Source organism: Sorex araneus, chromosome 9 (genome assembly GCF_027595985.1).
Source record: "Sorex araneus isolate mSorAra2 chromosome 9, mSorAra2.pri, whole genome shotgun sequence".
Classification (NCBI taxonomy): Eukaryota; Metazoa; Chordata; class Mammalia; order Eulipotyphla; family Soricidae; genus Sorex; species Sorex araneus.
The window spans coordinates 36,193,782-36,265,870 of NC_073310.1; the positions used below are offsets into that span (position 1 = coordinate 36,193,782).

A 72,089-nucleotide genomic window follows, 5' to 3' on the forward strand; every position below is an offset into this window, starting at 1 on the left:
TTTGCGGCCCGACCACTTATACTCTAGCCCACTGATGTACCTAAAGTGTGTTTGGTTTTAACATACTTGCTCTAGATCCATCCACAGTGCAGCAAATTGAATGATCTCATCTTTTCTTATGGTTGAGTATATGTGTGGTATATCATATATATTTTGAACTTGTACCATAGTCTCTTTATCCAATTATCTCTTGTCCAATATTTGTGCTGTTTTCAGATTCTGGCTATTGTGAATAGTGCTGCAATGAACATCGGAGTGCAGATGTCTATTCTACATTATTGTTACTATTGTTTGGTTTCTAATCCACTCCAGCAGTGCTCTGGAGTGACTCACAGCCCATGCTTAAAGCATATAAATTGCCAGGGACTCAACTGGCTAGGCAGCATTCAAGATAAATACCATAAACTCTGTGCTGTAAATATTTTTTATTCTCTTGCTTATAAATATTTTTAAATTTCTGAATCATCAGTTAACTCTAGAGCGGAGATAGTGAGTATAAAGTGTTTTATTGGCTATTCTGGAATATTTTGGCTGTAGTCAGTTATGTTCTATAATTTAAATTTCATATTTTAAATAGTAATAAGATAAATTAAAAGCCATAACAAACATCGCTATGAAAGTTTGACAGACAAACCTTACAAGGTTGGCTTTGCAATTTCTGGACTTTTGACTTCTAAATACCATCCAAAAGTTCTTTTTCTGTGATGAAATGTCACTGCTTCCACGCAATGGAAAAAGAAATGAGAAAAAGACTTATTATGAGATACAGTTGTATATGAACTCATGCTTTTTGCCAACAGCTATTTTATTAAAAACAGTATGCCTCAAATTAAAAAACTGTATTACCAATGCAAAAACCTTACAGAGCCAAGACGCAAATAATAAAATAGTGGTTATTTAGAGTTTTGACTCACATTTAACTAGAAAGGGAATGGGAGAATCCTTAAAACGACACGTTAAAAGAAACGAATTTTAATTGTTTTAATTGTTGTCATTCTGATTATTTCATTTTTCCTACATACTTTGTTTTCCAAATATTTCCATATGTAAAATGTAATATGGAAGAAATGAAAAATAAAATGACCATATACTATTGTTTGGGCAGTTTCATAGTAAGTTTAAAAAAATTCTAGATTATTTCACCACTATTGCTGTCGACCTCTGACCTACGCACAGCAATCCAAATCGCTTCAAGAAAGGCAGAACTTCCTTTCCCATAATTCTCGTCTCACGGTTTTGATGCTTTATGAACGCGAGGCTTCAAATAATCGAGCTCCACCAAGGACGCTAGATCCGCCCCTTAACTCTTTACTGGTCTTTCACTATTGGTCCCGCCCCACAGGCGGCTATGAGGCTGCTGATTGGGTGAGAGCAGCCGCTCGGTGGGCGGGACGGGCTGACCTCCGGCTTGGAGGCGTGGTCACAGGCTCACAGATAGTGTACCCAGGATCCCACGGCACCATGTATCTCGCACTCCGGCTCCTCGCGCGCTCGAGACGGCTCTCGCGAGCTCTAGCCTCCGCTTCTGCCTCAGGCTCAGCTCTCGACTTCGGTGGCAGGGCGTCCTTCTTGTTCCGGCCCCCGAACGCCGCTGGGATGGTGAGCAAGGGGCCTTGTCCTCGGGCCTCGTCACGGTGACCTTCACCCTCTGCTCGCCCGTTCGGACGCCCGCTGGCTGGCGGGAGGGACTCCGCAGAGGTCTGGCCGGCCGCGTGCAGGGCTGAGCGCCCTCTCCCACGTTCAGGGTGTCCCTGGGCCGCCCACCCCCCACTCGTGCTCTTAGCCAGGGACTGCAGCTGGCCGCAAGGGTTCTGTGGCCCCGCGGCTGCCATCTCCTTCCCGGTCACAGGGTCGTTCTTGGACACCCGAACTCGGCAGTGCCGCTTCCCGGGCCGGCGGCTCAGAGGAGCGTGTTTTGCGGGTCTGTAGCTTCCGCCCCTGCGTCTCCGGGGCCCGGCCGGCCGCGCACCACCCTAGTGCTCATCCTGGCTCCTTTGCAGGGCCCGGCACTCCCTTAGGTCCGGGCGGCGTGGGGCAGGGTCTTACGGGTTTAAAAAGAGGTGTGGTTCAGGTAAAATTGTTTTGTTTATTCCGGCTTCACATCCTGAAATTTGTAAGCCTGGGCCGTATTCCGGAGGCTTGTTGGCGGGGCGAAATGAGTCCTTTCGATTCCGGAAGACCTTTAGAACTGTTACAGGTTCAGGTTCTTGCTGACTTAAATAAGCCCCTGTGCACTTGTCACCATTTAGATACGCATGAAATACATGTCTACACATATATATTGTTAATGAAAATGTTTAGGAAGTTAGAAGTTCACTGTGCACTGTGTAGAACGAGTTTGGCAGTGCAAAAGATGCTTTCAAATCCTAGTCTGCCCTAGACCCATAGTGGAAACTTAGGTCACGTTGTTTTTGAGCCTTAGTTTCTGCATTAAAGTGACAAATAGTAAGAATTGCAATGAAATATTTACATTTTTAATGAAATAAAATAATTACAATGAATGTAATGAATAAAATAATTACAGTGAAAGTAATTTAGCAAGATTGCACAGGATAAAAGCGCTTTGGTATGTATTAAGTATTCGATGTTCCTTAAAGAATTTCAGAAGTTCAAAACATTTTCTAGACTTTAAGGTTGTTTGCAGTAATTTTAAGTCACAAATGAGTTGTTTTGGTAATTCTGGCACTGCCCAAATTTATAATATGTTATAAAGTCTTTAAAAATTATTCATCTTTACTTACCTAGCATTTTGTAAAGGGAAGTAGAAGATTGGTCATCTGAAGGCACAGTTGTTAAAAAATAGCAGTCTTGTTTGTAGGATTCTGATAGATTTTCCTCTCTGTAACTCTAAATATATTGCCAGTCCACTCATCTCAGCCTCCAACTCTCAGTATTGATTTTTTGAAAGTTTGTTTTCTTTCTTTTGAAAGTGTTGAGAAATTCTCATAACCATAGATGTCCCAGTTAATCTTTTATCAAGAACACTTGAGTGAGTATATACAATGGAGACCATAATGAATGCTACCTTAGTATAGTGGATAGGGAAATTTTGCATTTTTAAAGGTCTTTTTTACAGTATTTCCTTAATGATCTTCACGCTGACCATAAAATGTGGAAACATCTATGTGTTACACTGTAATAGTGATAAACTTGATTATGTATTTGCCAGTATTTTAAGATACGGTGGTTTTAAGTTCAGATGAACTTTAATCATTCCCAGCTGCAACCCAGCTGGAGGCTTAATGGAATGCCCCGTGGTTCTCGGGCCAGTAGGACCTCTTGGTTGGTGTTTGGTGACCTCCAAGACTATAAGTACCCTGTGGTCTTTGAGGAACCATGGATTGGTCTTGTGGTGACAGGTGTGCAAGGGAGGGACTCTAACAAGGAGCCTGGAGTATGTATCACTTTTACATTTGTACGCTTGACCTTTATGCTATTTCCCCAGCACCCCAAACAGATGTTTTTATTTTTTGAAACTGAAACCCCAAACACATTGAAATAAAATTATGGATTTTTAGCTGTTCAATTTTCTTGAATACTGAAATGCATTTTTTTTCTTTTTGGATCACACCCAGCGATGCACAGGGGTTACTCCTGGCTCTACACTCAAGAATTACTCCTGGTGGTCCCTTGGGGGACCATATAGGATGCTGGGAATTGAACCCGGATCTGTGGATCTGCTGTGTGCAAGGCAAACGCCCTACACACTGTGCTATCACTCCAGCCCCACTGAAAAGCATTTTAAGCCATTTTAGCGTGAGAAACTGAAAGGCATTGTTGTACCTTTTCTTCATTTAATACTATGGTTTAGTTAATCTCATCCCATATACGCACAGGATGCACATGTTTTCTAGTTGATCTTTCCAGCCTGGCTTATTTTATAACCACCTCATCAATTCTTGAGGTTCCTGAGGTTAATGGCTCCTGATACTACATGGTATTTCTAGAGCAAGTTTTAGTGCTGTAAGCTACCCCTAGAGTATTGGATATGCCAAAAACAGTGACAATAAGTCTCACGATGAGAGACATTACCGGTGCCTGCTCAAACAAATCGATGAGCAACGGGATGACAGTGACAGTGATGCTATAATGATAACCACTGTAACCAAGCTTTATTCAAAAAGGTACAGTTTCTTAGCTCCTTTTATTTGACAGGAAGGGTTACCTATGTATAAGATTTAACATGTATGTATGTATGTATGTATGTAGCTTTTCTCGTACTACCAAAGACTTGGTAATTCTCACTTGTCTGTAATTTTACAGCTGAGCAGCGCTAACTTACTGAAGTTGACATAACTGATAAATAATAGGCTCCCTGGTTATAAACCTGGACTTATTTGTATTGCACTATGCTATCTGTCATATAGATCACAAATATTATACAGTAGAATAAATTCTGAGGTCTATCTTTAACATCTACATTAATATGTGACTAATTGTATTAAAATAGAACTGAGAATTGGGGAATAAAATGAAAATCAAAGCTGAAATTTTTGTCTTTGTAGTATGTAAGTAGTAAAAGTATCTTTTTCCTCACAACTGATAAGATGTTTCTCCTTTTAATACTGGTTTCTTTTCAAGTTCTATTCAATTTTCTTAACAATGTCTTTATTTTTAGGCAAGCAAAGAGTCCTACCGTATAGAATATGATACCTTTGGTGAACTCAAGGTCCCTAATGATAAGTATTATGGTGCTCAGACTGTGAGATCTACAATGAACTTTAAGATTGGAGGTGTGACAGAACGCATGCCAGTGAGTTCCTATTGTGAAAATACTTGCTTATTTTGGATAACTTAGGCTTTATTCAAATGGGTCACTTTCTAAATAAGGTATTTTTATAAGTTAAAATTTAAAGTTATTTGAGAACTGGCTGTGAATAAGAATAGGTGCTTCTTTTTCATTAAAATGTCAAAATTCTGAAATTTTTAATCCTATTTTGAGCTGTAACAGAATATTTTGAATTTTTATTTAATAGAACTTTTATTTAATAGAATCTCATTTTTGTTGTTTTTTAGCTTGTAAACATTTTTAATTTCAGTACTTCAAAAATATTTTGTACTAATTTGAAATTAATTTTTAAGATGAATTTTGAGTAAAATATTTTTCTTTAATAACTTTGTAATGATTTCAGTTCTTAGCCTATGCAAATAAAAATGTTTATTTTTATATATGTTTGTAAAAAGCTATAAATGTCATGTTTAGCATATGTATTTACTATCTAATGAATTTACTATCTGTGTATATGTGTGTGTATATACACAGATAGTAAATATATGTATAAACACATATATGTGTTGTGTGTATTCTGTTAGTTAATATAGGTTCAGTGTCATGTGAAAAATAATTTGGAAAAGAATAAAATTTGTTTCTGGGCCACATTTGGTAGTGCTCAGGGCTTACTCCTGGCTCTGTGCTGAGGTATCACTCCTGGTGGAGTTTGGGGACCATGTGGGGTGCTGGGGATGGAACCCAGATTGGTTGCCTAAAAGGCCAGTGCCCAATCCACTATGCTTTCTTCTGACCCCATAATTTAAAAATTTTGTTACTGGATTTGGATGACATTAATTAGATGATGCAGTGACATGTACTGTTAAGAGACAGATTGCCAAAAAATTGTCACATGTCACTGATTTTATCACGCATCTTGATTTCAGAGTTAAGTGTGGAAAGGATGAAATATATAACATAACCTATTGAGGTCCAACTGGAATGTAAGAAATAATCATGCAGAATACAGGATAGGCTAGTAAGCCTAGAAGTAGCCAGGCTTCATCTGGTGAGATATTTTTAATAGTTATCATGTAAATATACTTTAATTTTATGATGATTATAACTTTATAGTTTAATTCTAAGTCTTCAAGCCTGAATTTTTAAAAAAAAATTATTTTTATTAAGTTGTTCACAATAATTGATTACATTTAATATTTGAACACCAGTTCCACCACATTACACCTTCCCACCACCATATTTCAAATGTTTTTAATCCCAAACACCAAACCTTGTCCCCCAAACAGAACCAAAATAATTTATTTTGTATTGTTTTTTATGAATAATCCACTAAAAATGATCCAAAAAAGTTTTTGTAGAGGAAAGTGTGTGAAGATTGTTGTATTTCACCCAGAATCCATTAAGCCTTTCTAGAAGAGACTAGTAACATGTTAAATTGAGTTTTGTGTGCTTTGTGTGTGCTTTGTGTGTGTGTGTGTGTGTGTGTATTTCTCTCTGTATATGTAGATATTTAAACATATACGTATATATATTGGTATATCAGTGCTGTAAAGTATCAGATGTCACGTGGCTGGCTGCAAATGTGGCTGCGCAGTTCAGAAATAGTCACTCATGGGTGAGGCTCGTCCGAGTGAGTGGAGAGTGGCCATGAGCATGGCCGTGATTTAATTCTGGAGGCTTTTGACTGCTAGGGCTGGCTCCATTGGGCAAGGAGGGGACCTCATCTGCCCCCGTTTGGGTTGCCCCAAATGAAACAGCCTGGTTTGCGATATGGAGGCATCTTTATGACTTATATGTCAAGCCTGAATCTTGACAGATTTATTTAATTGTATAACAGTTGAATCTTCTTTGAGGTCTTTTTGGCATTGTCAGCCACAGCTTGGTGGTGAGGTAAATGAGACTACATGGCTGAGACTACATGAGACTATATGGTTGAGTCACAGAGGAAGTATCTGATCCTTAAATGTTCTCATATAGTTCAGTTTTGATTGGAGTTGCCCTATAAAACAATCCTCTGGTGTGTATTTTACTGTTTCATCCAACAAGTTCTAGGGGTGTATGATTGTGCTGCTGCTCTGGAGAAAGGGCAACTATTTAGATAATGTGTCTGTAAGTGATAGACACCTGGGCATCATCTTGTTACATTTGACTTCATCTGGATTAATTATTGAACTTTATTAAACATAAGACACTTAAAATATGTGTGATTAAACCTACCCAGCCTTGTGTACCTGAGGCCCAGCATAAAACAAGACTACAAAAGATTATGAGCTTCTGATGCTAAGCCTTTCTTTTCTTTTCAGTGACACATTTCTCCATTTTACTCTAGTACTTGTTGAATGAAACTATTAGTGTGACTTTTTAATTTCTTTAGAGTCTATAGCACAGCGGGTAGGGCATTTGCCTTGCACGAGGCTGGCTGACCCGGGTTTGGATCCTCCATCCCTCTCAGAGAGCCCGGCAAGCTGCCGAGAGTATCCGGTCCACATGGCTAGAGCCTGGCAAGCTACCCGTGGCATATTGAATATGCCAAAAACAATAACAACAAGTCTCACAATGGAGATATTACTGGTGCCCGCTTGAGCAAATCGATGAACAATGGGAGGACAGTGCTACAGTGCTACTATAAATAATGAGATCTGTCACTTCACTCAGATGGTGTGCACCATGAAGTTTGATTATAGCTTTGGTAGTAGTTAAAGCCAATGTTTCTCAGTTGGGGACCATATGGCCCTCTGGCTCCCAGGATATTTCAAGGGAGCCACATTGAAAATGGGGAGCCATAACACCAGGTTAGGGTCCTATCAACAGGATGGGGATGGGGTGGTATAGGAAGGAAACTAGCTTGGAATAGGATCATGGTAGGAGGTTGACAAACACTATTTTTAATGCTTGTACCCATAGAAGTTTAAATTTCTATTTTTAAAAATAAGCTTTTATTGAGTTAATATTGGTTTGTTGCATTGTATATTTCAAATGTACACAATTATAATTGGATCCCTGTATACTCACTCTATGTCATGATTATCACCAAAGCCTAGTTTCCATAGACCTCCAACTCACCGTCTTTTAGTCTGTAGTTCGGAAAGTTTGTTTTGTGTTCATTAGCTCTTCTTATTCCACAAATGAGTGAAATCATTTGGCATTTTTCTTTTTTTCTTTTGACATATTTCACTTAGCATAGTATCCTCGGGTCCTCCCATGTTATTGGAACTGGCAAGATTTCTTTTTTTTTATTATTGGTATAATAATCAAGTGAGTAGTAGTCTATTTTGAATAGGCACCAAATTTTAATCCACTCACTTGTTGCTGGATTAATCTATTCATTTGTTGATGAACACTTAGGTTTTTTCCATATCTTGATTATTATAAATAATGCTTCAGAGAAGATAGGCATGTACCTATATCTTTTTTTAATTAGTGTTTTCATATTTTGTGGATAAAGCCCAGAAGGGTTAGCTGTATCACATGATATTTCCAATCTTAAAACTTTTAAAAATCTGTTCTGTTTTCCCAAATGATTGGAACAATTTACTTTCCCACCAGCAGTGATCCTTTTCACCACATTCTCATAAACACTTGTTTTTTACCTTTGTCAAAATAGACATTCTAAGAGTTGTGAGGTGGTATCTTGTTGTGATTTTGATTTGTATTTCCATAGTAAGTGATAATGAAAATCTGTTTTTGTCTCTGTCAGCCATCTCTGTAGATCTTTGGTGAAAAGTTTGTTCAGATTCTATGCCTATTTTAAAATCAGATTTCATTTTTTTGTTATGAGTTCATTATGTATTTTGGATATGTGCCCTTTTAAGATTCTTTTTCTTTATTATATTTGTTACCGGTTCTATAGTTTGGATTTTGTACCAAAATTTGACTTTTTAAATTTTGACAAGAACACATAATTCACTTAAAAAAACAGGTATCATTTCAGTAAAATATCAAAAGTTATTCAGCCTTTTAAATATAGTAATGTGATTTGGAGTTGAAGGTGAAAAGAAATTAAAATGGCTTGGAACATAATTCTATTTTACCAATTTTAAATCAGTAGAAACCCAGGATTAAAAAAGCTAGAAGCCAGAGAGATAGCTGAATAGAGGCTGTATGCATTGCACGTAGGAGGAGACAGCTAGAGGCTGTGTGTATTGCATGTAGGAAGCTCAAGATCGTTCAGTACCAAATACTGACAGAACTTGAGGTTCTCCAAATACTTGTCAGAGCAATACCAGAACACCACCAGGTGTAGCTCAAACAACTAAACTGATATTAAATTAATTCTTAGTTCCAGGAATTCTTAGTTCCTAGAAAGTGGGTAGAGCCAGCCAAGTGGTTTAGTGGTCTATATGTGTGGGCCCATGGGTTTATCCCATGCACTCTATAAAGCTCTTACTCAAATCTATCAATCTGTCTATAATACATATTCTTAGGGCAATTTCTAGTGACTTAGTATTATAACTTCACTGACTGGGTAGAATTTCATGTTTTTGTTTTACAACTGCTTATTTTACACTAGTTGGTGATTAAATATGTTGTCACTGTCACTGTCATTGTCATCCCGTTGTTCATGGATTTACTTGAGCAGGCACCAGTAACGACTCCATTCGTCCCTGTTCTGTGCTAGTGTAGCCCAATGGCCTATTGGGGGCTCTTTCAGAGTCAGGGGAATGAAGACCATCGTTGTTACTGTTTTTGGCATATTGTTACGCCACGGGTCGCTTGCCATGTTCTGCCATGTGGGCGGGATACTCTCGGTAGCTTGCTGGGCTCTCCAAGAGGGATGGAGGCTTTTGGCTCGGCCTCTAATCGCCTTTACAGGTGTTTCCAGTCTACCAAATACAAGCTTTTGGTCATAACGATCTGTGCACTGACAAACATGCACCTGCCTGAGTCTCTGGGCAGCACCTGGGATTAAATTATGTTATCGATATGAAATAAACACATAATTATTAATAAAAATACGATGAATAGTAGAATATGTTTGAATGTATGTGTGTGAAGCAGTGAAGCACATGCATATATACATATGTGTATATATCTATCAAATGCTATCATTGTATTTGCTTTTATTTTGGTTCTTAAATACATGATGATTCTCAGTTCATTATGGACCTATTTCTATTCTTGCTCTACATCCTAAATATTTAGTACTATAATGTTTGTTAATTAGTGTTTAGCGTGCAATTTTTGTAGCTTCATAAAATAAGCTTTCATACTTATATATTTGAGATATTTTTATGATTAATTTTAGATACCAGTTATTAAAGCCTTTGGCATCTTGAAGCGAGCAGCTGCTGAAGTAAACCAGGATTATGGTCTTGATCCAAAAATTGCCAATGCGATAATGAAGGCAGCAGATGAGGTAGGAGATACAGAATATGACATATGATATATATGATATATATAAGAGGTATAGGGGTATGGGAGAAAAGCAAGCAAAATGTATTTTTTTAATCTTTCAGTTACAAAATGAACAGGAAACATGTATTTTTTTTCTATCATTACATGTACACATTAATCAGAAGAGAGACTAAAGGAAATGTCAAAATGCTGAAAAGCTAATTGTTTTTGAATGCTAGATATATGATGGATAGTACCATTTATTTCATTAAATTTTCTACATTTATAATTTTTTTATTGGAAGTTTTAAAGTGAGCCAATTATTTAAGGTAATAGATTTCTGTAAGGTACATGCTTATTTTAGTTTTTAAGTTAAAATAATTTTACAAGATGAATTTAAACAACCATACTCTGAGAAGTCTCACACAATTCAAAAACTAACGCATTAACCGAAAGTAAAAGAATACACCAACCCTGTTGTCTTTATTCTTGGCAATTAGACATCTCTATGATGGAATAGCTGTTAGTGAATTCACACTGCAATGTCACTAGTTTATTATAATCCTACTTTGACTTATGTAACATCCTGCTTTCCCACTAAGCACCAACATAAAATGCATCTGAAAACTGAAGACTTTCACCAACCTTAACAAGTGGCTCTGTCTGGATAAAATTAAGAGAAGACAGTTGAAAAATAGAGGGGGAAAAAAACCCTTCAATTCAGTTATCATTTTAAATAAGTAAAATTATTAGACCGTTTGTACTAGATAATCTACTTTTTAAAGAGTAGTAGGTGGAACAAAATGGTATTGCAGACAGACTCCCAGAAGAGTCACAAATTATTTGTTATTATCAGTGAATGGCATTACATGTGAAAAATAAAACAATTAAAAAATGGTATTATAAATTGGTACTTTAACATAGTTACAAAATTACTCAAATAAATGGTGAATATTTATTGCATTAAAGAAATTCATTTCTGATTTTTTTTTTTTTTTCCCCTGCAGGTAGCTGGGGGTAAATTGAATGATCATTTTCCTCTTGTGGTATGGCAGACTGGATCAGGAACCCAGACCAATATGAATGTGAATGAAGTTATTAGCAATAGGGCAATTGAAATACTAGGAGGTGAACTTGGCAGCAAGAACCCTGTGCATCCCAATGATCATGTTAATAAAAGCCAGGTCAGTGTATAATTTATTTCTTATAAGTTGAGAAGAATACATTAGAATCTTTTTGTAAAATAGTCACTGATAGTTTGTTAGGGGTAGGGTTACATGTAGGAAACATGTAAGAAAGGAGTTCTTACATGTTTCAAATATTCTTTTTGGATCTAGATCTTAAAAATCACCTGAATTTAGTTTATAAGTATATTTTTATTAGTTGGATTTTGGGGAACTATTTTGAAATTTATAAAAATTATACCTCAGTTACACCTGCACCCAACCTTTTTTTTTTTTTAATTTTTTATTGAGTCACCATGTGGAAAGTTGCAAAGTTTTCAGGTTTAAATCTCAGTTATACAATGCTCGAATACCCATCCCTTCACCAGTGCTCATATTCCACCACCAAGAATCCCAGTATAGCTCCACCCCACCCCCTCACACCCCTAACCCCCCTATGCCCCTAGACCCCCCACCCTAAGCCCCCCCCCCCGCCTGTGTAACTAATAAATTTCACTTTACTTTCACTTTGATTGCATACAATATTTCAACAAAATTCACTATTATTGTTTGGAGAGTCTCTCCCCTAAAGTCAGACCTGCTGAAAAGGAAGCATTAGATATGTTTTCCATTGCTGAGGATGAAGAGGTATGAGGTCGAGTGACCACACTTATCGGCCTCTCAGTTTTGGGTTTCTGTAATTTAGTATTTTAGTAACTAAGTCCAGAGAGATATCTGCCAGAAGTTGCATCGTTGCCAACTTGTACTTCTCAGTTCCATTATATTCCACATATGAGTGCAATCTTTCTATGTCTGTCTCTTTCTTTCTGACTCATTTCACTCAACATGATACTTTCCATGTTGATCCATTTATATGCAAATTTCATGACTTCATGTTTTCTGACAGCTACATAGTATTCCATTGTGTAGATGTACCAGAGTTTCTTTAACCAGTCATCTGTTTTGCACCCAACCTTTTTTAATGTATAACATTTTACATGATCTTGGAACATGGAGTGCTATTACTACAAGAAATTGGGTTTGCCTGATGTTTTGTTATGATCAAACTGAGACTTGAATATAGGGGGATACTATTAGAGATGTAAAGAACTCTTCGGTCAGGTATCATATCAGGTATTTTGTGATGTGATTTGGTACTGATGCTATTAGTCATTTAGTTAAGATGGTGACTTAATTAAGTTTCTGTTTTAAAATTATTTTTCTTTTTCAAGTTTAATTTTTCATATGCTGATAATCTTTGAATTTAGGAGATAAATACATTTTTTGACTACTATTCTACTCTTTTAAAGTGGTTTGATATTTATATAGTAAATCTTTAATAAAATAAAAAACAATTTATTAAAAATAAATGAAGGACTGACCCAAAGGGCTTGTGTTTTTGCTTTTCTCCCTGTGACTGCTTTGTTGCTACGAGCAATAACTGGGTATTGCTGGTGGCAACCTACTAGGGAGTAGCCCCTGACCACATCCAGGTGTGCGCAAGCAAATCGATGAACAATGGGACAATAGTGCAGTGGCTTTCTTTTGGTGGGTCACACCTGGCAATACTCAGGAGTTACTCCTGCAGGTGCTCAGGGAACCATATGGGATGCAGGGTTTGAAACTTGGTCAGTCTCATGCAACCAAGTGTTCTACCCACTGTACTATTGTACCAGCCCCCCATTTTTTTTTTATTGTAATATCATGTTTAAAGGTATGGAATTAGAGTTTAACAAAGAGTATGCATAATTTAAACTACCTTATTTTGGTTCCAATTTGCCAGTGACATTTTAACATATCCATATTATTTCTTTTTTTTTTTTGCTGTTTTTTCTTATTTTAATAGTGGTGATTTGCCTTATAGAACTTTTCTAAAATTTTAAATGAAGGAATGTTTGTGAAAGAATGCAATACTGTGTTGAGATTTTATTATCATTCTTATTTCATCCAGCTGTTAAATGTACTTCTATCACTTATTAATGGGTAAATATATGTATGTTTCTATATTATATATGTATATATATATTATGCATTGAGTGTAGTGGGTTTATATAACATATTTCTGGGAATGTTCCCTCCATGTGATCTCTTATTTGATGCTAAGCCACCTATGGAATTTCATATGCTAAGTTTTATGTAGTTGTTCAGTTAACTTTTAAATTATAACATTCAAACTTGGGTTTTATTGTCTGATTTAGCATTTAAGATTTCTTTTGTAAATTTTCCAACAGAGCTCAAATGATACATTCCCCACAGCAATGCACATTGCTGCTGCAGTAGAAGTTCATGAAGTACTGCTACCAGGACTGCAAAAGCTACAAGATGCTCTTGATGCAAAATCTAAAGAGTTTTCCCAGATCATCAAAATTGGACGTACTCACACACAGGATGCTGTTCCTCTTACTCTTGGCCAGGTATAATGGGATTATATTCGATTCATTCTGGAGGTTGGTACACATAGCTAACATATTTCTCCCTAAATCACACTGGTTTAAAAGACCAAGTTAGGCCTAGAGAGATAGAACAGGTACTTGCCTTGCCAGCAACCAATCCCAGATTGATCCCTGACACTACATATAGTTCATTGAACACTTACAGGAGTGACTGTGAGCACAGAGCCAGGAATAAGCCATCAGCACAAGTCAGGTGTGGTCCCCAAAACCAGTATAAATAAAAGACCACGACCAGGTTTATAACAATTGAGTCAGTGACTGATTGTTTTGCATTAGTGGACCAGGAATTTTTGTTGATTAAAAATTGTGTAGAACAAGCTGGTAATGAGTAACATGCTTGAGTCTGTCTTCTTAGTTTTAAGTCTTTGTTTTGTACAAATTGTGGGACTGTTGGAAAATTATGAGCCTTCCTTTATTATCTCAGTTTTTAGTTTTTATTGTTTTGGTTAGAAAATTATGAGCCTTCCTTTATTATCTCAGTTTTTAGTTTTTATTGTTTTGTATAGGCTTTTTTGTATGTGTATGTGGTTTTGGGTCACACCTGGCTGTGCTCTGGGGTTACTCCTCACTCTTAGCTTAGAGGTTGCTCCTGGAGATGCTCAGGGGACTGTGGTGTCAGCGATTAAGCCAGGGTTGACTAAATGTAAGAAAAGTAACTTAATCTGTTTATTATTTCTCTGGCTTTGTACCTCAGTTCTTGAACTATGAAATTAGAAAAATTATTTGTCTCATAGATTGTGAGGTTTAAACATGCTGATTCACATAAAATGCTCTGAACCATTCCTATTGGTGTTAACTGTCATTATCATTCTTTATTTTATATTAATATCTTAGTTTCCTTATCTTACTGTATTATGTAGGTTCTTTAAAAATTATTTTTGAAGTGATCAAATGAGGTATATCTTGCACATCAAAATTGGTTTGGTCCTGAAAGAGGTGTTACTTTTTTTTTTTTAAGACTACCAAAAATTATTTTGCTATTTTTATTCTGTCAAATAATCTCCACTAATATGCATTGTGTAAAGGAAATAGAGTGATAGTTTTAGTCTTAAACTCACACCGGCTGGGAGGTAGGACATAATAAGCAGATTATCAGTGGATGATGATATATAGCAATTATAAAATGAAAGTTTTCAGATAATAGGTTTGTAGAAATTTAGGTGGGGGAAAATTGTACTTTTCCCCCCCTCACTGCTCACTGTACTGCTGTGTACTTAGAGTCTATTTTATTTTTGTTCAGATAATAGGAAACACTGAAAAAATCTTGATCATGTCCCTAGTTTTAGAACCATACATATATAGATAGATAGATATAGTTTTAGGGATTACTTCTGGCTCGACTGAGGGATCACTTCTGACAGGTTTCAGGGTACCGTATAGGAAGCTGGGGACTGAACTCTGGTCTGCGTTTTGCAAGGCAAGCACCATACCTTATGTGTTATTGCTCTGGGCCCTCCATGTGCAATTTTTAAGGAGATACATTTTTTAAAAATTTTTGTGTCTTATTTTGGAAAACATTAATGACAATTAAAAATGTATTTTGGGGCCTAGGAGAAAGCGCAAAGGGACTGTAGCACCTACCTTGTATGTTTCTAGGTCTCGAATTTGATTCTCTGCACTGTGGGTCCCAAACAGTTCTGCATTATTGAGGCAAGCACTGAACCATTAGGCCTACACAGGATTGTAGAGTATTGTGAGAAGAAGTCCTTAGACCCCGTTTGTGCTGTTTGGGAAGCCCCCCAAATAAAATACGTCTTGAGGCTATAGTCTTACTATGCATCTGCCCTATTGATTTGCCATTCAGTGAGCCACCAGCTGCTATGGTGCCTATAAATACTGTGTATGTTGATTTTTAATTCTTTTATTCTTTGGCTTTTTAGGTCATACCTGGTGATGCACAGGGGTTACTCCTGGCTTTGCACTCAGGAATTACTCCTGGTGGTGTTTGGGGGACAATATGGGATGCAGGGAATCGAACCTGGGCAAATGCCCTACCCACTGTACTATTGCTCCAGCCCCAGTGTTGCATTTTTTTAAGAGAGAGGTTTCTGTATATTTTTCTTAAGTTTGGGATTCACTAAGCAGTCATTTTCAGTAAAGCAGTAATTTAATGTACAAGGAGGTTCACGTAAAAATATATATTTCTTGGGTTTTTTTTTTAAAGGTATTACACAAAACGGTACACATTGTCAGGGGCAGTATTTTATCTGATGTTTATAAATTCTCTTTTCTATACTTTTCTTGTCATATGGATTAAAATAGTATAAATACCAGTTGGATAGTTTATAACTTGTTACCTGAAGTACTTAAGCAAAACTACTTAATGTAATTTGAGTAACTTATAAGCCATTATGAAATTTTATATTCTCATCTTAATATTTTTTCTCTCCAGGAATTTAGTGGTTATGTTCAACAAGTGAAATATGCCATGACAAGAATTAAAGCGGCTATGCCAAGAATCTATGAGCTTGCAGCTGGAGGCACTGCTGTTGGTACTGGTTTAAATACTAGAATTGGCTTTGCGGAAAAAGTTGCTGCAAAAGTATCTTCACTCACAGGTCAGCAGTAATAGGAATTTGGTGATAATGGAATTCTTTTTTTGCTTGAAAATGTTGTTAATTTAAAATTAGAAATTAGGCTTTCCTATTAAGGATGTGTTCTGGGGACTGGATAGATGGTCCAAAGGAAAGTTGCCTGCCTAGCTTATGGCTGACCTTGCTTTGGTTCCCTATACCAGTTGTTCTTTCTGCCTGTAGGGCCGCTAAGCACCACTGATGTGACTAATACGTTTCAGGTAACCCTTGGCAATCATGGTCCAAAAGCACTGCATCCTCAGGACCTCACATTGAACCTCTAGCTTCATTGTTTGAGAATCCATGGGTGTGGCCTTTTGACTTGCTGACCATTGCTTGGGAGACCCAGAAAACAAGATGTGTTCCATACCTATTTCAGATGTTTTATTGTTAATGTTTTTGCTTTCTAAAAGTATTCCATCTGTGAATTCATACAGCATACAATTAAAATCTTCTGCTCATGGTCATCTTTTTTGTTTTGATTTTTGGACCACACTGAGTGATCCTCAGGGCTTACTCCTGGCTCTGCTCAGGGATCACTTCTTAGCAGTGGTTAGTGAACCGTATGTGGTGCTGGGATTGAACTGGTTCACCTTAATAAAATGCAAGTGCCTTACCCAGTGTACTATTTCTATACCCCCAACTATTTTCTTTGTAAAGATTTTGAATACTCATTTTCAAAGCAAGCCGAATCAAGTATAATTGAAACTGTGAATGATGAATGTGTGTTAAATACTGATAGGCTTAATTTTTTGTGTTTCATTCTATTTTTTGAATGAATGATCTTTTAAAATTGTTTTACTAGAGAATGCAGTGTTCTCAATAATGATTATTATTTGAGCCAATTTTTATCTCTCAGATACTTTTATTAAGATGCTGTGTATTACAGAGATTTAAGGTAGAGATAAATAATAAAAGTATTGCTTACTAGCAGAGACTTGGTTTTTAATCAAATTCTGATTAATTTTTAATCATCAAGAGCTGTTTCATAGGACCTGAATATACAGATATTTAAACTTTTGAAAAGGGTAAAGATGGACTGCGTATGTCTAATTCACTTTGACTCATTGTTTCAGGGAATCTTGGGAGCTTTTGACTGGAGGTATTGGATAACATTTGTTTGTCCTTTCTCCTTTGATGCTGTGAGGAGCTTAGGTTTGAGTAACACCCATCACAGTGCTGCCAAGGCATTCCGATTCATCTTTAACTTCTTTATGCTTTGTTTCCCCTATCTGTTAATTGCTCCTTTTCCCTAATCAGACCCTTACAAAGTCTGATTCTTTTGGGGACCCTGGATTTTGTATATGCAATTGAAATATTGTTTTTCTCTTCCCTTTATGTCCTTTGCAATTTACTTTCAAGCAATGTCCTTTTTATATAGATATAGGAAGACAGTTAATGCTATGCACTTGTTTCTTGAAAATTAATTGATTCGGAATTATATTTACTCCTGGGCATCTGTCATATTTACTGGACTTAAAGCCTCAGTTGCCCTTAGTCCCTAGCATCCTAAAAGGAGGGTCTTGGTGAGGGATTTGGATAGACCCAGGGCAAGCTATAAGGTACCCAAGCATCAAAAAGGGACAAGCCATAAGCTACCTTGGCATTGAAAAGGAACAGGCCAAGCGCCATAAAACGCATTATAAGTCAAGAGAATGGTAATGGATAAAACTCTGTCATGACCCAAAAAGAAGTAACTGGATAAGGACCCTGCTAGGGTTAGGAAAGACTAACCTGACCTGAGAACTGCAGTGTGGGATATATAGTGAGACGTCTCCAGGAAGAGCCACCCTTTAAACTTGGTAAATCTCTTACAGTGTCCATAGAAAATGACTAGCAATATTATTAATAAGTAAGTTTAAGATGACTTTAAATGAATGCTAGCCAAGAAAAGGGGAAAGTAACACCTTAGATGGAATTCTACCCTTGGGCAGGCCTCCTAGCAGGCACGATAAATTTTGTCCATAAAGAAGGGCTTTACATAAGTTGATTGTGCTACCTTATCTATGTGTATTTGCTTCCTCCAACTCTGGGGGATTGGGTGGATGACTAAGGCTGTGAGATGGGACTGGGAACTCGGGGAGATGAAAATGAGAAGCAGAGCAAAAACGGAGTGGGGTGTGTGTGGGAGAATGGAAGAAATGGAGGGACGGAGATTGGAATAAATGGCGACTGATCACCAACTAGCTTGGTGACCCTCTTCCCTTCTTCATGCGTCTTTCAGCGGTAGCCTGCTGGGGGGAGGGTAGGCAACTCACAGCCACCATACTCACACAGCTCACACCCACACTTTTTTTTTAAACTCATATGGAGGAAAGACTAAAACAGCCCATATGGGGGTGATAGGGTGGGAGAAGGGCAGTGAGGTCAGTATGGCCAAATCGCGTTAGGAAAGAAGTATAATTTCTCCTATTTCTCATCTTTACTCAAGTATAAGTTGCACATTATACATGTTTGTCGGAGTACAGTATTTTTCTTTCAGTGAGTTCATCGTATTTGCTCAAATACTGTTTTTTTTTGTCTTCTCAAATTCTAATGACACTAGGTTTTTTTTAACTCCTGCAGAACATTCTTCCTCCCCTCTTCCCTTCCATCTGTTGTTGATGCAGTGATCAGAGATTGCATACATAGTTGGTTCTAGCACTTGTTTGTCATACACACTCGGTTGTAATCCCTTCTTGGGTTGCACATCAAATTGTGTTCAAATTGGGTAGATTTGCTGGTTTGCACTTTTTCTTTCAGTTCAGTTTTTGTACACCTGCTTACTGGTGTTGGACTCATTAATTAGTTCACATTTGAATAGTGCTCATTGAGAATTATGCTCTTGGCTACAGTACTTCCACATCTTTTTAATTGTGATGCTTATACACATTTAGCTACAGTGTGGCCAGAAATTGCTTTGTGGTACCAGAATCATGCTTAGGTGCATGAGGCAGCATCAGGGATTGTGGACCTTAAGTTTGCAAGGCTGGTGCTTTAGGGACAGAACCATTTCCTGGCTCTCTTCTTTAGAATGTTTTAAAGAAATGTAGTCAAAGCTTGAATCCCAAAATAAAAGTTTTTAATTTTTTTTTTTATTTCTGAAATAAGATTTTTTTTCTGGTCTATTTTTGCTTCTTATATATTGGAACTCTATTGCTGATATTAAAAAACTTAGTTTTACTTGCTAACTCAGATAAGTTATTATTTTTCTAGGCTTGCCTTTTGTCACAGCTCCAAATAAATTTGAAGCTCTGGCTGCTCATGATGCTTTGGTTGAACTTAGTGGAGCCATGAACACTACTGCCTGCAGTTTGATGAAGATAGCAAATGATATTCGTTTTCTCGGCTCTGGTCCCCGCTCAGGTCTGGGAGAATTGATCTTACCTGAAAATGAACCAGGAAGTAGCATTATGCCAGGTAAGCTGTAAATGTTAGGACTAAAACAGAAACCCAGACATTGTCCTATACAGAATATATATCTGTTTGTTTAACATGATTATAAAGATGGATGGGACATGTGCAATGTACTTGCTTTAGAATGTGCTTGTGGGCCACCTTTGATTAGGACTTCAGGGATATTAATGATTTGAGAAAAGAATTTTAGTTAGCAGTGTATATTTTGATTCCCACATTAGAAAAAATATATAATTATTTCATCTTTCACAATATAAATTGAATTGGGGAATTTTAAATGGACTGATAATGTGCTCAGGTCTCTAGGAGAACTGGTTTTACTTAAAAATGAAGGTAGAATAAAACTGTATTGAAGGTCAGCGTTTTAACGAGTCATTTGGTATTCGTTGAATGCCATGGAAAAATATGGGCATTGTTACTTGATGGAGATTAGATAGTTTTAAATGGGTGGACATTGTGCATTTAAGGTGTGATTAGTGAATTGACTGCAAACGAATTGACTTCAAACTGAAGAGTTATCTTGGAAGCACACTGAAGTTGACTTTCAGTAGTGAAAAAAAGCCTGACTATAGAGTCTTAAGAGCTCAGAGAGATAGTACAGGGGTTAAGGTCTTGCATGCAATCAATCCCAGCTCAATCCCCGAAACTGCATATGGTCCCTCAAATATTGGCAGGAGTGACCCTTGAACACAGAGCCAGAAATAAACCCTGAGTCTTACAGGGTTTGAACCATTCCTTCCTCCCTCAATTAAAATACATGCACAGAAGAGAAGACTTGATTATAAAATGTTTAGTGTTAAAAACTGACATAAATTTAGTTGATTGCAAATCCTGGGTTACAAAATCAGAAATGGAGAGTCATAGATAAGGAAATAATCTTTCTAATTTGTTACGTGTAATTGTCAGAAGAATTTGGGATATTTGGCTCAAACTGGAATGTGTTAGAAGACTTACTAGGATGTTGGGGTTCTCGACATTCATACAATAGGGATTTTTCTAGCTTACTGTAGTCTTCCTCTGAGAAATCTCACAAGTATGGTAATGTGCTTCTTGAATTAGTGTTCCCACTGCAGCTTGAACTTCTTTTTATTTACTCTTGTATCTATGTTAATTACCAGCTACTTCTAGTCACTTTTGATTGTCTATAAGGGCTAGGTCTGCATTTTTAATTTTTATTCCTTATTGTATATTGAGTATAGTGGAAAGAGAACACTTAAAGTGTTGTGTATTATTATTACTCACTAGCCATTGAATGGTTCACATCTTGTGAGTATTCATCTGCCTTCCTTTTTTAGGATTAAATACATTGGTACTGATTGCTGTTATATATTGATTGCATGTTGTACATTACTTAATAAAATTAAGTTTTTTTGATTATTTGGCACAAGATGTAAACTTAACTGCTGATACATGATGTCATGAGCCCATTTGATGTGGATTTATTTCCTGATGCTTTTCCTGAAGGCAAGGTGAACCCTACCCAGTGTGAAGCAATGACAATGGTTGCAGCTCAAGTTATGGGGAATCATGTTGCTGTTACTGTAGGAGGCAGCAACGGACATTTTGAGTTGAATGTTTTCAAGCCAATGATGGTAAGCTCTAAATTTTATTTTTTTATTTTTTTTTTTTCTTTTGGTGGCAGGTGCTAGGGGGCACACATGCAGAAGTGCTCAGGACTTACTTCTGCCTCTGTACTTAGGAATCACTTCTGGTGGGCTCCAGGGACCATATGGGATGCTGACCTCAAATGTAGGTCATTTGCATGCAAGGCAAGCATCCTGCTCACTGTACTATCTCTCCATCCCGAAATTGCCTTGATTTTTGTCTTTCATAAAGCTTGCTACAATTACATGGTAGGTATTTAATATAAGTAGCATTTATTATTGTGGGTTTTTTTGCTTTGGTCTATTTGTTTTTGGACTACCCCTAACAGTACTCGGGGATTATTCATAGCTCTGCACTCAGGAATCACTTATGATGGGGCTGTAGGTGCCATATGGGATGGTGTAGATCAAATCTAGGTTGGCTGCGTGCAAGGCAAACTCTACCTGCTTGTACTATCTCTCCAGTGCCTTGATACAAGTAGCGTTTGAAGTCAATTATAAAATAACATTAGAAGCTTAGTCTTGGATATTTAATTAGGTGACTTTTAACTCAGGTAACTTGGTTATTTGCTTTGGTTTCATTATTACGGGATGGGTTGGACCCAGGGCAAACGATGAGTTATGTGTACCCTGGCATCGAGATGGGCCTGGCCAAAGTGCCTAATGCTTAACTATAAGTTAAGTAAGAGCTTGGTCAGGGACAAATGCTGTCATGATCCAAAAAGTAATAACTAGATCGGACCCTGGCCTGAGCTCTGTAGTCTGAGTCTATGGCAAGATGTTCCCAGGAGAGCTGCCCTACTGCATCCATACAAAAATAACTAGTATTGGGGCTGGAGCGATAGCACAGCAGGTAGGGCGTTTGCCTTGCACGCGGCCGACCCAGGTTCGATTCCCAGCATCCCATATGGTCCCCCGAGCACCCCCAGGAGTAATTACTGAGTGCATGAGCCAGGAGTAACCCCTGTGCATCGCTGGGTGTGACCCAAAAAGCAAAAAAAACCAAAAAACAAAAAACCTAGTATTAAGATGTTAATTGAGATACTGGACTGAGGAAAGGAGAAAAACACCTTAAGAGTTATTTTACCTGTGGGCAGTCAGGAAGGGCTTTGGAATACCTGGAGGTTATGTTTCCTTTGAGCCTGGTGGGCCCTCAGGATGGGCTTTCTCATGTTGATTTTGCTACCTGACTGGGTGCAGCATGGGCCCAGAGGGCAAGGTGGAGAGAGACAGGTAGAGGTGGAGAGACTAGTGGGGTGTAGGCAGAATCCAGAGAGCTGGGATTGAGGAATGATGGGTAGGAAGGAGGAGAGATGAGCAGGAGAGACAGGAGGAGACTAGAAAGGGGAGCTCAGAGAGACTGGAACAAGTCCGTGGAGAGAATGAAATAAATGGCAACTGATCAATCAACCAACTTGGCCCTCGTTTCCTTTTCTGTCTGCCCCATAGCCTGGGCTGCCCCAGATGGCGAGTGGCCCGGGACCGACCCCCGAAACCCAGGCATGGCCAACGAGGAGAGCCACCAGGGCTCTCCCCTGGCCGGCCCTGGCAGATGTTTTTTACACTTGCCTATAGCGTATTACAAGTTGTAGAAGTGTTATGTTTTATTGAATTGTATGTTCATTTATCAGCCAGAAAGTAGCAAATGTTATTGGACAAAGACAGGAAGGCCTAAAGGGTGTTTGTCTCTTACAGATTAAAAATGTGTTACACTCAGCCAGGCTCCTAGGGGATGCATCTGTTTCCTTCACCGAAAACTGTGTGGTAGGAATTCAAGCCAATACAGAAAGGATCAATAAACTAATGAATGAGTCTCTAATGTTGGTGACAGCTCTTAATCCTCATATAGGTAAGGTCTTAATGAATAATAATGTTATTTTAAATATAAAATAAAAATTTTAAGATTTTCATTGTCCTCAGCAAATATTTTGAACAAAATATCTAAACTATTAGCAGTTATTAGACTATGTAATGTCAATTATTTTAAAAGGTTGATGTTATTTTTACTTGAAATGAGGTAAATTTAAGAATAATTGCCCCAACTTTTTTTTGTCTTAGTGGAACTCATGTGCTTACTAATCAGTGCAGGCACTAAGAAAGGACCTCTTTATTGGTATGTCACTAGGTGTTATTGACTGATTAGTAATATGAAAGGAAATATTTTTCTGTCTTCTCCAATTTTTTTCTTTGTTTTTGGACCCAGTCCCAGGGTGCTGGGGAGCTGGGCAATACTGGGGATTGAAACCCGGGCCTCCTTAATGCAAAGTATGCACTCAATCCCTTATCCCTTTGAATTTTCTCTAGATGCTTAGCTTATACTTTGTTGTTTTATTTCATTCATAAATGAAAATGAATGGATAAAAATGTTAATTGCTGATAGGAATAAAAGAGAAAATAGAAATAGTTTTGTCTAAAACCATGACTTTTGTATTGCAAGCCGTTTTTCGAATTAGAAATATCAAATGTAAAATGGCTTTCATGTTCCTGTTAAATATACTATTTAACTAGTCAGTTTTGAGGTATATGTTAAAAGCTTATCTGAAGTGGTTAACTTTTTTAATTTCCCATTTTAGAACAAGTTATAGTAATTTGCTGTGATATATTTACTCATTTAAAAGTTATAATCTGATTCCCCCTCCCCCCAGCTATTTTTTCTGGCCACACCCAGTGGTACTCAGGGCTTCTGACTCTGCTCTCAGGGATCACTCCTGGCAGATGTGGGGACCATGGTATGCTGGGGGTTGAAGTCTGGTAGGCATTGTTTGGGCAAGGCAAGTGACTCCCACTGAGCTACCAATTACCGATAATTCTGAACCATCAAGGCATATTTGTATTCTTGGTTTTTACATTAAACTTTACTTTTAGCATTACAATTAGAGCTCATTTGATTACCTCAAGTAGTGGTCCCACTATGTTATCTATTTTTGGCATAAATATTAAAATTAATGATACTATTCTGATTATTCTCAAATTCTTATATTGCCAGGAGTGTAGCTCAGTGGTTGAGCTCCTGCCATGCATTTGGCCCTGGATTTGATTCATACACACACACACACACACACACACACACACACACACACACACACACACACACACACACACACACTATTGTGCATCAGCTTTCGACTAGTGAAATATGTAGGAAGACCTAAAGGGTTTTATTATATCTGTACTTAAGACTTTGTTGTCAAGGAGCCAGAGAGCTAGCTCAAGGCTGGTAAGGCTGGTAGCCCCTCAGCACTATTAGTTGTGATCAAGCAAAACCAACAAAAGATAAACAAAAATAAATTATTGTCAGAGGCTCAAATTAGAGCTTCTTCTAAAGCTCACTGGTAAATCTTTCTGAGATAAAGTTAATGTGGGATATGCTTAAAATAAAGTTAATGCTGTACTAGGAAGGCAAACTATAATTTATCACCGCCACACTCATCACTAGTCTACCTGTCTACCCTAAGATCGCCCAGGCTCCTCCCCTGCAAACCACACGCTCTTTGGCTTCCCCACCCCCAGCAGTTGCCTGGATCAGTCATTCTGTTGCCTTTAGCCCTTTGTAGCTACCTTGCTTTGTATCTTTTAAGGCCTGAGTTTATTATTTAAACACTGGTTTACAAAGTTATTCATGATGATTTATTAAACACATTGTGTATTCTAACACCAGTCCAAATAGTACAATCACCTTCCCTCACCAGTGTCTCCAATTGCCCCTCAAGCCTGCCCCTGTAGAAGGCTAACAATAATTTGCTTTCTGTTGCTTGCTACCAATAAATAGCTAATGGAATGATTTAAAGAAATATATTTCTTTAGAAAAAAATTAGTGTAAATCGTTGTATCTCACCATGGAGACATTGTCTTTGTATGAGGGATTACTAATATGTTCTTACAAGTTAAGACTTTTGTGTTCATGTTTTGTTAATCTAGATTAGAAAAAAATTTACATCTGTAGGCCTTGCCTATTTCATTTAAGCATAGAATATATTAGCATAGAACTTTCTAAAAAAATTTAGTGATACATAAGAAATGATTATTACCATAATGAGATCCAAGTATAAAATAAAATTTAATGCAATATACTTTATATTCCAGAGTTTTAATTTCCATATCTATATAGTTAAAATCATATCACAATCACAAATTGGCTCTTATGGATTTATTTTATGATTGTGCTATCTGCCATTTCTTTTAAGTTTTGTTGGAGGAAGCAATATAAAGTAAATTTGTTTTGTCTCTAGGGGCAGGTTGGGTTGGGAGGGATACTGGGGACACTGGTGGAGATAACATTGGTGGTGTTGGAACGTTAAATGCCTGAAACAACAGTATTAGGAACAACTTTGTAAATCACGGTGTTTTAATAAAAATAAATTTAAAGTAACAAATATCTTGTAATTATCTCCATAGTTAATCAAGATTTTTAAATGTTAGTGGTATTCGTAGTATCAGTATCAAGTAAACAAAAATGTAATTTCAGTATTTACAACTGTATTGCCTTTTTGTTTTTTTCTTCAGGGTATGACAAGGCAGCAAAGATTGCTAAGACAGCACACAAAAATGGATCTACCTTAAAAGCAACTGCTATTGAACTTGGCTATCTCACAGCAGAACAGTTTGATGAGTGGGTAAAACCTAAGGAGATGCTGGGTCCAAAGTGATTTAAAGGAATTTAAATAAAAATAATTATTGTATAAAGTAAAGTGTAAGCAGATCTTTTATTTTTTTGGTGAAGCAAGATAGTTTTTATTGAGATTTATTTAGAAAGATGGGAGGGGAGAACGATGGAGAACATGTTTGAGAAAGAACACAGGCCTCTTTTGAGTGGACATAGACAAGCAGATGAAAAACACTGAGACAAGCAAATGAGGTGCATGTTAAAGGGAGAACATGACTTTGAAGAGCAAGACAAATTTTTTATTTCTTAAACAAAAATGGAAAGGAAACTGCATTAAAGAATTTGATCAGTATATTAAGCCCCAGGAAAGTGCCAGGTCCAATATGAATTTGAAAGTATTTTAAAAATATATAAAATAAATTATTTGAACTGTATAAAATAAAAAAGAAAACAGACTTTTTTTGTGTTTTTTTATGTTATAATTCTCTGAGCTTTGCATGTGTACTTATCACTTGATGTGTTTTTTAGAAATAAAGCCATCATTTTTTTAATGAGCTTTTGTTTTTATGGTTAGTAGTGTTTGAGGAAAGAATTTTCTGTACTGTAAAAGTACTTTTCACATTCCTAAATCATGTCCCAAATAGTGTTTTTATTTGCTTTTATATGGAAACACTTGCCCTTCTATGTGTATTAGGATAGGTTTAAATATTAGAGCATCTGTATCTCAATTGTTTTAGCTCTCATCATATTGGGTCCTAGGGATAGAACCTGAGTCAACTGCAAGGCAAACACCCTACCCACTGTGCTCTCCAGCCCCATGGAGTTAAATTTTATCTCAGCAATCTATTGTAGAGCTAGATTTTATTTCAGCAGTCTATTTCTGGTCATTACTTTGTCTATAAAAACATTCCCTTACCCTTAAAATGGAGTTACTGACACGTTTCATTAGTCCTATTTCTGAATTCATATGTATGTATAAACTACCCAGCACAATGTCTGAGTCAATTAACTTTCTCAGTTTCGCTACCTGAAAAGAATGAATAGACAAAATCATAAGTGCCAAACATTTTAAAAGGATAGGTGAAATCATATTAATCTGTGTTTTCTTTCAAGAAGAGTGTTCAGCTATATAATTTATTTAAACATGTCTATTATAGAATGAAAGGGAGAGCTAAAATTGTATAATTTTTGAAACATTATTGATTGGAGATGGGTTTTATCATATTGGTAGAACTAAAAATAGTGCTATCAAAAGCTGATTTCAAGAGATGTGGCTCAGTGGTAGAATTCATGTTTCCTGTGTGTGTGTCCCTCATTGATTTGATTCCTCACCCTACAGAAAAACAACAAAAAGCTCAACTAGTTGCAAAAGTAGAATTATGTATAAAATAATTTAAAAAAAAGTATGTACATGCTCTGTTTATCTGAAAGATATGTGCAGACCTAAAGGAAAAAAGAATGAAAAACATCTGATCATTGAAAATAAGTAGGATAGTTACTTGATACACATTCACATAATTTGATCCATTTCTTGTCTAATTTTTCTAACGTAGAATTTTTTTGAAATGTTTCCTAATCTTTCATTTTTCATATAAACATGAAATCTTTTAAATTGCATTTAGGCTTAATAAATGAATTGTTGATGTTTCAGTGAACTCTGTAGACTTTTTTTTGGGGGGAGTGCCATTCTCAGTGAGCTTGGGAGTCAAGAGATCAAACCTGGGCCTTGAGCATCTAATGAATAAGCTTTAGTCCTTTGAGCAATCTTCCTAATCTCAGTACAATACTGTTAATCGAGGGTTAGTATATAAGGCTGCTTATATACCTGATAAGATCAGAGCAAATTTTATCCTAATGAAAGAAACTTTCAATACTGTTTTCCACATTCATAGGTAAGTCTTTTGATACAGTATTGTTTCTTTGCTTCCATTTAATGTTTCATTTGATAAAATATTTGATAAATATTGTTCAATAAGTTGTTTGATTTATGATTTCCTTGGATATTTATTTAGATGTGACAAAACTTGAAGGATTTTCACTTCATTTCATTCCAATGCATAACACGAATCTACACAATTATAAATAATAATTTCATCAAAAGTTTTTTTTTGAAAGTTGAATTACTCTTGATTGTGCCTGATTTGGAATTTCACCATTTAATTTGCTAAGTACTTGTTTTTGTTGGGATAGATTTCAGTTTTAAGTTTTGTATTTAAGCTTTGTTTTTAATGGTTGCAATTCAAATGCAAAAACTAAAATAGTTGAAACGATGGATGCTTAATTCATTAAATACAGGACCAAAGATTTCGACTTTTAAGTTTATCATGACTGATTATGGTAACAAAATGAAATTACTGTACAGTTATTCAGTAACTTAAAATACAAAAGCTTACTCTCTCACAGTTCTTAAGGTTAAACGTTTGAAGTATGTTTTACTGGACAAAATCAAAGTATCTAAAGGATTGCCTAGAACTCAGGACATTCAAGATTTTCCTGAATAATCCAGTACAAACTGACAATCTTAAGATACACTTTTGCAGTTATTTTTGTCATAGAAAGTAACTCACAACTCCAAGGTTTTTGATCCTATGTGCCTTAAGTGTGATTCTTCTACTGCACCAAATAATAATAAACAAAATAGATAAAATTTAGAAGATGTGGTTACAATTCAATTCTATTTTGGGACACAGTAATTTATTTATTTTGTCATTATAGTCTTTTATGTATTGCCTATATTTTCTATAATAAATTTTTTAATTAGTCACCATGAGGGTACAGATACAGATTTACACATTTTCGAGCTTGTTTTTCCCTCATATGATATTCCCTCCCTCAAACACATCCTTCCACCAGTGCCCATTCACCACAAATAAACCCAGTATCCCTCCCAACCCCCAATCCCATCTGCCCCGCCCCCCCACCCCACCCTGCCTCTGTGGCAGGGTATTCCCTTTTGATCTCTTTGCAATGGGGGTATTGAGTGGCCATTGTGTTCAGTCTCTAGCCTACTTTCAGCATGCATCTCCCTTCCCGAGCGGGATCTCAAACCACATTTTACTTGGTGTTCCCTTCTCTATCTGAGATGCCTTTTTCCCCAGCATGTGAGAGCAGCTTCCAAGCCGTGGAGCCAACCTCTTGGTACTTATTTCTACTATTCTTGGATGTTAGTCTCCTACTCTGTTATTTTATATTCCACAGATGAGTGCAATCTTTCTATTTATTGTCTAATGTCTGTCTCTTTCTGACTCATTTCACTTAGCATGATACTTTCCATGTTGATCCACTTATATGCAAAGTTCATGACTTCATTTTTTCTAACAGCTGCATAGTATTCCATTGTATATATACAAGAGTTTCTTTAACCAGTCATCTTTTTTCGGGCACTCGGGTTTTTTCCAGATTCTGGCTATTGTAAACAGTGCTGCAATGAACATACAAGTGCAGATATCATTTCGACTATGCTTTTTCGCTTCTCCGAGGTATATTCCCAGAAGTGGTATTGCTCGGTCAAATGGGAGCTCAATTTCTAAGTTTTTGAGAATCGTCCATATTGTTTTCAAAAAGGGCTTAATCAGTCGACATTTTCACCAGCAGTGTAGAAGGGTCTCTTTCTCCCCACATCCTCTCCAACAGCAGTTGCTTTTGTTCTTTTGGATGTGTGCCAGTCTCTGTGGTGTGAGGTAGTATCTCATGGTTGTTTTGATCTGCATCTCCCTGATGATTAGTGATGTAGAGCACTTTTTCATGGGCCTTTGGCCATTTGTATCTCTTCCTTGGGAAAGTTTCTGTTCATTTCTTCGGCCCATTTTCTGATGGGGTTGGATGTTTTCTTCTTGTAGAGTTCAACCAGGGGACACAGTAATTTATTAAGTTATCTTTTAAAAACTGACTGAAGAAATATATGTACCAAGAACAATTATTTTGTTTTCAACATCAGTATCACATTAAAAAATTCAGTTTCTCTGAAGTTGTATGAATGTATTTGACAAGGTCATCTTTTATCACAACACTGGTCCATCAAAATAAGTTTCCATAGAATTTAAACCAAATAATTTTATCTTTATTTTTTTCAAATAATTTTATCTTTAATATCAATCTTTTTGTTGTTTTGGGATCATACTCAGCGGTGCTCAGGGCTTACTCCTGACTTTGTGCTCAGGGATCAGTCCTGTTGGTGCTCTGTGCCATATGTAGTTCCAGGAATTGAACAAAGGTATGCAACATGCAAGGCAAGCACCTATACTATCTCTTACGCCCAACAGTGAGCTTTTTAATAGCATGTGTAATCATACTCGTAGTACCAAAACACCTGCAAGATCTCAACAAAAGTAACTTCAAATCATTGTTGAAAACTTTTTTTTTTTAAATTTGAGCATACTATGTCAGAACTCAGATGAAATCATTTAATTTTCTTTTGGTGAGCGAGTGGTTTGGGTCCTTCAGCAGTGTGTGGGCCTTACTCTGAGCTCACAGGGCACTCCTGTTTGTGCGCGGTTGGCACCTGTGTTCAAATGGCTCAACCTCTTGGAAGGCAGGTGCTTTAACCCTTGTACTATCTTTCTAGCAACAAAGCATTTAACTTAGTTAAAACAATATTGTGTCTTCTCTTTGAGCTTGTCTTTTTACTTTTGTTTGTCAGTTTTTATGTAGGCACCATAAATACTGTGAATGATAGGGCTTTGCGCATACAGTGTTCCAACACCACAGCTCTCACCAGAGTGTTAGCATCCCTCCACTTTGTCCCAAGATCCCAACCCCATCCTTGGTTTACTCCATTTTGTAGGCCATCTCTCAGGTTCTGTTGCCAATATTTGTTATTCATAATTTATGTTTAACGCTAGTGTTTTAGAGCAATTTAGGGTTAATAGTAAAGTACAAACATTTTCTATTTACTCTGGCCCCCAGTGTCTCCCTCATTATCTTTTTTTTTTTTTTTTTTTTTGATTTTTGGGTCATCACCCTGGTGATGCACAGGGGTAACTCCTGGCTCTGGCACTAAGGAATTACTCCAGGCGGTGCTCATGGGACGATATGGGATGCTGGGAATTGAATCCAGGTTGGCTGCATGCAAGGAAAACGCCCTACCTGCTGTGCTATCACTCTAGCCCCTCCCTCATCTTTTGTCCCCACCAGCTTGGTAATATGTTATCACTGAACCTATATTTAAACCAAAATAAACTCTGATTTCTAGTAGGGCCTACTCTTAGTGAACATTCTTTAGATTGAGGTAAATGAATTGTGACTTCATATGTTCAAGTAAACTTGTAAATATATATATATATTTATATACACACACACATAATTCATTTAAAGCCAATAAATTTTGGGACCTGAGTGAGAGTACAGTGGGTAGGGCATTTGCCTTGAAGTCCACCGACCTAGCTTCAATCCCTGACATCCCATATGGTATACACACTGCCAATGTTACTTTATAATTGCTGTGGCACATTTAATATCTATTATTATATATTATTGATTCAATAAAAGTAGCCAGCAGTACTATTACTCAAGCTTGCATCAAGTTTCTCTAAGACAGATTTCTTTTTTTTTTTTTTGCTTTTTGCCTTTTGGGTCAGACCCAGCGATGCAAAGGGGTTACTCCTGGCTCTGCACTCAGGAACCACTCCTGGAGGTGCTCAGGGGATTATATGGGATTCTGGGAATCAAATTTAGGTTAGCCGCGTGCAACGCAAACACCCTACCCGCTGTGCTATCGCTCCAGCCCCTCTAAGACTGATTTCTAAGATGGGGAATAAGTTCCCCTTGTACTTAGGAATGCTAGAGAGCACTGTAACAGTATTCGGTTCATTCTGAAAAAAGCAACACCACGTGGGGTCAGGAGATAACTCAAAAACTGGACCACATGATTTGTATGTGGGAACTGTGGCTTTTATGCCTGACATGACATAGTCCCAAAAGGACAAACACTAAGAAAAAAATATGACATCAACTAGACCATGATATGGACATTAGCTTAGAGAATGAGAATTATTAAAACAAGAAGGCAAAGCTCTCCTGTTTGACCTCAACTGGAAACATGAATGAAATAACCCAAACTTAGTTATTCTTCCCTCATCCACAAATGACAAGAACACTGATTAATGATTCTGGAGTTATAGGTAAAGGAATATTCTTCGTAACCTTTCAGTATCAATATTGCAAGCCACAATGCACAGAGAGAGAGAGAGAGAGAGAGAGAGAGAGAGAGAGAGAGAGAGAGAGAGAGAGAGACAGAGACAGAGACAGAGACAGAGACAGAGAGAGACAGAGAGAGAAGAAAAGCGCCTGCCATAGAGGCTGGTGGGGGTGATAGAAGTGTAATGACAAATAAGAAATTGCAAACAAGAAGCTGAATGTGATGAGAATTATGAAACTAATGTAGTGAGAACTGAGACTCTGAAACCAACCCAAGGTCAGCCAGAGATGGGAGGAAGAGTTTTTTGCTCTGTATGACCCTAATCAGGTAGAATAAGGGCCCGCCAGATGAACAGGAGAGCATGAGGCCTGCCAGACTTAGGGGAGTGCATGGAAGGTGACATATGAAAGTCACACCAAATGGGCAAGACACAGATTTTCTTTGTTTTTGAGGGGGTAGGAAAGATGTTTCATTTTTTCCTCTTTGTAAATTGCAGCTCACTCTTAGAGAATTAGAGACCCGCTCAGCAAACAGGTCTCCAAGGGTCTCTTCTGACTTGGAGTCCGCAACACTGAGCTTCTAATAAGCTTTACTGTCCTATCCTGAGCTGTCTCTCTCTCTCTGTTCATTCTCGGCTCACGCCAGCAGTACAAGAGGAAACTTGGGAACACTGGTGCTAAGAAACGTGCACTGGTCGAGGCATCCATAGTGCTGGAATACTGTGTCACTGATATCCAATCAATAACTTTGTAAGGGTGTATCTAATAGTGATTCAATAAAAGAGTTTCAAAAAAATAAAAGAGCTGTCATTGAAAAAAAACAGTAGATTTTTATAAGAGAACATACATTTTTGAAGAGGTGTGAAATTGTATTCCTAAAACATTATGTTGTATATAAACTAGAAGTATGCAATTTTTGAAAAGTATCATTGTTATAGCTTAAATTTCTAATATTATACTGTAAATTGAGTTTGTTTTTTTGGGCCACACTCAGTGGTGTTTAGAGCTTACTCCTGCGTCTTCACTCAGGAATAGCTCCTGGAGGGACCATATTGGGTGCTGGGGTCTAACCTGGATCAGGGGGGTGCAAGGCAAGCTCTCTGCATGCTGTTCTATTGCTGCAGCTCCTGTAGTTGTTTTTTAATGCAGTTACTATTTTTCTGTATTTTTTAAAGTTATTTTTGAATAAATAATTTCTTTTTTTACTTATTTTTCTACATATTTTTTCCTAAACTTGGTAAAGTTTTCTGTATAGGTATTAGTGTTTTAATGTAGATTTGACCAAGCTTTGTATATATCAAGCTTAACATTTTGATGTATTTAATGTGAAGATTTTTTTTTAATTGCTTTGTGGCTGAGTTGGTAGATTATTTTAGCATGCAGGAATTTTACATTTTCAACTCAGTTAACTTTCCTTTAGATTTGCTGAAGATATTTGGAAGCAAAGAATGGAGCTAGGACTATATTACGAAGTGCAGGAAAGTTTCATTCCTATTTATTTTTACTTCCACCTTTCATTCCTTTCCCCACACCCATTTACTTCCTATTTTTTTCTTATTTATTTCTTTTTTCCTCTTTTTTTCTCCCCCTTGTTTTAAAATGCTAAAACTGATACTTTTTATTTATTGATTTGTGAAGCAACCAAAGATACTAAAGGAAAGGTTTACAGGGAGTTTTGTTCCAGAAGAAACGAGCAAATTCCACAGATTAGTTTTTCAAGAAATATGACAGTTTACATTGTATTTTATTTTTTACTTATAATTTATATTTTGGACTGGAGCGATAGCACAGCAGGTAGGGTGTTTGCCTTGCACGAGGCTGACCCGGGTTCGATGCCTCCGTCCCTCTCAGAAAGCCCGGCAAGCTACCGAGAATATCTTGCCCGCACGGCAGAACTTGTCAAGCTACCTGTGATGTATTTGATATGCCAAAAATAGTAACAAGTCTCACAATGGAGACGTTACTGGTGCCCACTCGAGAGGCAATTGATGAATAACGGGACAACAGTGCTACAGTGCTACAATTTAAATTTTAGAGGCTTCATGATTTACAATATTATCAGTATTCTCCAGCACTATACCCTTCACCAGAATATTCACATCTTTCCACTGCTATCTCAGTGTCCTCTCATCCCACATTCTCCCACCTTGGTAAATTCAGTTTACTTCTTGTGTGTGTGCCTTTTTGTTGTTTTCAGGCCACAGCGGTGGTCCAGGGCTAAGGTGAGGTGCTGTGTGCCAGATGTGGTGCTGGAGTTCCAGCTGAGGTTGGCTGTATGTAAGGCAAGCACCTTAGCCCCTGTACTTTCTATTTTAAGTCTTAGTTGCTCAAAAAAGAATTGCTACCAAATGACCTGAGGATCTTGTTTTTTCCTGCATTTCTGTTCTTTGAAAACCTGATTCATGGTTGGTGGGTGCTCTATAAATTCTTTCAAAATTGAAGGTTTGAGGCAGTATGTAATCTATGGCTATATATTTTTTATCAATATAAGACTTTGTTTCTATACATAACATGCCCTTACCAACTACGTGTTTAAGAGTGTTTTTCTGGCACCTCAAAATTTCGAGTACCTGAAAATTAGGAGGTGAAAAAATTATATAATGAAAACCATATTTCACTGCCAAAATAAACATAAGGAGATATAAGAAAAATACATTAACTATTCATGGGTTGGAAGGATTTAAAACTGTCAAAATGACAATCCCATTCAAAGCAATATACAGATTCATTGAAGTTCCCATAAAAATACCCAAAATATAGACCAAATGTTGATCAACTTTTAATCCCTTGGACAGCTAAAGCAATCTTAGGAAATAGAAAATGGGTGTCTTCGTCCCACCCTTCCCACTTTAAATTATACTCTTGAAATTTATCAGTTACACAGGCAAGGGGGGGCTAGTGGTGGTGGGGAGGGCCAGGGCTTTCGGGGGGCTAGGGGTGTGGGGGCACAGGGTGGAGCTATACTGCAATTCTTGGTGGTGGAATATGTGCACTGGTGAAGGGATGGGTGTTCGAGCATTGTATAACTGAGACTTAAACCTGAAAACTTTGTAACTTTCCACATGGTGACTCAATAAAAAAATTTAAAAAAATAATAAATTATATTCTTAAGCTATAGTAATAAGACTGTGTGGTGTTGGAATGAAGATGGATTCTCACCCAGCATAATAGAATTGAGAGTCCAGAGATGGTCTAGACCCTCAAGTATATGATCATAAAAATCTTTGACAAAGGAGCTAAGAGTATGAAATGGGGCAAGAAGATCCACTTTAGCAAATGATGTTGGGAAAACTGGTCAAACATCAAAACATGTAAGAACATAAGCATACCTACCCGCTTCTCACGCCATGCACAAAAATTAATTCAAGATGTATTAAAGAACTTGATATCAGACCTTAATAAAATACATTGAGGAAAATATAGGCAGAATGCTTCATGACCTCAAATTTAGAAATATCTTCAATAATTCAGTGTTATTGGTTAAGCAAACAAAGAAAAAAATGTAATTATATCAAACTAAGAAATTTTGCACCACAAGAGAAATGATTACCAGAATTAAAAAACACCCTACAAACTTGAATAGAATATTTTCCCACCCTCACAAAGGGTTAATATCAAAGATATTTAAAGTACTTGACAAGAAAAAAATTACTGCATCCAAAAATGGGGAGAAGAGGGAAACAGAAACTTCCTCAAAGAGACAACAGATGGCCAATAATATAAGGAGAAAAAACACACTGCATTACTGCATTATCATCATCAGGGAAATGCAACAAAGAAAACAGGGAAAACAAGATCATCTCACACTGATAAGACTGGTACATGTCAAAAAAAGAACAAAAGCAGCCAATGTTGGCATAGATGTAGAGAAAAAGAAACCTTCATTCACTGGTAGTGGTACTGTGGACTCGTTTAACCTCTTTGGAAAACAATATGGACAATCATAAAAAACTTAAGATGATGCAGAAATTCATCCTCAGGATATCTACCCCAAGATACACAAACCTCTAATCAGAAAAGATGTTTGCACTCCTATGTTCACTGCAGCACTGTTCACAATAGCCAAAATTGTAAATAACCCAGGTGCCCAAGAACAGACAATTGGATAAAAAAAAAAAAACTATGGTGTATATATACTATACAGTAGCAGAATACTACTCAGTTATAGGTATAGATAATTTCAATTTGCTGGATGTGTATAGATGCTGAGTCCAGTCACCCAGAAGGAGACAGGTAGAGAGCAATCTACCTGTCTCACTTGTTGGATATAAAGAACATAACTGGGAAATAACAAAAGGTCAAAAGTGACAGAATCTAAGAACTAGCAGTGAGAGATATGTGTGGGGGGGGGCGGAGTATGGGGAGGGTTAGTGATGAGGTACCCTGAGACAGTGGTGGAGGAAGCAGACACTTATGGAGGGTGTGGTGTTGAAATGCTGTATTATGGAATCCTATCACTGACGGTATTGTAAAACTATAAATCAAAGATTATAATACAGAGTGAAGTCAGAAAAAAATAGAAAATCATCTGACACATATGTAGGACCTAAATATACACAGTACGGTAGCAATAAAGAACAGAGGCAAAATTCTGAACAACATAGGTAGTGTTGGAGTTATGTGCATGGGAAGCCAACAGCAATAGTATTGTGAATTACAGAAGCTCATTAAAAACAATTTTTTTAAAAAAGCTTTGAAAAGTATTGGCTGGAACAATGCAATAGATATCTAAGTACATCTTTAACTCATGAAATAAGATCTTACTCTGATTATTATTGCTTAAACTTTTCTTTAGAAATCAAGTATGAAAGGGGAGAAACAATTTAGATTGTGCCTGCTCAGTAGTAGGAATTGGTCTTTCCAGTCACAAAGATACAATTACCAAAATTCATTTATTTACTTTTTAATTTCAAAATTATATAATTATAAAATTACATAATTACAAAATTACAGTGATATATACATACTTCTCAGAGAGCCCTGCAAGCTACTGAGAGTATCCCGCCTGCACGGGCAGAACCTGGCAAGCTAGCCGTGGCATATTCAATATGCTAAAAATAGTAACAAGTCTCACAATGGAGACGTTACTGGTGCCTGCTCAAACAAATTGATGAACAACGGGACGACAGTGCTACAGTGCTACAGTAACAGGGATTGAACCCAAGTGCTCATACACATAAATGAGAGATAGTACAGGGGTGAAAGAGTTTGTCCCAAGGATCAACATCTATTACATTACTGGTACCTCCTGTGATTCCCCTAGACTACAGGAGTGATCCCTGAGCACAGAAGCAGAAGTAAAGCCCGAAACACAGCTGACTGTGGCCCCCAAACAAAAACAGAACAAGCAATCTTACTGTTATAAAACAGTAAGTTTATTTTTAAACTGGAGTTTAAAAAATAAACTCCAGTTTATTTTTTTCTGCCAATTGACTAGCATTCTGAAGAATTTATTTGCCTCCTTGATCATGAATACTTTTGTTAAGTTTTTAATTTTGATCTATTTTAGACTTACAGAAAATAATACTAAAAGTTCCTTTATATCTTTTACCCTACGGTCCCTAACACATATACATAAATATAGCAGACTGAGCAAAACAGTAAATGAACACTGGTAGGGTGTGATTAACTAAATAGTTGCTTATTCCTTTTATTCTTCAAATTTTAGTAATCTCATATTATTCATTTTCTGTTCCATAATTTTATCCAGCTTCCACATTGCATTTAATTGTTAAAATTTCTTATTCTTTGCTCTTCTCTAACAGTCATTAAGTTCTCATATTCTAGCTCATCTTCCTACCTCATCTTTTTCTTTATTTCTGTCCTTTGAAAAATACTGACCCGTTATTTTATTTTATTATTATTATTTTTTTGCATTTTGTGTCACACCCAGTGATGCTCAGGGGTTACTCCTGGCTCTGTAACCCCTCACGAGTTACTCCTGGTGATGCTCGGGGGACCATATGGGATGCTGGGAATCAAACCCGGGTTGGCCGCATGCAAGACAAACACCCTACCCGCTGTGCTATTGCTCCAGCCCCCCAACCCATTATTTTATATTATATTTTTGGAGTTTTTTGATATGGTCTCATGATTCCAGTTAAGTGGTGCATTTTACACATGATAGCATAGAAATCATGTGGTGTTCTCAGTATATCATCTTAAGGGGTTTATAACATCTGTATCTTATTTCCAATTATACCTACCTGGATCACTTATGTTGGTGCCAACATATTTCTTCCTGGTATAGTTACTGACTCCTCCTTTATCATTAAGCAATATGTTGGGGAAATGTTGAAACTAAATAAATCCTATTTTTCCTCAAACTTTCGCCGTACTAATTTTTGTATCCTTGGTGTATCTTGTCTGCAATAATCATTGTTGTGATATTTGCTTAATAACGGTTCTTGGGAAGAGGGAGTTTAGACCACAGTTTGCAATGTTCAGGGCTTACTCCTGGTTCTGTACTCAAGGATTATAACTGGTAGTGCTTAGAGGACTATATGTAGTGCCAGGAATTGAACAGAGGCCAATTGAGTGTAAGGCACATCACTTAACCCCTGTGTTACCCTTCTGACTTTCTTTATTTTAAATAGGCTTTTTTTGTTTTTTTGTTTTGTTTTGTTTTGGGGTAATACCCAGCTCAGAGATTATTCCTGACTCTGTACTCAAGATTGTTTCTAGTGATTCTTGAGTTGCTATTTGTGGTGTGGGAGACCAAAACTTGGTAGGCTGTGTGCAAGGCAAGCAACTTACCTACTATACTATCTTTCCAGCCCCAAAATAAAATTTTAAATTTAAATTCTATAATAACGGAAAGTTTTCTCCTTTCATTTATTTACTTAAACAGTATAAAATTATGGATATTAATTCTATTCTTTATGTTTAAATCTGATGTGACCATCATTTATATCCCACTCAGTTTGTTTTAAATTTGGTCATTGGGTTGACTCTTGTGTGTTATTTTGATAAATGCTCAGTGTCTGAAAATGTTACACTTTTCTGGCACCCCAAAATGTTCTTTATTTTGCATTCACATTTATTATAATGAAATAAGATATTCTATTTCAGGAGAAAGAAATAAATAAAATATCTTCTAGGAGAAGTATAAAAAACTAAGGCACGCTGAGGGGCACGTGCACTCTTGGGCTCTCGGGGGGCTCTCTCTCACCACCCGAGTTCGGTGCTCTGGAACTGCAGTGTGTGGACTGGATGGGGACGGCCCTTGGCCAAGGACCGGCAAGGGAAGAACGAGGACCAAGCTGGTTGCTGATTATTCAATCTTCCATCTTTCTATTATCCCGAACTCCTAGCTCCGTCCTCTCTCAGGATCTACTGCAGCCCCTCTCTCCCATCTCTCTCCTCCCTTTTTCCTCTCTTGCCCTTGCCCCTAGGTTACACACTGCCAGGTAGCAAAATCAACACAAGAAAGCCCTTCCTGAGGGCTGTCAGGTTCAAAGGGAACACTACCTAAGGGCATTCCAAAGCCCTTCCTGACTCTTAAGGTGTTTTTCTCCTTTCCTCAGTCCAAACACTTATTAACATCTTAATACTAGTTATTTTTGGATGGATATAGCAAGAGATACATTGAGGCTTGCAAGGCAGCTCTTCTGGCAACATTTTGCCACAGACTCAGACTACAGCACTCAGGCCAGATTAATTATTCCTCACCCTCGCAGGGTCCGGATCTAGTTATCACTGTTTGGATCATGACAGCATTTGTCCATGATCAAGCTCTTAACTCATAGTTAAGCATTAGGCACTTTGGCCAGGCCCATCTTGATGCCAGGGTAGCACACAACTTACTGCTTGCCCTGGGTCTGTCTGGTCCCTTGGCGGGACCCTGCTTTTGGGGGTGCTAGGAAGTAAGGGCAGCTGAGGCTTAGGTGGAGAGAACAGATGCCCAGGAGGAAAATATCATATAGAGTCAAATGACTCCCAGGTTACAAAAGCATAGCATTTGCAAAGTCTTCTTGTGTCCATACAAAAAGGACATGACTGAATAAACTATGCAAAGGACTCAAGGAGAAGAGAAAAACAATATTTACAAGTCAACAGAACTAAGAAAGAAGATACAAATAAATAAAGAGGAATGGGAGCACTGTAATGGGAGTAACCCAATAAACCCAAACTACCTGAGGCTATGTTATCCTACAGAGAAGTATTAACTGTGAAATGGAAAACCTGAGTTAATGTAATTGGTGAATTAGTTTACTTCTCTGTTACAAGATCAGTGAGACCAGTGATGATAAATAAGTGGTATTTGTCACTGTGGGTAAATAAATATTCTTAAATACCCTCTGTAAATGGAAAATAATAAAATTAAATTATTCTTTTATTACACGTCTTCATATATCTTATGTGTGTCTCCAAATTAATAGAGATATTGCAAGTTATTGTGGAATATTCAAGGAATTTGAGATTTGGTCAAGGAAAGATATGATCACAAGGTGGCAGTAAAACACAGAGCCTTATTGAGTGATGCTTTGACAGAACTGCAGGACCGCAAAGTCCTCACAACATGGGAATTATGAATCTAAGGTATGAATCTAAGGTTTGCCTCGAGATGGGTAGAAAAAAAGGGAACTCCTGGTGGGGAGATTTAGAGAAGGCGTAAAGGACCTCAACAGTATATAAAGTCTTTGATCAGATAGCTACAAAGGATGGCATCAATTTAGACGTGGAACTTAACTAACTATTGCTAGCAAATATTGGCACAGTTTTGTAGGAGTACATAAAAGCTCTAAAATAATATTTTCAGGGACTATTTTGTAATTGGGTATGAAAATTTGGTCTGGTAATAGGTTTTAAAATAAATAGGTCTTTCTCTGAAGTGAAGAAATACAACCTAGTAATCAATACACAGAAGCAATCTTTTACTCATTTATATAATCAACACAAAAAGCTTTATAATTTTCTCATTATACCTCAACCCTCAGTGCTTCTGAGGTACTGCATAGTCATTGAGAATAAACTAGAGGGCTTAGCAACTTGTCAGTTAGTTGACAGAAGAGGATGCTAAGTAATGGTTGACAGATTATACCTAGATACAAATTACCATATAAAAGAAATCTCAACTATAATCAAGCCTCAAAATCACACTGACACTTTTGCAGAAAATGTAGGAATAAATTTAATACATGAAAAATTAATAAGGTGAAGGACAAAAAAGATTCTAGCTGAATGATTCCATCCAGCTTAGTTTATACAGGGAGAATGATATTGTCACGAACCAGCAATAATAATAACCTGCATTTCAGCTTCATCAAGTGGGAAGTAATGGCCTGAAACCAATAAGAAGTGCAAAGTGGTGTGTAACTTCTAACTTTCTTCTTTTCCTCCACAGGGGTATGGGAAAGATAATGAGGTCATATCAGTGATAGAGTAGACATGTTGGATTTTAATACAAAGTCTTCTTCAGATTCTGTTCCTGCTGCTTGCTAACCCAAGGCCCTAAGCAGAGGTCTTAGCTTTGTCAAACCAGTTTTCTTTGTAAAATGGGAATAGAAACCTTAGTACAACTAATAAGACTGTATTGTGATTTAGAATTGTGTTGTGATTTGGAATTGTACTGTATTCAGAATTGTTCCTCTTTCTATTTCAAATTTTTGTAATTTTGTAAACAGAAAAGGGGGAGATGTAGGATGACATTACTTTGTCCTTTCCTCCCTTGCCTCAAGGAGCTCATCCCAGTTTTTCCCAGAGTTTGGGCTTACCCCAGTCACACCCATCAAGGTGTTCCCGAATCTCTCCCATCCCTTTGTTTAGCTGTAATCACTTCTCTATGCTCTCTTCCCCAAAACAGTTAATTCGCTTTCCCTTAATCTGACTCTGGTAATTTATAAGGTCAGACCTTCCTAGGATGCTGAACTTATAAGTTAATATTGCCTTTCTCCTTTCCTTATGCCTTTTGAATAATTTACTTTAAAGCAATGTCCTTTTTGTATAGATACAAGAAGACAATATTATGCTTTTGTAACTTGGGACTTAATTGGCTTCGAATATTATTCATTCCCGGGCATCTGCTTTCTCCACTTAAGCCTCAGTTGCCCTCAGTTCGTAGCACCCCAAAAGCAGGGTCCCGACGAGGGACGGCATGGATCCAGGGCAAGCGGTGATTTATGTGCTACCCTGGCATCAAGATGGGCCTGGCCAAAGTGCCTAATTCTTAACTATGAGTTAAGAGCTGATCATGGACAAATGCTGTCATGATCCAAAAGTAATGATGAGACTAGGACCCTGCTAGGGATAGGAAAGACTGATCTGGCCTGAGCACTGTAGTCTGAGATTGAGATGGCCCCAGGAGAGCAATTCTATAAGCTTTAATGCATCTCTTATTGTGTCCATACAAAATGATTAATATTTTGAATGCTTATATGTTTGCTGGATGAGGAGTGGAGAAACACACTCATGGGACTCCGCCCTTGGGTGGGTCCTCCTGCTGAAAGAGAATTAAGTCCTAGGAGAAGCATCCCCTGAGGGAAAGGAACCTTACCCTATTGATTGTGACCACACCTATGTGTACGCCCCAACCCCCTCATGCTGGGGGGATTTAACTAGGCTGTGAGAGTGGGTTGCGGGGCCAGATCCACGGATCCAGAGAGAGATCCAGAGTCGGGAGAGAAGCAGAGAGAGAGAATGAAATAAACTGATCGAGCAACCAGTTTGGCCTTCTTCCTTCAGTCGCCTGCCCTTGACCGACAGCACACACAGCGGTTCCAGAGCACCGAACGCGGGCGGTGAGACAGAGCCGCCCAGAGAGCCCAAGAGTGCACACGCCCATCGGCGTCCCTTAGTTTTTACACAGGGATACGGGGGTGGGATGGGGGTGGAGGTATTCCATCTCTGAACACTTAAAAACTGAAGATTTCAGTCACAAATCCTGCACACCTGAGAGTTTCAACAAATCAATTTTGGATGAGGTTCATCTGAGCAGGGTAGGGCAGGGAGCATGGCGATGATAGTCATCATTCTACAATGTTGACTTGAATAATACATTACAATGTTCTGTGGTGATAGGGGCCTACTGAACTTTGTTTACCTCAGAATATTCAACATTTTACAGAACATGTACATAAAAATGACCAGAAATAGATGGTTATCATAACTAAAGGCATTACTAATGTCACTTTTTCTGATAAAACCTTGATTCAAGACAATAATTTCAGATAAATATAACTATAAAATAATTAATGTGATGGATTCTGGTAATCCATTTATCATCAGTCTTATAGCAGTGCACTAGGAAGATGAGATACAGTTTTTATAAAAGGATTTCTAGTTATGGGAGCAGAAAATCGTTACTGAGTAACAGTAGAGAGGCAGGTGAGGCTAAATGCACTGAAAAAGGAGCAGTCAGGTCTGGGAGAATGTTGATCAAAATCTAAACCCTGACAATTTTCCAGGAATTATTTCTGTACCTATATAATTTCTAATGCATTTGTGTCTTTATCTTAATTGGGACAAACTATTACAGCATGTCTTAAGCATTTTTATTTCCTACAGGTATTATCGGAAAGGGAGAAACATCAATGCTTGCAGATACAATAATCTAATTATCTCTAAAGTAGATGTCTCGGAGGAACAGAAAGAAATATAGGGAGAGGTTGGAGAGAGGAAACTTGGAAAGATACGTAATAGGAACATGGGTTTGAGTGAAAGGAGCACTGTAGCACTGTCATCCCATTGTTCATCGATTTGCTCGAGCGGGCACCAGTAATATCTCCATTGTGAGACTTCTTGTTATGTTTTTTGGCATATCGAATATGCCACGGGTAGCTTGCCTGGCTCTGCCTGAGTGACAGGAGAGAAACAGAAAAATAAGGGATAGAAAAGATGCTAAAAATGTTGAGAAATAGCCTGGTGTCTTCTCAGAGTAGGGGTGGGCAGCCTGCCCCACCCTCTCATGGCCGCTCATACTTCTAGAAGTCTCTGCAGACACGTCCACCTCCCACAGGCCATGTTGACTCCTCCACTGCCACTGCTTTACCAGTTCCCAACTAAATCTCTGAGGAATGCACGCATGTGGTTAAATTCATGAAAACGCTGTTCCCTAGGGCTAACCCTAGATATCCCCAAATATCTGAATTTCATGGCCACATATGCCTCAATACTGAAATTTCAATAGCAGCACACCAAATTAAATGGGAAAGTAACACAGAAGCTAACTAAATTCAACAAACATAAACAATAACACAGAAGACTCAACTACCAATAAACAGCCTAATAAATTCCTAGACAAGTATGTATCAATCCTGTGGTCAGTTGTAAAAATTTTTACATTGAAATTGATTTTTTTATATTTATCAATTTTAATATTGGAGCTTTGTTACCTAATCAATTTTAACTTTAGAATTGCATTAATAGTTATTGCTTTGTCTACAAAATAAATACAAAATTTTAAAATGTTATAAATAAGTATATAAATAAAATTCTAATAAATAAAAAAATTAAAAAATTTAGTTGTTGAGAAAAAAATTCTAATGTGCTATTACTTAACTGAGTTATGTTTCGAAGTTTCCACCTAAACCAACGATTTCTTGACCTGGACAAAGCCTTCAGATAACCTTTACCCATCTCTCATTATTATTGACTATCTCAACTGCAGTTGCTTTTGAAAGTTGCTCACATGCTTCTCAGACATTTTTTCCTACAGAAAAAAAGAAATCTTTAGAAACTGAGTACTATTGTGTGTGTCAGTTACCAAAAAGAATATTCGTAAAGAGTAATTGGGAAAATTGAGCATATGAATTGCAGAAGAAACTATATTTTGAAAGAAAAATTAGTTGGTAAATGCTAAAGTTTTTATGAGTAATCATGATGATTCTTTAAGTAATAAAAATTTGTCTGCATCTTGTCATAGTTGTTGATTTGTCACTTTTATCAGTAAAAGGTAACTTAGTTATTCATTTTTTAGGAAGAGATTCACAGTGGTGAAATATTTCAAATGCCAGTGATGCCAGTGATGATAAATTTCTTGAATATTTTCCCTTTCTAGAACTTGATGAGTCATTGGACTATCATTCTGCCCCAAGAACATTATGATGACACCAATATTAGTCACCAACACATTACTTGTGGCAGGTGGGGTGGCAGGATATGGATAGAAATCCATGCAATAAGAAGAATCTAGTTTAATCCTAAACTTTGATTATTATCTACATTTTAAAACAAAACTTATTTTAAAGTACTTTTCCAAACTTACCTTTGCTAAGATGCTCTGTTATTGGTTATTCCAAGTTGCATGGTCTTCGTTTTCAAAGATATGTAGTTTAGAAATTACAGCTTTGTATTCAATTTTATCATATTTCACCAACATGATAAATGGAATTTGGGAAGATTATCCTACAGGAACACAACATGCTGTTATTGATCATAAGCCTCATTGTTCTCTGTTACACCACAGAAACCTGGAACACAAAGTTTACTTAGTTCAATCCCTTATTGAAATGTGAAGCTCACAGGAACAAAGCATTAATGAATTTTTGTATGGAGGGCATGGACAACAAATATTTTTGCTTAGTAAAGTATTTGTATCAGTAAATATTATATCAGTAAATATTACATCAGTAATCAGTAAATTATTTATAGCATTGCCTACTGTTGAAAATATATACATAGTAGCTGTGTTCAAACATAAGTAAATCAAATGGATTTTTGTAAGAATTAAAATAGGCAATTTCTTCAGTTATTTTGCAACTAATCAAAATATTATGAAAAATTCCATAAACTTTTTTCCTTAATCAATGAGTAAACACAAACTAGTAAGGAATACCTATTTAATTTATTAAAAACCTTAAGGGGAAATATGTAACAATTTTGTCTTGATGCTTCATTAAATCTAAGATCTAAGAAACAAACATGAGGGCCAGAGCTATAATACAGGGGGGAGGGTGTTTACTTTCATGTGGTCTACCAGCATCCCATACGATCCACCAAACACCACCAGAAATAATTCCTGAGTTCAGAACCAGGAATATCCTCTGGACATCGTTGGGTGTGACCCCCAAAAGCCAAAAATAAAAAAATAAGTAAAAAAAAATTTAAAACCATAAACAAACAGCCAAAAAAAAAACCCAAAAAAACAAACAAAAGTTTTAACCCAAAAAATAGAGAATTGCTCCAGGCATCTTGGGAAACAGACAGGTTATGGTATCAAATTGTTTTTTTGAAAAGAGAGAAGGGCATTGTCTGGTGATTGAGAAAGATAAAACATGACTGAAACAAAAGTGACTTGTCCATATCTTAATGCTCAATTGCCTTGAGTTTTCAACTTCAATTTTATTAAAGTATAATTGACACAGAGCTCTGTATATAAATTGTATAGCATACTTACTCACATATACTGAAATATGATTACCACAATCCATGTAACAACCACCAATTTATGGACATACAGAAAAATTATCTTGTAACATGAACTTTTAGGATGCATATTTGTAGCAACTTTCAAATACATTGTTGTAACTATTGACATAATTTGACCATCTGCATCCAATTCCTCATACCATTACACAGTGTTTCTCATTGTCTGATTTATTTCACTTACTGTCATTCATGCACACTATGTATACTGTGAGCATGAACACACAAAAAAGAAATATATATGATAAAATACATGGTACATATCACATTTTGATATTTCATTTATCTGTCAGTGAAAATTTGTTATTTTCATAATCCAGGCACTGTAAATCATGCTGCATATAAATATTTTTATAATTTAATTAATTTATTTTTTAATTAGTGAGTCACTGTGAGGGTACAGTTACAGATTTACACATTTTTGTGCTTGTGTTTCCCTCATACAATGTTCGAGAGCCCATCCCTCCACCAGTATTCATTCGCCACCACCAATGAACCCAGTATCCCTCCCACCCCCCAATCCCATCGCCACCAACCCTACCCTGCCTCTGAGGCAGGGCATTCCAATTTGTTCTCTCTCTCACTTTTTGGGTGTTGTGGTTTGAAATAGGGGTATTGAGTGGCCATCATGTTCAGTCTCTGGTCTACTTTCAGCACGCATCTCCCTTCCCGCGCAGGATCACATTTTACTTGGTGTTCCCTACTCTATCTGGGATGCCTTTCCCCCAGTATTTGAGGTCAGCTTCCAAGCTATGGGGCCAACCTCCTGGCATTATATACTACTATTGTTGGGTGTTAGTCTCCTACTCTGTTATTTTATATTCCACAAATGAGTGCAATCTTTCTGTCCCTCTCTTTTTGGCTCATTTCACTTAGCATGATACTTTCTATGTTGATCCACTTGTATGCGAAGTTCATGACTTCATTTTATCTACCAGCTGCATAGTATTCCATTGTATAGATGTACCAAAGTTTCTTTAACCAGTCATCTGTTCTCAGGCACACAGGTTTTTTCCAGATTCTGGCTATTGTAAACAGTGCTGCGATGAACATATAAGTGCAGATGTCATTTTGACTATCTTTTTTGTTTCTCCAGGATATATTCCCAGAAGTGGCATTGCTGGATCAAATAAAAGCTCAATTTCTAATTTTTTGAGAAGCATCCATATTGTTTTCCAAAGGGGCTGGACCATTTGGCATTCCCACTAGCAGTGTAGAAGGGTCTCTTTCTCCCCACATCCTCTCCAACCGCGGTTGCTTTTGTTATTTTGGATGTGTGTCATTCTCTGTGGGGTGAGGTGGTATCTCATGGTTGTTTTGATCTGCATCTCCCTGATGATTAGTGATGCAGAACATTTTTTCATGTGCCTCTTGGCCATTCATATCTCTTCCTTGGAAAAGTTTCTGTTCATTTCTTTGCCCCATTTTCTGATGGGGTTGGATGTTTTCTTCTTGTAGAGTTCAACCAGTGCTTTATATACCCTTGATATTAACCCTTTATTGGGTGGGTATTGTGTGAATAGCCTTTTCCATTCTGCAGATTGCCTTTGTATTCTGGTCACTGTGTCTTTTACGGTGCAGAAGCTTCTTAGTTTAATATAGTCCCATTTGTTTATCTCTGTTTCTACTTGATTACTTAGTTCTGTGTCATCTTTGAAGATACCTTTAGCTTCAATATGTGGAGGGTTTTGCCAACCTTGTTTTCGATGTACCTTATGGATTGTCGTCTGATGTTGAGGTCTTTAATCCATTTTGATCTGATTTTTGTGCATGGTGTCAGGTCGAAGTCTAAACCCATTCATTTGCATGTGGTTGTCCAGTTATGCCAGCACCATTTTTTAAAGAGGCATTTCTTGCTCCACTTCACATTTCTTGCCCCCTTATCAAAGATTAGGTGATCATACATTTGGGGTGTGTGTAGGGATATTCCACTCTATTCCATTGGTCTGCAGCTCTGCTTTTGTTCCAGTACCGTGCTGTTTTAATTGTTACCACTTTGTAGTAAAGTTTAAGGTTGGGGAGAGTGATGCCTCCCATCATCTTTTTCCCGAGAATTGTTTTAGCTATCTGTGGGCATTTATTGTTCCATATGAATTTCAGGATTGCTTGATCCATTTCTTTGAAGAATTTCATGGGTATCCTTATAGGGATCGCGTTGAATCTGTATAATGCTTTGGGGAGTATTACCATTTTGACAACATTGATTCTCCCTATCCACGAGCAAGGTATATGTTTCCATTTCCTCATGTCTTCTTTTATTTCATGGAGTAGCGTTTTATAGTTTTCATTGTAGAGGTCTATTACTTCTTTACTTAAGCTGATTCCAAGGTACTTGATTTTCTGAGGCACGATTGTGAATGGGATTGCTTTTTTCATGTGAGTCTTGCTAGCATTTTATCAATCTTGTTTATTTTCTCAAAGAATAAGCTCTTGGTTTTATTGACCTTTCGGATTGTTTTCTGGGTTTCCATGTCCTTAACTTCTGCTCTAATTTTTATTATTTCTTTCCTTAGGTCTAGTTTTGGTTCCTTTTTCTGGTCCTTTTCTAAAATCTTGAGCTGTGAATTCAAGCTATCTATGTAGGCCCTTTCTTCCTTCCTGAGGAATGCTTGCAGAGCTATAAATTTTCCATGGATTTAGCTGCATCTCATATGTTTTGTAGCTCGTGTCCTCATTCTCATTTGTTTCTAGGTATCTCTTGATTTCTTCCTTGATTTCCTTCCTGACCCACTCATTGTTCAACACCGAGCTGTTCAGTTTCCAGGTGTTTGTTTTGGTTCTCCGTGTCTGTGTGTGATTAGCTTCTATCTTCAGCGCATCCTGGTCTGTAAAGATAGTTGATACAATTCCTATTTTCCCAATTCTATTGAGGTATGTTTTGTGGCCCAGTACATGGTCTATTTTGGAAAATGTTCTGTGTTCACTGGAAAAGAATGTGTAATCTTTCTTTTGGGGGTGTAAGGCCCTGACTAGGTCTATTAGGCCTCTCTCTTCCATTTCTTCTTTCAGAGTCAGTGTTTCCTTGCTGAGTTTTGTTCTTGTCGATCTATCCAGAGGTGATAAGGCAGTGTTGAAGTCTCCGACTATTATTATGCTGATAGCAATGTCCTCTTTAAAGTCTGTTAGGAGTTGTTTTAAGTATTTAGCCGGTTGTTCATTAGGTGCGTATATGTTTAAGAGTGTGATTTCTTCCTGTTGTACATATCCCTTGATAAATGGAAAATGACCTTCGCTGTCCCTTCTAATCTTTTTCAACCTGAAATCTATGTTGTCAGATACTAGTATGGTCACTCCAGCTTTTCTGAGGGAGTTGTTTGCCTGCAGGATTGTTTTCCATCCTTTGACTTTTAGTCTGTGTTTGCTCTGACTCTTCAGGTGTGTTTCTTGCAGGCAGCAGAATGTTGGGTTTAGTTTTTGGACCCATTTTGCCACTCTGTGTCTCTTAATTGGTGCATTTAGGCCATTGACATTGAGAGAGATTATTATCATGAGGGGTTTGTGTCATCTTTCTGTGGGGTTTGTTGTGTTTGTGGGGTTCTTCCCTGTCTTACAATAGCCCCTTTAGTTTTATTTTAAGTTTTGTTTTGAGTTTATGAAGTTCCTGAGCTGTTGTTTGTCCGAGAAATAGTGTATGGTTCCTTCAAGTTTGAGTGAGAGTTTAGCCGAATAAAGTATTCTTAACGAGGTGTTCATTTCCTTGAGTTTTCTCACTATGTCCCACCATTGTCTTTGAGCTTGGAGGGTTTCCTCTGATAGGTCTGCTGTAAATCTAAGGGGTGCTCCTTTGTATGTGATTTCCTTCTTTGACCTTGCTGCTTGCAGTCTTGCATCCCTATCCACAGCATCCATCATTTTGACTATGGTATATCTTTGAGTCTTTTTATTAGGGTCTCTTTTTGCTGGTACTTTTCAGGCTCCTTGGATCTGGATGCCTGCCTTCTCCAGCTCTGGGAATTTCTTGGCAATGATGTCTTTAACTGTGTTTTTTTCTTTGGAGTTACTTCCCTGAGCTTCTGTTACTCCAATGATTCTTATGTTGTTCCTATTGAGGTCATCCCCTAGGACTCTGATTCGCTCTAGAGTCATTTTGAGATCTTTTGACATTATTTGTTGTTGTCTGTAAGCTTTCTGCAGCTCATCTTCAAGCTCACTGATTCTGCTTCAACTGTAGCCATTCTACTGTTGGGGGCTCCTACTGAGATTTTTATTTCATCTACTGATTCCTTTATTTGTGTGACTTCTATTCGTAGCTTTGAAATTTCTGCTCTCATTTCTTCCTGCATTTTCTTGGTGGACCATTCCAATGCTTCATTTATATCCTCCCTTAATTTATTGGATGTCTGTTCCATGGTTGCTTGGAGTACATCAACTCTCCTCAAGATTTCCTCTCTGAATTCTTTATCTGAGAGGTCATATACGTGGGTAGCCCCTGTTGAGGTTTCTGGGATCTTTTCTTCATCCTTTCCTCGTGGAGGGGATTTTTGCTGTTTCCTCATATTGTTATGGAAATATGAAGTTGGATCCTTCTAATTGTCTATCCCTATTCCCTCTTGCTGCAGGGGGGCAGTGCTCTAGCTGTTCTAAATTGATGATGGTAGCCTTGTTCTTATTCTAGAATTCTTCCTTACTCTTGGGTGATCCTTCAGATTTTTGTGGGGCCTCTAGTGAAGAATTTAAGGCTATGCTCTACTTACGAAGGTTTTGTGCAAATTCTATTGTTCACTGATAGTTATTGAGAAGTTAGTATAAGCTAGTGGACTATTTGACATAGAGTGTTTGGGATGGCCATTGTGTTTTTCAGAGAAAAAGGTTATACAGATTATGCTTAAATAAAAGAATAATAACTTCAGCCATGTGAGCTGAGTGGCCGCTGCTCCAGCAGGAGGCCACGCCTCTTTTGGAGACCACGCCCCGAGAACCAGGCCACGCTCCTCGTAGCCTCTTGGGACTCTGGGATGCCGAAAGCAGGGTTTGGGGTGAGGGGCTCCAGAGAAAGCTGGGGCAGCGGGTCCTGCATGAGAGCCGTCTGCCGGCCAGTGGGCAGGGTTCAGGTTCTGTTGATTACCAGCAGAATAGGGGCGCCTTTAGAGAGCAAGCAGGGAGGTGTGGCGATGGAAAGCGGGGTGGAGGGTGCTCTGGGGAAAACTAGGATGGCGGGTCCCGCGTGCATATATCTTTTGACATACATCTTCCTCCAGTTATACAACCAGAAATGGAAATGATGAATCATATAGTAACTATATAATTTTTTTTTTACTTTTAAATTTTTTATTGAATCACCATGTGAAAAGTTACAAAGATTTCAGGCTTAAGTTTCAGTCATACAATGCTCAAACACCCATCCCTTCACCAGTGCCCATGTTTCACCACCAAGAACCCCAGTATACCTCCCATCTCACCACCCCGCTCCTGTGTAGCTGATAATTTTCACTTTACTTTCTCTTTACTTTGCTTACATTTAATATTTCAACATAAAACTCACTATTATTATTTGGAATTCCCCCCCCCCCAAAATCGTGACCTGCTGAAAAGGCAGCATTTGATAATTTGTTTTCCCTTGCTGAGAATGAAGAGATATGAGGTTTTGAATTTCTGTATTTAAGTAACTAAGTCTAGGAAAATTTCTGCCAAAAATTGCATCATTGCAAGCTTGTACCTCTGTTTTGTGGGCCTTATAAGATGGTTGTCGCCACACTGTTTCCCCCACCCCCCAGAGGAAAAGAAGAGAGAGAAAAACCTTTCCCCTCTTGGAGTGGCATGAGGCCGTGGGTTAGTTCACAGTCTGGAGGCATTTCTGCAAGAAGCTGCTGGTGCCGAAGATAGTTAGATGGCCTCTGGGATCATGGGCGCTCAGCAACAGAGGAGCCGACCATGTGCGGCTGCTCCGATCACATCTGGGAGGAGAGCAGCGGTGGTACTGTCCCCAATAACTATAATTTTAGGTTTTAGAAAAATTTGTATTTTCACAGTGACTGTACCAATTTACTAGCTATATCAATTTTCTTATTAACTTCCTTGTTAACATTCGTTATCTTGTCTTTTTCATGATAGTCATTATAAGAGGTTTGAAGTGATATCGACACACTTTTATTTGCATTCCTGTGATTTGTGACACTGAGCACTTAACCATGTTGGCTATTTGCGTATATATTTTTTTATATGCTATTCAGATCTTTTGCTCATTTTGAGTTGGAATATTTTTTGATGTTGGTTTTCTATTTACAAACATTTTATACTGCAGAAATTTTAGCAATTATTTATATATATATAAAAATTCAAGAAAAATTAATTTTCTCCAATAGTTTGAAATGCATTATCTAGACTATGCTATCCTAACAAAATGGAAACTAGTATTTATACAAAAATATGTATGAAAATGTGCACAACATCATTACTCTTAATAGTCATAGACTGGAAATTTCCCACTGTTTTTCAAAGTGTGAGAGGTTAAAATGAACAATGACACCTATATATTATATAAAACTAAGAAGCAATTAATAAAAATAATTAATAGACACATCTAACAAAGGAAATTACAGAAACTTATGCTGAGTGTAAAAGTCAATCCCAAAAGGTTACAGTATGTATGATTCCATTCATACACCATTATAAAAATATAGAATTTTAGAAATGGAGACTATGTCAGTACATATCAGGTTTAAGGAGAGTCCTATTTCGCACATTGCCTGTTTATGTATTCTTCCCATATACAAAATTTTCTAATTTCAAGTATTTGCTTTTTTTAAATTGAAACAGTTGAAAGTGTTTCAAAAAGCATATTTTTTCTTGGTGACATAGTTCACAAATAAATTCTCCTGGTCTGTCTGTAGCTTATCTTTTTAACCTACTAAGAGGTTTTTTTTTTTCCTTAAAATTTTGAAGTTCAATTTATCACAGATTCCTTTCATGGGTTGAACTTTGTTGCTAAAACTAGCAACATTCTCCTAGCCTTATATTAAAGATATTTTTTTCTTAATTTTTTGTTGAGTTTTATAATTCTTTATTACTGCATCACTGTATCATTGTCATCCCATTGTTCATTGATTTACTTGAGGGGGCACCAGTAACATCTCTATTCCTCTCAGCCCTGAGATTTTAGCAGCCTCTCTGTAATCCTCTTTCCCAACTATTGGAGGCTCTTTCAAGGTCAGGGGAATAAAATGTAACGAGTAGCTAGTCAAGCTCTGCCCGTGCTAGTGGGATACTCTGGGTAGCTTGTTGGGCTCTCTGAGAGATATGCATATATCACTGTACTTTTGTAATTATATAATCTTATAATTATATGATTTTATAATTATATCACATAATTCTTTATTTTTATAAATTAAAAAATATTAAAGATCTGTAATTTACAGTTTTTGATAGCTGAATTTTAGGCATATAATATTTCAATACCCACCCTACCACCAGTGTCAACTTCCCTCCACCAGTTTTCCCATATTTCTTCACCACCGCACCCCTACCTTATTCCCACTATTAACTTGACAGGTAGATTACAAAGATTCGATGGTTGCAATTTAGATTTCATGTTTTCAGTTTTGTTGAGTCTGTATTTTGTATATACCACTCACCCATATCACCAGTATAACTGAAGCCCTGATATCTTTTTATCCATAAGTTTCCATCCTCTTCTCACCACCATTGATTTCTTTCCCTCTTTGTGTTTCTTTGTCTAAACACTGCAGTCGAGAGTAATCTAAGCATCCCCCTTTTACCACAATACATCTTCTTGTCCAATATTCTCTACCACAGATAAGTATGATCAAACTGGGTTTGTTTTTCTTCTTTTGGTTTACTTCACTTATATCAATATTCCAGTTCCAAACACATTGCAGTAAAGTGCATTCTTTCATCATTCCTTGCAGATTTATAACATTCCATTGTGTGTGTATATATACCACATCTTCATAATCCATTCATCTGTCATTGGACACCTAGGTGGATTCCATACCTTAGCTGTTGTACTACTAAGTGCATCTATGATTAATGGTGTGTGTTATGTCCTTTGGAGAGAGTGTTTCTATACCCTGCCCCAAAGTGCAATTGCTGGGTCATATGGCAGTTCAATTCTAAATTTACTGAGAACTCTTTATATTGTTTTACATAGAGGTTGCACAGGACGACATTCCCACCTGCAGTGAACGAGAGTTACTTTTACACCACATCTCTGCCAAAATAGATTGTTCCTACTGTTTTTGATATGTTCCATTCTCACTGTGTGAGAATCATTTATGTCTTGATTTGGGTTTCTCTGATAAGTGATGCTGGGAATTTTTTCATGTACCTATCGACCATCTTTCTGTATTCCTCTGAAGTATCTATTTCTTTCCTCTCCCAATTTTTTGAAAATTTTTTGGCTGTATTTTGTGAGTACTTTATACATTCTGAGTATCAAACTTTTATCTGATGTGTTGAATGCAAATATTTTTTCCCATTCAGTTAGGTGCCTTTCAGTTTTTTCCCGTGTTTCTTTTGCTATGCAGAAGCTCTTTAATTTTATGTAGCCCCATTTGTTTATGTTTGCTTACACTTGCATGGTCAGTGCTGTTTCATCCTTAAAGATAATTTTAGCTTCAATGTCATGGAGAGTTCTGCCTACATTTCCCTCTATGTACTTTATAGATTCATGTCTGATAGTAAGGTCTTTAATCCACTTTGATCTGACTTTTGTGCCTGGCATTAGACAGAGGTTCATTTATTTGCAGGTAGCTATCCAGTTTTCCCAGCACTACTTGTTGAAGAGGCTTTCCTTGTTCCACTTCACATTTCTTGCTCCTTTGTCAAAGACTAAGTGGCCATATATTTGGGTGTCTGTGACAGGATATTCAACTCTGTTCCATTGGTCTGCAGGTCTATTTCTAGCCCAATACCATGATGTTTTAATTACTACTAATTTGTAGTAGAGTTTGAAGTTGGGGAAGGTGATGCCACCCATTTTCTTTTTCTTAAGGATTGCTTTAGCTATTCGTGGAGGTTTATTGTTCCATATGAATTTCAGAAGTGTTTTGTCTATTTCTTTGAAAAATGTCATGGTATCCGACAGGGACTGCATTAAATTTGTATAGTGCTTTGAGTAGTCTTGCCATTTTGATAATGTTAATTCTCCCTATCCATGAGCAGGGGATGTGGAGTGGAGACAGTTTAAATACTTGTGTTGTACTTGATCCCAGTAGTAATGCTTTCAGTTTTTCACCTTTTATAATGCTGGCTATGGGCTTTTTATAGATTGTCATTACTATCTTGAGGAAGGTTCTTTACACTTCTATTTTGTTGAGTGTTTTTAAATGTATCTTGGCTCTTATCAAAACCTTTATCTGCATTGATTGTTCTGATTATATGACTTTCATCTTTCCTTAACTGATGTGGCACTGATTTTCATATTTTGAACCATCTTTGTATCCCTGTAGTGAATTCCACTTGATTGTGGTGTATGATATTTTTTGATATGTTGTTGGACTCCACTTGGTAAGATTTTGTTAAGAGTGTTTGTATAAGTATTCATTAGGAGTATTGGTCTGAAATTTTATTTATAGAAGTGTGTGTGTATGCTTTGGGAATTAGTATATGTTAATGCCATAGAAAGTATTAGAATAGATTTTGTTTCTACAATATTTTATATAAGCTCAAGAAATAATGTCAGTGAGTCTTCTCTGAAGGTTTGATAAAACTCGCCAGTAAATTACCTTAGAACCAGGATTTTTTTCCTTTGGGAGATTCTTAATTATTGTTTCAATTTCTATCTTAGTGATTAATTAACCTGTTAAAACTTTATATTTCATATCCACCTTGTTTTTGAGCCATACCTAGTGGTGTTCAGAACTTACTCTGCACTCAGGGATTACTACTAGTAGGACTTGGGGGGATCAAATTTGGTGTCTGAGATTGAACCTGGTTTGGCTGTGTGCAAGGCAAGTGCCCTACTGCCATACTATCTCTCTGCTTCTTTCCCCTGTTTTGTTAACCTGATTTCTAAGTATCTGATTTTCTTGTCAAACAACTCTGAAAGGTATTTAATTCTTTCCCTCTCTTTTTCTTTTTGTTATTTGCATATAGAAAAGTCATGGACTTCTGTGTATTGATTTTGTAGCCTGCTACTTTAATGAACATGTCTATTGTTTCTAGAAGCTTCCAGTCATTTCTCTGTAGAGTCTTTAGGGTATTTTAAAAGCATAGTAACATGTCATCTGCAGATAGTGAGATTTTGACTTAAATTCTTTTTTTTTTCATTGTGGTCTAAATTTTATTTAATTTAATTTATTTATTTATTTATTTATTTTAAATTTGCCCAAATCCCCGTATTTTATTCTTTTTTAAAATTTTTAAAATTTTTTAATTTTAAATTAGTGAATCACCGTGAGGGTACAGTTACAGATTTATACATTTTTGTGCTCATGTTTCCCCCATACAAAGTTCGAGAACCCATCCCTTCACCAGTGCCCATTCTCCACCACCAGTAAACCCAGCGTACCTCCCACCCTCCCCAGTCCCATCTCCCCCCACCCCAAACTGCCACTATGGCAGGGTATTCCCTTTCGTTCTCTCTCTCTGATTAGGTGTTGTGGTTTGCAATAAAGGTGTTGAGCGGCCATTGTGTTCAGTCTCTAGTCTACATTTGGCATGCGTCACCCCTCCCCCGCATGACCTCCGACCACATTTTACTTGGTGTTCCCTTCTCTGAGTTGCCCAGAATGAGAGACCAGCCTCCAAGCCATGGAGTCAACCTCCTGGGACTTATTTCTACTATCCTTGGGTGTTAGATTTTGACTTAAATTCTTATGAAAATGCCCTTAATATATTTTTCTTACATAACTACTAATGTTTCACTACATTTCAAGTGTTTCAGTGACGCCTTTTTTCAATTTCTTATGATATATTGGCTGGCTCCTTGTTTAGAAATTGGGCTGGAGTGATAGCGCAGTGGGTAAGGTGTTTGCCTTGCACACGGTCAACCCAGGTTTGATTCCTCTGCCCCTCTCGGAGAGCCCGGCAATCTACCAGGAGTATCCTGCCCTCATGGGAGAGCCTGGCAAACTACCTGTGTCATATTCAATATGCCAAAAAAGTTTCACAATGGAGACATTACTGGTGCCAGCTCCAGCAAATTGATGATAAACAGGACGACAGTGCTACAGTGCTACTGTATTGAGGACTTCCAGTACTCTATCTAGTGGTGGTGAAAGTGAGAAAACGTGTATTGTTTTAGAGATAAGGCTTTCAGTTTTCCACCTTTTGAGTATGATGTTGGCTGTGGGTGTGTGATAAGTGGTTTTAACTATGTTGAAAAAAGTTTCTTCAATTCCTATTTCAGTGAGAATTTTTATCATAAAATCGTGTTATATCTTGTCAAATGCCTTATTTGCACCTATTGATATAATACAATGATTTTAAGTTTTCCTTGAATTGATATGGCATATTAGATTGATTGACTCAAGTATATGAAAACCATCCTTGCATCCCTAGGCTGAATCATATTTCATCATAGTGCATGAGTGTTTTGATATAATTGTTGGATCTGGTTGACAATATCCCTTTCAGAATATTTGCATCTATGTGATCGTGGATCAACATAGTCTATAGAATTCTTTTTTGGGGGTGGTACTTTTTCTGTGTGATTGTGGTATCAGGGTAATTTTTGTCTCTTAGAAACTGTTTCAGAGGAATCCCGTTTCTTCAACTTTCTGAAAGAGCATGAGAAGCAATGGAAGTAGGTATTCTTTCAGGTTTGGAAAAACTCACTAGTGATCCTATCTGGGCCTGGAATTTTGTTTGGGGAAAGATTTTTGATTATCATTTCAATTCCCTTTATAGTAAGTGTTCTACTTAGGTACTTTGTTTATTCTTGGTTCTATATTGTGAGGTTATTGGGGGTACAAAAACTGATGCTTTTTTTCTAAGTTTTCCCATTTCATAATATAATTTTCTTTCTTTTTTTTTTAGATCTCTCCTACAATTTTATTTTTATTTTTTTTTTAATTTTATTTTATTGAATCACCATGTGGAAAATTACAATGCTTTCAGGCTTAAGTCTTAGTCAAACAATGCTGAAACAACCATCCCTTCACCAGTGCCCATATCCCACCACCGAAGACCAAAAAAAAAAAAAACAAACCACAGTACACCTCCCATCCCGCACCCCCCGCACCCCCCCCGCACTGTAACTGATAAATTTTACTTTACTTTCTATTTACTTTGGTTACATTCAATATTTCAACACAAACCTCACCATTATTATTAGGAGCACTCCACTAGAGTCAGACCTGTTGTGAAGAGAAGTGAAGTTTTGTATTTCTGTACTTTAACAACTAAGTCCAGGGAGATTTCTTCCGGATATTCGATCATTGCAAGCTTGTAACCCCCATCTGTGGTCGTCATAATATGGCATCCCCACACCTTTCATCCCCGGGAAGGGACAGGTGAGAGAGAGAGAAACACCTTTCCCCTCCTGGGCAGGCATGGGGTCACGGCTTAGTTCTCTGGCTGGAGACAATCTGCAAGGAGCAGTCCATGTTGAAGTTGGTTCAGCTGGGTCTGGATTCACGCTCGTGCAGCTGCGGAGGAGCCGCATGCGCGTGCGGCCCTCAGGGTCACATCTCAGCGGCAGCGGTGGGAGGGGCCGGTGCCTCCCACCTTCCCAAGAGCACCCTCGTGCCCTTTTGCTGCAGTTTTTGTTGTAAAATCCCATCTGTGTTCGTCATAATATGGCGTCCCCACGCCCTTCATCCCCGGGAAGGGACAGGCGCGCGCGAGAGAAATACCTTTCCCCTCCTGGGTGGGCATGGGGTCGCGGCTAGTTCTCTGGCTGGAGACAATCTGCAAGGAGCAGTCCATGTTGAACTTGGTTCAGCTGGGTCTGGATTCATGCTCATGCAGCTGCGGAGGAGCCGCACGCGTGTGCGGCCCCCGGGGTCACATCTCGGCAGCGGTCCCATGTCATAATATAATTTTCTTAATAATTTCTGATGATTCTTTCTGTACCTATGTTATCTATTGTGATGTCTCTAATTTATGTTTCAGTTTACTAGGATTTTTCTCTTTCTATCTTTGAGTCTTGGTAATCACTCAAAAGTTTGCCAATCTTTTTTGTTGTTTCAAAGAATCAGTTCTTGGTTTCATTGATCTTTTGGATATTCTTCTAGTTTGCATTACATTAATTTCTTCTCTTTAGGTTTTATTATTTCCTTCATTGTGCACAATTTTTATTCCTTTTATGGGTCTTTTTCTAAGTTTTATAAGCTGTGTACTTAGGGGTTTATTTCTGGGCCCTTCTTACCTTATGAATGTTTGCATTGCTATAAACTTTCTCTTAACCCAACTTCTGTGGTGCTCCATATATTCTGATAACCTGTATATCAATTCTCATTTGTATCCAGGATTATTAATATTTTTAATGAATCACCATAAGGTACAGTTACAGACTTACAAACTTTTGTGCTTACATTTCAGTCTTTATTCAGTATCAGGCTGTTTTCATTATTTCCACTTTGTAATACAGTTTGAAGTTGGGGAAGATGATGCCTCCCATTTTCTTTTCCCCAAGTATTGCTTTAGCTATTTGTGCAGGTTTGTGAAGGTAGATGGTTTTATTAAATTAAGATTGTAAAGTAATATTATGTGACTGAGAAAAATAAATTTTGGCTAAGTATTCATCATTTAACAGAAATGGTATACAGGGATAGTTTTAGGGAAACAAAACTATCCTGTATTGTTTTAATGGTATGTACATGACATATGCATTTGTCAAAATTCTGTGGAATTTTATAACACAAATGCAATTTCAACATCAGTTCATCAATTGAAACCAATCTACAGTCCATTCACAATTGTAGTAATAGGGTAAAATTCACTGAGGAGGGAGGGCATATACAGTCTCTCTATATTTTCTGCTTAATCTTTCTGTAAATCTAAAATCCCTCTAAACTTAAAGATGCTACTGAGAGAAAAAGAATGAGAGAAAAATCTATTAACTAAACTCAAAATAAAAGTAATACAGATGTGTATTAAAAATATCAATACATATAAAATGGATTATATTATAAATAAGTATAAATGAATTCTCACAAATCAAAAGAATAGTCACTAGTACTCAAATAAATCTACTTATTTTTATCACTTACATATTTATAAGATATATTTAATAAGTTATATATTTATTACTTATAGCAGAGTCACTGTAAAATAAGCAACGTACTAAAAAACATGGCAACTCAATTGAGTATACCATTGTACTTAATCTTTACCTGACAGTAAGACTGGAATATTCTACATAAATGAAAACACGGGGAATTTTATTATATTTTATTAACTTCAATTTTTATATATTATTGAGTTTGTCTTACAACTAAAAGTGTTTTATGATTGGAAGTCTTTATTTTTTCTTAAATTAATGGTATATAAAATTTGCAATATTTATAATGATATCGTGGAATTTGAAATATGGTTTCTGTAATTTCTTTAACTAAAACTCTATCTTTCAAATAAGAGAACTTGTCAGAGATATAGAAGACCAGAGTCCTAGTATTAGCTCTGTCACTAACTAGGTGTTACCTTTGTCTATTTCCCTTAAGTTTTCTGAACTCAGGTTTTATCACCCTTAAAATGGAAGAAGTTTAAAAATCTTTAAACTTTCTATAGTTCAACATATAAATCTAGGCCACTTGGTAGAGTAGGACAGAGAAGATTCCCAGGGATATAAATGAAATTGAATCACTCTTCTCTTGCTGTGAAGCACTTGGCCTGTTTCCAAGTAGAAAACATGGCTTAGTAATTGTTGTGAGCAAGAATATCTTAGCCAAGCTTAGTGAAGAAATAGTAGCAGAATAATAAGACTTGAGGCATGCAGTCACACATTCTATGTTGTTGACACCACCTTGAAATTTGATAAGAAGATAAATGAAAAGATTTTTAGTTCTCAAAAGTAAAATATTTCAGATTTTACTTGCCTCTAAAATACATTTAGAAATAAGGACCAAAGAACTAAGCCTTTAGGATACCCTCTCTCCATCTGTCTGATGACCCCTGTGCCTGCCCAACTCCTACTCCCACCCTACTACCACATCATTGGGCATTATTCCCAGGCATCTCTCCAAATCTGTCATATCAGACATGCCTGTACTCTGCAGTGACTTTGCCCCCTTAAGCCCTTTTAGAGGGTGTATGCCACACTCCTTAGCAGCCTGTGAATAATGTTTTTGTTATAATATCACAGGCCAATGAGCCTTCTTTAGAGATGATTGCTTTATGTTGGGTTTTATATTTTTTTGCAGTTGTGACTTGTGAGGAAATGAACAAATCTAGGAAGACGGCTCATCTTTACTACTTGCCTATATGAGCAAGCTGTTAATAACATAATTATATTTTTCATTAACTTTAATCTGTGCTTTGTTATGGTAATTGATTACTGTTCTTTCAAATTAACCCCACAAGTGTTTTAGTCTAACTTTGTGTTGCCTAAATCTATTAATTAAATAGCCAGATGTATCTATGTAAATCAACCTCTTCACCCACCAGTGAAACCGAACAGCTGTCTATCTGACACATAACTGTTGATTGCTTTTTGAGAATCTGTCTCCTGACAGTTCTGGCCAGATATGAGTATTAGTAGCATAATGAATAGACATCTGAAGAGGAAATTTGGGGATATTTAAATGAAATCATTACTGTTTTGCTGAATTGCCCATGTATGGTGTGATATGAAAATTAACACACAATTTTAAATTCTGGAGAAGTGTCCACATTATTTTTCAAAAGGTTGGACGAGTCAATATTCCCAACAGCAGTGCATAAGGGTTTCTTTTCCCCACCACTGCCACCAACAATATGTACACTTTTTAAAAAATGAAATTAATCTCTCACATGAACTAGCAATTCCTTTTCTTATCCAGCTGCCCAAAACTCTATTCAAATAAGACATTTGCACTTCTATGTTCATTGAAGCCCTATCCATGATTGCCCAAACTTGGAAACAACCACGTATCAAAGAACAGGTGACTGGGTAAAGAAACTGTGGTGCATATATACAATGGAATACTACTCAGTAGCACTGTAGCACTGTTGCACTGTCATCCCATTGTTCATCGATTTGCTTGAGCAGGCACCAGTAGCATCTCCATTGTGAAACTTGGTGTTACTGATTTTGGCTTATCAAATATGCCACGAGTAGCTTGCCAAGCTCTGCTGTGCAGGCGGGATACTCTTGATAGATTGCTGGGCTCTTTGAGAGGGACAGAGGAATTGAAGCCGGGTTGGCTGCGTGCAAGGCAAACGCCCTACCTGCTGTGCTATCACTCCAGTCCACAACTCGGTAAAAACATAAAGAAAATTACACTCCTTGGGTCTACGTGGATGGCTCTGGAGAGTAGCTTCCTGAGAAAGAGAAGGAAAGATACAGATTTACCTCCTCCATATGTGGTAGGTAATGTAACGTAAAAAACAACAAATACTCAAAAGCAATGAAAATGGAAAACTGGTCTTTAATAGGAAAGACATCACTGTAGAGGGGAATGTGGGATAGGATGGGGGCATTTGAGACACAGGGAAATGGTGGAGTCAAACTGACAATCTGGTTAAGTATACAGTGTTGGAATGTTTATTTGCATGAAGCCCTGACATGTTCAATATTGTAAATCACTATCTAAGCACGTTTAAAAAAGGGTGGGGGTATACTGGGGGAATTGGTGGTGGAGAAAGTGCACTGATAGAAAGATGACTGTTTGATCACTGTATGACTGAAACCCAAACATGAAAGCTTGTAACTATCTCACAGTGATTCAATAAAAATATGCTGAAGACATGAATCCTCACCTTTGTTTTTTTAACAGCACTTGAAAATGTGTAGATTTATTTTCTTCACATTATTACTAACTACTTTTTATGAATCTTTGACACTTGGTTTGGGGAGAGTAATTGGCATTGAGGGAAGTCATTTTTCCTGGTTTGTAGTTTCCCACCCTCTTAGACTTTAGAAGTTTAAATTGAATTAAAAAAATATAATTGCTTCTCCTTAACTTCTTTGCTTCTTCTTCATCATCTGATCCATTTCAGTAGTTACTCCTTTAGATCTGATTTAGATTATAGAAATTGTGACAAAAATGTCATAATATTTGTGAGTCTACAACAAATAAAATTGTTATGGGAACAGCATTCAATAGTTGACTGCTAGATTTGTTTCTTAGATTTTTTTTCTGGTATGCTGAATAACAAGTAAAACACAAAGAGATTTCTTTTGAAAAAAAGGGTGCATGAGGATTAAACATTTTTATTCTGCCTTTCAAATTCTTACTTAAATGACTGGTAAGACATACAAATATATATTTTAAATTACTTAAAAATAGAGTAGTACCAACCATATGTTATACATTTTTGCTGGAGAAATGCTACAAAAATTTTTATTTATTAATATATTCAAAAGAGAAGAATAAAAAGCCCTGGAAGCATTCTTTTGACAAGCTATACAGTTCAAGAACTAGAGGGCTATACAGTTCAAGAACTAGAGGGAAACATAGGTTCCAGGGCCTTAACTAGTTCTTGTATTTCCCCAATCTGTCACTGGATTCCACTAGCAAATGTTCAGGTCTTTGTGTATATTCTTGTTTCCTAAGGCCAAGAAAGTAGAAGACTAGATCCTGGTCAAATTTCCTCTTTACACTCTAGACTCAGAGAAAAAAGTAGTATAGGATTCTCCTGTGAATTTACAGGATTGGTGACATAGATGAATGCTCATTAAGTGAAGAATTTGTGATTCTGTTGCCTCTCTATATGCAAGGTTGACTGATCCAGAATGTGGTTTGTTTGTACACTTCCTTTCAATATGTCTATTGCAACCAAAGTATCCATTCCAATTCATTTATTGTTTTGTCTTTGGAACATACCTGATGATGTTTAGGGCTTACTCCTGGCTCTGTGCTCTAGAGTCACTCCTGGCAGTGTTTGAAGGGCCATACACAGTGTGGAGGATCAAATCCGGGATGGTGAAAGGCAAGCACCTTATCCCTATGCTTTCTCCAACCAACACTATGTTTTCAAAACTTCACTGTAAAAAAGTAAACCTAAATATTGTAGGTTTCATGAAAATATACTGCTATTCACATAAAATGAACCCTAAAAATAATTATACTTACAACCGTTTTTTATAAAATAGTTTCTTCCTGTTGATAAGAATATTCTCCTAACAAATCACGAATTTATTTCATATATAAATTTATGATGAATACTTATGAAGTAAACAATTTTATGATAAAATTTTATGGAGATAAAAACAAATACTGAAATCCAAAATATGGTTACATGAAAACAGAGAAGGTGAAAGTTACTGATTTGCTAATTATAAATAATAGAGAAGGGATTGTTTTTTTCTTTCTTTGTTTCTTATTTTTGCCACATCTGATTGTACTCAGGGCTTACTCCAGGCTCTATGCCCAGAGATCACTTCTTGCAGACTGGGGGACCACATGGGGTGCCAGATGTTGAATCTGGGTTGGCCACATGCAAAACAAGCACCCCTCTGAAACCTTGAAGCTTTTCTTGCTCCACTTCACAGTTTTTGCTTCTTCTTTTGAAGATTAAATAATCATATTCTGGAGGGTCTGCCTCAGGATATTAAAATCCATTTCATTGTTCTGAGGGCCTGTTTTTATTTCAATACCATGTTGTTTTAATTACCACTGCTTTGTAGTACTGTTTGAAGTTGGGAAAAAATGATGACTCCCATTCTTCTTTTCCTAAGGACAGTTTTAGGTATTTGGAAGAGTTTATTGTTCCATATGAATTTCAGGAGTGTTTTATCTCTTTCTTTAACAAATGACATGAGTGTCCTTATAGGGACTGCATTGAATCTCTATAATGCTGTGGGGAATACTGCCATTAATACCATTTTGATGGTATTAATTCTCTTAATCCACAAGCAAGGAATGTTTTTTAATTTTTTCATGTTCTCTTTTATTTTTTGAAGTAGTATTTTGTAATTTTCTTTGTATAGGTATTTCAACTTTTCAGTTAAACTGATTCTGAGATATTTAATTGTCTGAGGCATAATTGTAATGGATTTTTCATATATCTCTTTCTTCTAATTCATTATTTATATGTAAGAAAGCCATGAACTCTTGCATTTTAATTTTATAACTGCTATTTTACTACGCAAATCTATTGCTTAAATAACTGTTTTGTAGAGTCTTTAGTATTTTCTAAATATAGTAACATGGCATCTGAAAATAGTAAAAGCTTGACTTCTTCCTTTCTCATCTGGATGCCCTTAATATCTTTTTCTTGCCTAATTGCTATGGAAAGTACTTCCAGTACTATACTGAATAGAAGTGGCAGGAGTGGGCAACCTTGTCTTGTATCTGATCTTAGGAGGAAGGCTCTTAGTTTCTCCTAATGAGCATTATGTTTGCTCTGGGCTTGAAGGAAATGGTTTGGACTATATTGAGGAAAGTTCCTTTCAGTCCCAATTCGTTGAGAGTTTTTTAAAAAAATTTTTTATTAGAGAATCGTTATGATGTACAGTTACAAACTTACGAGCTTTTGAGTTTGCATTTCACTCAGAGAGTATTTTTTAAGTCATGAATGAGTGATGAATCTTGTCAAATGCTTTCTCTGCATCCATTGATATAATTATATGATTTCTATCTTTTTTAATTGATAGGATTATGTTAATTGACTTGCAGATGTTACACCATCTTTGCATTCCTTGTATGAATCCTACTTGGTCATGGTGTACTTTTTTGTGAATTGTTGGATTCTATTTGCTAGTATTTTGTTGAGGATCTGTGTTCATCAAAGGTATTAGCCTGTAATTCTCTCTGTCTCTCTCTCTGTCTCTCTCTCTCTCTCTCTCTCTCTCTCTTTCTGTGTTGTCTCTGTCTGCTTTTGTGTCAGAGGGATGTTTACTTCATAGGAACTGCGATTTTGTTCCTTGTTTCTTGATATTCCTGGAAGAGGTGAAAAAATGATTTGGCAGTAGGTACTCTTTAAAGGTTTGAAAATACTGAAAAGTGTATCATCTGGGTCTGAGCTTTGGTTTTTGGAAAGACTATTGATTACTATTTCAATTTCCTCGATAGTGATATTGGATAAACTTGGATAGATCAAGTATTTCAAATCATCTTGGTTCAGCCTTGGGAGGTTATAGGAGTCCAGAAAAATTTCCATTTCTTCTATGTTCTCTCGTTCTGTGGCATAAAGATTTTCAAGATAATTTCTGATGGTCCTTTGAATTTCTGTAATGTATTTTGTAGTGTTTCATTTCTGATTCAGTTTATTAGGATTCTCTCTCTCCCTTTTTACGAATTTTGTTAGCAGTAGAGCAATCGTGTGTAGTTTTTCAAAGTACAAATTTTTGGATTTATTGATCCTTTCAGTTGTGTTTTGGGAATCCATTTCGTTAATTGCTGCTCTAAGTTTTATTATTTCCTTCCTCCCTGCTTTGGGCTTCTTTTATTGGTCATTTTCCAGTTTCTTACATTGTGCAGTCATACTATTTATGTGGGACCCTGCTTCCTTCCTGATGAGTGCTTGAAGAGCTATAAACTTTCCTCTTAACATTACTCTTGTTGTATCCCTCAAGTTCTGACAGCTCGTGTCTTTATTCTCATTTGTTTCCATTAATATTTTAACTTCATCTTTGATTTCCTCCTAAACCACTGGTTGTTCAGTAGTGAGATTTTTTATTTCCAGGTATTTGGGTTGTTTATCCATTTTGGTCTGTGATTAACCTCTACTTTCAGTGCATCATGGTCTAAGAAGATAGCTGATATGATTTCTATAGTCTTAACTTTGTGGAAGTATCTGTTGTGTTTCAGCATGTGGTCCATATTGGAGAATGTCCCATGTGCATTGGAGAATAATGTGTAGTCAGCCTTTTGAGGATTAAGGGTCTTAATTATACATATATTAACCTACATATAAATATGTATTAACCTACATATAAATATATTAACATGATATGATATATTATGGCATAATGTAATTCTATTACATAATAGAATATATAACACTTATGTATTAATAATTATATTATTTTAATTATATTATATGGTTATGTTAATATAATATATTTCATGCATTGTGTTATATATAATGTGCATATCCCACCCACACAGAAGAGTCTGGCAAGCTTCCCGTGGCATATTAAATATGGCAAATACAGTAACAATAACAGGTCTCATTCCCTGACCATGAAAAGATCCTCCAATCATTGGGAAAAGCAAGTAAGGAGAGGCTGCTAAAATCTCAGGGCTGGGATGAATGGAGATGTTACTGGTGCCTGCTCGAGTAAACAGATGAACTGGATGACAGTGATAATATGCATTATATTATATACAATATACTTATCCCTTGTATCACTTGTCATCCTGTTGTTCATCGATTTGTTTGAGTGGGCGCCAGTAATGTCTCCTTTTGTCCCTGTTGCATGCTAGTGTAGCCCAATAACGTCTCTAAATCACATTACATGTCCGGCCCATCTGATTTTCAACGCCTTGGCAAACGAGAGAGCATCCCTGATTCTTGATCGTTGACAGAGGTCGGAACTCTGGATTCCTTTTCTCACTTGAGTGAAATGTGATATCCCAAGCATAGCTCTTTTGATTCCTCTTTGGGATACCCAAATAGTGTTCTTGTCCTGTTTGCACAGGGCCCAGGTCTCTGAGGTGTATGTTAGTGCAGGAAGAATGGTGGAGTAGAAAAGATGTGCCTGGAGCCGGAGTTTCTTCGTCCTCTTAACAACTTCTTTGATGCTCTTGAAGGTGTTCCATGCCACTTTCTTCCTCCTGTGCAGTTCAGGTGCCAGGTCATTTGTCATGTTGAGTTCTCAACCTAGGTACACATAACTGCTGCATTCAGAGGTGTTCCATCCATTGAGGGCAAATGGAACATCAGGAACTAGTCCCGTTCTCATGAACATTGTTTTCCGTGATCTCAACTGCAGTCCGACCTTTCCACACTCACAGTCAAAGTCGGCCAGCATTCGTGCTACGTGGCTGATATTTGGTATAATTAGAATGATGTCATCCATGAAGCGGAGGTGGTGTAGTTGCCGAACATCTATCTTCACTCCCATTCCTTCCCATTTCAGTCGTCGCATGATGTTCTTGAGAGTGGCACTGAAGAGTTTCAGTGAAATAGTGTTGCCCTGCCAAACCCCTCTCTTTACATCAATGATGACTTCCTGGTAAAATGGGGAGATCCTGGTGGTGAATCTATAATAAAGCTTGCTTGATGTACTGAGTTTGAACACCCTGTTTGGCTAGGGCTTCAATGACTGCTTCAATCTCAACAGAATTGAAGGCCTTCTTTAAATTGATGAACGTGAGACAGAGTGGCATCTTGAACTCTCATGAAACTTCAATGAGCTTGGTCACTGTGTGGATATGGTCGATTGTTCTGAATCCTTTTCAGAACCCGGCTTGCTTGCATGGTTGTCCTTCGTCTAGTGTTCTGCTGGTTCTATTCAAGATGACTCAAGTGAATAAGTTGTAGACAATGGACAGCAGGCAGATCGGGCGATAGTTGCCGATGTCATGGATATCTCCCTTCTTGTACAACAGGATGGTCCTGCTGGTTTTCCACTGGGACAGAACCTTGCATTCAGACAGGTATCATGTAAAGAGTCGAGCTAGTGTATTGACGAGTACTGGCGGCAGATTCTTCATGTGTTCAGGTCTGACCTTGTCTGGACTGGGTGCTGTATGCTCCTTTACCAACAAAATGGCATGTCGGATTTCAGAAGGGAGAACACCGGGAACAACGTATCCATCCTGCGGAATTTGGTATGAGGGCAGGTGGACGTGGCTATCGAACATATCCAAGTAGAAGTCGTGGGTAACCTTTTCCATTGCCCTTCTGGAAGATGTGATAGATCCATCAGGATTTCAGAGGGCAGTCATCTTGGTCTTGTAGTTGGTGAAGGACAGGTGGGTGTTGGGAATACTTTTCCTGGCTTCTGTCGCATCGGCCAACACTGGTGCTCTTCTCTCTTTGAGGTCTTTCTTTAAGCTTCTCCACACAGCGTTGTGAGCTCGGACGTTAGCTTGTGATTGCCTGAAGTTTGTGCCAGACCAGTTGGCGAATGAGCTTGAGAGTTTCTGAAGACAGGTGACTTTTTGTGGCTTTCTCTCTCTTTGCATTCCTCGAACAATCATGGAGGTGCTGAACCAGTCAATCATATTCCTTGTCAATATTGTCAAGGACAGCATCTTCCCATGTTGCTGCAAGAGTGCCAAAGAGTTCCCAGTTGGTGGTCACTTTGGGAGTTCCTCCTTAAATTTTGCAGCCCTTTCTCCCCAGTCTGTTAAATAGAATTTTGCACGAAGGAGACGGTGGTATGATTCTGTTTGGAATTTTGGGACAACAGTGATATTGGCCAGGCAAAACCATCGATTGAATATGATGTGGTTAATTTCGTTGTGGAACTGTCCACCAGGAGACTCCCATGTCCAACATTTAGATTCGGTCTTCTGTAACTGCGTGTTACCATGGATGGTCTTAGTCAACATGATCGACTCAGACAGGTCTCATCCTGTTTGTTCTATTATAGGCCATGTGTCCCGATGTGGAGTTCTTTGGGTGACCTTCTAGGTCCTATTGGCGTTAAAATCACCAACAATGACCTTGTAGAAGGTTTGATCTTCTTTATAGAACTTCTCCAGCTCCATGTAGAACTTCTCAATTTCTTCTTCGTTGTAGTTGGATGTTGGTGCCTAGATGACAGAAGATAGAAACTGCCAACAACTAGCCACATCTATTCAAATGTAAGCATCTGATTCGGGTTGTTAGGCATTTGAATGAATCAATGCTCATTGCCAAGTTCATGTTGACATAGACACTGACACCACTGATGCCTCGACTGTTGCATGTTCTGAGGAACAGTCTTCTTTAGTGTCGAAAACAGTGTGATGTGTTTGATGCTTTCTTGTCTCACTCAATCTAATGACACCGTACTTGATCTTCCATGCTTACACCATCAGGTTCTCAATGGTTGCTTCTGATGCCAGCATACGCGCATTAAAAGTACAAACAGTCATTTTAGTTCTTTTTCATTTTGACAGCCTAGTTTGGCCCTGAGATTTTATCAGCCTCTCCTTGTTCGTCCTTCTTAACACTGTCATATTGGGGGCTCTTCCAGGGTCAGGGGAATGAGGCCCATTGTTGTTACTGTTTTTGGCATATCGAATATGCCATGGGTAGCTTGCCAAGCTCTGCTGTGCAGGCGGGACTCTCTCAGTAGCTTGCCGGGCTATCAGAGAGGGATGGACCTAACTGCTGCCATGCTTCAGGCTGCTTTCTAGATGCTCAGGAGTTCACCTCATGTATGAGTGAAGTCCCACAGAACCAGGTAATAAGAAACTTTGTGACCTTGGATTCTAGGCTCAATGGGACCCAGAAACAGATATCCTCTGCCTGCTTCCACCAATCTTCTGTGACTCAGGGGTCACATCCATAAGACCCACCCTGCAGACACCAGATATATTCCTCATTGGTCTACCTCCACTACCCAACTGCCATCATGCTCCAGGCACTTCCTACCTATTTTCCATCATTACTGCATCATATTTTATGGGGTTCAAATATGATGTGAATCATTGTAACACCTATAATGGCGATTAGAGGTTGCCCTAAAAGCTTCCATCCCTCTCGGACAATATATGATATATAGTGTATTCATGTAATATGGTTAGAATGTCTTTGTATGTTTATGATGAGGTATTAGAGGTGAAGAAATGCATAGCTGTGGAGTATATGTGCTCTTTGTGGGTGGGGATAATTTCCTGACTTGGGTGGGGAGCAAAATGGCAATCCTAAATAAAAAGCAGGGTCCCTGAACCAATGTTGATAAAATTCCTGGATTTTTTCCTCTTTCTCTTCCATCTTCCCTCCCTCTATTCCTTCCTTCCTTCCTTCCTTCCTTCCTTCCTTCCTTCCTTCCTTCCTTCCTTCCATCCCTCCTTCCCTTCTTTATTCTTCTTCCACCCTCTTATCTTCAACTCCCTTCTCTTCTCTCCCTCTTTCTTCTTCTTCTCCCTCTTTCTTCTTCTTCTTCCTCTTCTTCTTCCTCTTCCCCTTCCTCTTCCTCTTTCTCTTCTTCTTCCTCTTCCTCTACTTCTTCCTCTTCCTCTTCCTCTTCTTCTTCTTCCTCTTCTTCTTCTTCCTCCTCCTCTTCCTCCTCCTCCTCCTCCTTCTTCTTCTTCTTCTTGTCCTCCTCCTCCTCCTTCTTGTCCTCCTCCTCCTTCTCTTCCTCCTTCTCCTCCTCCTCCTCCTCTTCCTCCTCCTCCTCCTCTTCCTCCTCCTCTTCCTCCTCCTCCTCCTCTTCCTTCTTCTCCTCCTCCTCCTCTTTCTTCTTCTTCTTCTTCTTCTTCTTCTTCTTCTTCTTCTTCTTCTTCTTCTTCTTCTTCTTCTTCTTCTTCTTCTTCTTCTTGTCCTCCTCCTCCTCCTTCTTGTCCTCCTCCTCCTTCTCCTCCTCTTCCTCCTCCTCCTCTTTCTTCTTCTTCTTCTTCTTCTTCTTCTTCTTCTTCTTCTTCTTCTTCTTCTTCTTCTTCTTCTTCTTCTTCTTCTTCTTCTTCTTCTTCTTCTTCTTCTTCTTCTTCTTCTTCTTCTTCTTCTTCTTTCTTCTTCTGTAAAATTCCATGCTGTTATCCTATAGGAGTTTGATTACACAAAATGTACACTAACTTCATGACTGAAAAGTGGCAGCTGTGCAACCATCACTGATTACACAAAATGTACACTAACTTCATGACTGAAA

General features: G+C 37.5%; 1 protein-coding gene across 1 annotated transcript; it reads left to right on the top strand.

Moving 5' to 3' along the window:
* Positions 1-1,422: 1,422 nt before the first annotated feature.
* On the top strand, positions 1,423-26,410 carry FH (fumarate hydratase). Its single transcript, XM_004619016.3, has 10 exons — positions 1,423-1,599; positions 4,619-4,753; positions 9,975-10,085; positions 11,071-11,247; positions 13,458-13,640; positions 16,072-16,237; positions 19,448-19,651; positions 21,113-21,240; positions 22,948-23,101; positions 25,756-26,410. Exons 1-10 carry the CDS (start codon positions 1,462-1,464, stop codon positions 25,896-25,898), a joined length of 1,539 nt encoding a protein of 512 aa, XP_004619073.1. The 5' UTR covers positions 1,423-1,461; the 3' UTR covers positions 25,899-26,410.
* Positions 26,411-72,089: the final 45,679 nt, after the last annotated feature.

Excerpts from the sequence above, each read along its gene's own strand:
- FH (XM_004619016.3), top strand. The coding sequence starts at position 1,462 with ATGTATCTCGCACTCCGGCTCCTCGCGCGCTCGAGACGGCTCTCGCGA. Across the intron at positions 13,641-16,071 it reads TTCCTCTTACTCTTGGCCAG|GAATTTAGTGGTTATGTTCA; the intron begins GTATAATGGGAT and ends TTTTCTCTCCAG. Across the intron at positions 23,102-25,755 it reads AGCTCTTAATCCTCATATAG|GGTATGACAAGGCAGCAAAG; the intron begins GTAAGGTCTTAA and ends TTTTTTCTTCAG.